The 72,089-nt window shown below is 42.9% G+C and overlaps 1 protein-coding gene across 3 annotated transcripts; it reads left to right on the top strand.

The window, feature by feature from the left end:
- Positions 1–33,301: 33,301 nt before the first annotated feature.
- Positions 33,302–71,456, top strand: OCIAD1 (OCIA domain containing 1). 3 transcript variants are annotated; one of them, XM_073608463.1, is made up of 8 exons: positions 33,302–33,451; positions 43,558–43,630; positions 46,900–46,953; positions 48,787–48,834; positions 53,826–53,952; positions 58,348–58,529; positions 66,410–66,553; positions 71,219–71,456. In XM_073608463.1, the coding sequence occupies exons 1-8, from the start codon at positions 33,410–33,412 to the stop codon at positions 71,254–71,256; spliced, it is 708 nt and encodes a 235-aa protein (XP_073464564.1). In that variant the 5' UTR covers positions 33,302–33,409; the 3' UTR covers positions 71,257–71,456. The 3 variants fall into 3 exon arrangements, with proteins under 3 accessions (XP_073464564.1, XP_073464565.1, XP_073464566.1); XM_073608464.1 differs by lacking the exon at positions 43,558–43,630 and having other exon boundaries at positions 33,321–33,451; positions 53,783–53,952; XM_073608465.1 differs by lacking the exon at positions 43,558–43,630 and having other exon boundaries at positions 33,351–33,451.
- Positions 71,457–72,089: the final 633 nt, after the last annotated feature.

Below are 72,089 nucleotides of genomic sequence, written 5' to 3'. Positions count from 1 at the left end.
GGTCATAAACTGGTAATCAAGCAGGAGCAAGGGTAATTAGGCAGAGGCAAAGTCCATATAGCAAGCCGGGGTCATGCAGGGATAATCAGCAGAAGGAAGGTCAAGGAGCAAGCCAGGGGATGAGGCAGGAGAGGAGGTCAACAGGTCTGGAATGAGCCCGGTCAAAAACAGGAGATCCAAGGAGTAACACAGAGGTACAGGAAGCTGACGACAATCCAGCAACTTGGGTCAGACAGAGGCAGTCTTTTATAGGCCAGCAGGGGGATCCATCTGTCACATGATGCACCTATGGCACCCATTTCTTCTTCTGGGAAGATTGTCAATACTTCCACGGCCATTTCCCTGACAACTCCATACATTTGCATATAAAAGCAAAGCACCTTGTGCTCGGTGTAAAAGAACCAATAAACTAATACAATAATATCGTACAAAATCAATGTAATAAACAGGTAAAATAAGGGACGCTGCACACTACAAAGTGTCAGGATAGCAAAACACCCCAAAAAAAAACAATAAAAATAGGTGTCCCTTTAAATCATGCCAAACAAACTATGACAAATACAGTGACACCATTCAGTGATAGAAGTGGTGAAACACAAAATGTGAACCAAATCAACTTATAAACACAAATTAATAACGTGAATAGTCCAGTATAACGTGAACCACAAGTGCCATCAGTCCAAGATACAGATCCAGTGCTCCACCATCGTAAATAAACTCCACCTGCTTACCAGGGAGATTGACCCCAGAATCAAGAGGTCACCGACACCTGGGTACAGGACACAGCCTGTCAACAGACGGATAACTTTCAGGTAGAAACCGTCAAATCCCCTGCCATGGAGTGGTAGGTCAAAATGTTAAATACCCCAACAGCAAATTCGCCCCAGTAATGGCTTCAATCAAAGTACCACTCATCATACAGAAGAAGAGAAGAACTATAGGGCATTAGCACTTAAAACATATGCTTTATTTTAAAAAATTGTACTCACAGGGGATTGTCAATGTACAGCATATAATACAAAGCACCCCACTCAATCAAGAGCATGTGAGGACGTCAGCACCAAAAGCTCCGCCCCCAGTACTCCAGTACATTTACCTGTTAATAATTTAAAAAAAAGGCTAAACTGCTTTAATAATTTGTGTCAAAAACACAGTCTAAACTATGTTAACAATTTTCATTGAAACAAGAGTTTTGTGTTGCATATACAATACTTGATTTTTTTTTTTTGGTTGATATTTTTATTTTGCTTGTATTTCTGCAGTTAGATGGCAGAAATCTTTAGCTACTATTTGTGCTGTGTTGGGCTGGTGTGTCCTTAAAGCTCCTTAAAGGAAGCATGGGCTACGACCAAGGTATGCCTGCTCTCAAATTACTCATTGATATACAGTACATGTCCCAAGAAGGGGACTTTTACAATGGAATTAGGGTTCACACTTTACACAGGTGCTTTGGCAGGGCAGCGTGGATTTCACATATATTTGCAGTTATATGAAACAAAAGCCTCTGTTTTTAAATGCAAATGGGTAAAGCATATCAGTGATTTTGGGATTTAAAGTGATTGTAACCCTAAAAAAAAAAAAAAATCCCCTGTCTGTGCTGACCCCGGTAATCATGGCTTCTGAGCCCCGATTATTGTGGTCAGTTTAGGTGCCCCTCTCCCCCTCTCTCCCTGCCACGTTCACTTGTGATCAATGGTGTAATCCCCTCTCTTACATTATTATCAAATGTGCAGCATGTGTGTTTTTTAAAAAGGATTCATCAAAATACGTTATTTACAGCGCAGTGGGGCGCTCACGTGACCTCCCGCTGCTCTCCTCCCGCCTGATGTCAGCGGGGGAAACATAACCCTTCCCACTGTAGTGCTCAGATAGAGGAGGGAGAGCGCTGACAGGTCACATGAACGCCCCGTAAATAAGATATTTCCGTTAATCATTTTTAAAAAAACACACATGCTGCACATTTGATCATAATGCAGGGGAGGGTATTACACAGTTTAATTTATATGCTTAACAACCCCTTTATTTGACAGACATTATCCTACCTACATGATCCACAAAAATATGTTACAAAACTAGACTATAGTGTAATTACATTTTTGGTTTATGACCATCGTGGCTTTAGCCAATTCACATATTGCCAAAATGCCAGACATCCAAAAACATCTATGGTTTTTGTGGAAATCTCTGCTTCCTCAGGACTTCTAAAGTCATCAAAAAGTCACTAACTTTGTTTCAGGTACCACGTCACACCCTGCATTATACCATCTGTAAAAATATAAATAAAAAATCTGACATTTTGACTTTCTAAGTCACATAATAACCACAAGTAAAATAAGGGGTACACACCTAAACTATAGTAAAACAACATGTCAATGCAGGGGGTACTACCACAGTAACTTGTCTTCTGTACCTCAGCTTAATTTAGAAAAATACAACCCTGCATATGCTCCAGATTTCCTGAGGAAAGGAGTGAAAGTACTAGGGATTATATTGTCCCAAGTCATAATTTCCCCAAATAGGGGTTTCAAAGCTGATATATATATTCCCAGCTATTAAATGAAATAATCTCTCATCCAATGGAGAATGTTGGAGCCGATATATCTAAATAGTGGGCATGTATTTCATGGAGATTTGCAGGGAACCTGAATTTCCCATAATCTTAGCCACCTATTTCAAGCCCCTGTTTCTGGTTCCTCCTGTTTCTGGTTCCTCCTGCTTCTCGACTGGCTAGCGCATGCTCCACAGTGCGGCTCACGTCATGACATCGGTACACTTAAAGTGCGTCATGATAAACCTGAAACAAAGTTATTGACTTTCTGATGACTACTGATGAAGCCAAGATTTCCACAAAATGCTCTACGTGTTTTATGGATGTCTGGCATTTCTGATAATATGTGAACTGCCGTAATCAATAATGGTCATGCAACAAATAACTTACTGACAAGCTATTCATTTGCTTTTACTATTTTTGACATGTGTTTGATTATTTTCACCTATGTCACCTATGTACAAAAAAAACATTTATCTATTTTTGTAAATATTTTAGTGGATTGTGTTGATGTGATAATGGCTGACAAATCCCAAAAACATTTTTGATATGTTTCTGAGCCATCAGAGGTAAGTGGGAGGTCAGCCTTATCACTATAATTTTATGGCTTCCACCATATCACTATTCTTAAAGAGGGAGTCCCGCGAAAAAAGAAAAATTAAAAGTCAGCAGCTACAAATACTGCAGCTGCTGACTTTTAAAATAAGGACACTCACCTGTCCCAGGGTCCAGCGATGTCGGCACCTGAGACCGAATCGTCCCTCGGTCCTCGGGTGCTGCCGCCGCCATTCTCTGTAAGGGAATCAGGAAGTGAAGCGCTGCAGCTTCACTCCCCGATTCCCTACTGCGCATGCGCGAGTCGCGCTGCGCTTCCTAACTGGTCCCCGCTGTCTCTGGGACCTGTGTGTGTCCTAGCAGACAGCGCAGTGGGGGTGAGAAGAGGCATAGACTCCCGTGGGAGTCTATGCCGGAAGTGGGTGCAAATACCTGTCTTAGACAGGTATCTGCACTCCCCTCCCCCTGAAAGGTGCCAAATGTGACACCGGAGGGGGGGGTTCCGAAAAGCAGAGGTTCAATTTTTGTGTGAACCTCTGCTTTAAATTGTTAAAGCAGATTAGACTTTGTTTTTTTGAAGGGTGTTTGGGTATTTTTGGTATTATACTGCCCCTACTTAAGCTTTGTACACACAATGAAAATGTTGGACACATGATTGTCTGTTTTTTTTGCATGCTAGTCTCATATCGAAACTTAAGAAGTTACTAAAGTTACGAAAATTCTTGTACGACAGAATACTGTCAGGGCTGTCTCAGCCCTTCCTTCTCTGAGCTGGCCGCTCAGCTGTCGGCTAATTGCCAGCTCTCTTCTCTCTCCACAGTTAACCAGCTGTTGTGGATCTGCTTGTCAGTCCCGCCTACTTAAAGACGTCCAGCTCACTTCTTTCCTGCTTTCGCCTTGGTCACATAACAAGAAACCATCTCCTGCGTTCCTGTTTAAAGACTGGCTTGCTGACATCCCTTCTGGCTCCTTATCCTGCTTGCTGTTCCTCCACTTGGATCCCTGACTTCTGGCCTGGCTGATTACCCGATCTGGTTACTGAACTCTGGCTTGGCTGACTACCCGATCTGGTTACTGAACTCTGGCTATGCTTTGACTACGCTTACTCTATTTAACTTTTTATTTTTATTAATAAACAAGTGTGATTTAACTGTACTTCTGTTTCGGTCTGGTTCATGGTTTCTGACAAATACAACTTCAAGTGATTGTAAAGGCTCGTTAAAAAAAATAAATAAATAACAAACATGTTATACTTACCTCCTCTGTGCAGTTGCTTTTGCACAGAGCAGTCCAGATCCTCTTTTTCTCGGGTCCCTCTTTGCTGCTCCTGGCCCCTCCCTCCTATCAAGTGCCCCCACAGTCAGCAGCTTCCTATGGGGGGCACTGGAGCCGAGTCACAGCTCCGTGTGTCCATTCAGACATGGAGCCCTGACCCAGCCCTGTCCCCTCTCTCCCCTGATTGGCTGACCAACTTTGATTGACAGCAGTGGGAGCCAATGGCGCCGCTGCTGTGTCTCAGCCAATCAGGAGTGTCCCAGATGGCTTAGACATTCATGGACATCGCTGGAGAGAAATGGGGCTCAGGTAAGTAATTAGGGTGGTGCTGGGGGGGCCGCTACACACAAAAGGTTTCTTATCTTAATGAATTAAAAAAAACTTCTGCCTTTACAACTCCTTTCAGAAGTGATGTAGTGTGTTGTATTGTATTGTAATGTATTATTTCACTTTCGAGCATGCGTGGTCTTGGTCTTCTGATTTATTTTGGCCAAATACTGTATTGATTAAATGAAAATCATACGTTCTGTTATCATACGAGAAGATTTTTTGTGTTCATCCCTTTTGCATGAACTGTTGTGATCGGCTTTCAAAAGCTGTGTACTAATGATCAGATTATCGTACGATCGTATCAAAAGCGATATTCTTCATCTGATTTTCTGATCCTGTATATTATGAAAGATCTAAATTGATCTGCGTGGTTGCCACTTTTATTTTACATGAGTAAATAAATCAGAGGAGTGACTCATCCAGCATCCCTCGCCTTCCTTTTTACCTTGCCTTGTACAAAGTTTCAATCAGAGAGAGGGAGGCTAAATTGAAAAACATTCTGCTGTCCTCTTTTATTAGAAAACCCATAATGCTCTGATGCAAATCATATACACCCTATATTACTTTTTATAGGTAGAAATTTTAAATTAAACAGAAATTATATATTTAAAAATGCCGTGTAAAACATTACATTAGCAAAAAAAAAATCTATAAAAATAAAACAAATATCATAGTTTCCCCATAAATAGCTTCAGTCCCCTATAACTAGCTCAATTAGCTACAGTTTTTCCAGGCAATTTAAGTGCATGTATTTACAGTAATTTACAGCGAATCAATGATGACACTCAAGCATTCTCAGTATTTGTGTGGTCTCCTAGGAGCTAAAACATTGACTAGAAGGAAGATCCTTGTTGAGCTATAAATTGACATTTTTGAATCAATATGACCTTCAGTTTATATATTCACAGCTTTTAAGAAGAGGTGTGTATATATATATATATATATATATATATATATATATATATATATAGTGATGTCATTATCCCTTGAATATTTAAAAAACAATATCATACTAATAGAAATCATACCAGAAAACATTATATATCACAAATTGATTTTAGCATAAAAGATCACCTAAGCCGTAAACTGAATGGATGCAATGGAATGAATCTGAAGACTGATAGTTTTCTGGCAGCTCACAAAGTATTTTTGTGTCATGCAATAAAACCAATTGTGGTTTTTGAGAAAGCAAAAGTGTTTTGTCAATAAAGGACCATTTATAGGGTTTGAAATGCCTGGTTTCTGAGGTTGAGAAAAGGATGAGAAGAGCACATTAGAACATGATGACTTTAAATAATAATAAAAATTTGGCAATTAAAAAAGCACTTTGAACATCATCTATTTTACTATCTTTTTCTCAGGTTGAAGATTATATGGGAAGACTGAAAGAAACCTTGATAAAAAGAAGAAAAACAAATATTGTGAACTGGAATCTGTTTATACCTTTATTTAATTGCACAATTAATAGAGGTCTAACATGTTTGAGCAGATATACATATAGCTCCTCCTAAAATAATACTTACTGAGGGAGATACAGATATAGAGTGCATCCAGGAAGTATTTACAGCTCTTCACTTTTTACAAATTTTGTTATGTTACAGCCTTTTTCCAAAATGAATTAAATTTATTATTTTCTTCAAAATTCTACAAACAATACCCCATGACAACATGAAAGAAGTTTGTTTGAAATCTTTGCAAATTTATTAAAAATAAAAAAACAAAAAAAATCACATGCACTGTACATAAGTATTCACAGCTTTTGCTTGATACTTTGTTGAAGCACCTTTGGCACCAATTACAGCCTCAAGTCTTTTTAAGTATGATGCTACAAGCTTGGCACATCTATTTTGGGGCAGTTTCTCCCATTCTTCTTTGCAGGACCTCTCAAGCTCTATCAGGTTGGATGGGGAGCGTCGGTGCACAGCATTTTCAGATCTCTCCAGAGATGTTCAATCGGGTTCAAGTCCGGGCTCTGGCTGGGATACGCAAGGACATTCACAGAGTTGTCCTGTAGCTACTCATTAGTTATCTTGGCTGTGTGCTTAGGGTCCTTGTCCTGTTGGAAGATGATCCTTCACTCTAGTCTGAGGTCCAGAGTGCTCTGGAGCAGGTTTTCCTCAAAGATATCTCTGTACATTCAAACAGAAAAATGGTAGTTGCGCTGTGATAGAAAGGGGAAGGGGAGTGGGATGTGGGAGGGGCTAAGTAAAAATGAATGTGATGGAGAGGTGAAAACAGCCCAAAAGGGGCCACAAATACACTGAAAAGGAGATAACGATGTCCAAAATGATAAAATCAAGTGTAGTGTCTATAGTGTATAATGAATGTGACAACTGTATAGCATATAGCAAATAGCTAAAAAAATAGGTATACAATGGATAGAGTTGAACAAACTTAGGTAAAACACTCAGCAAAACGTCCAAGTGGTCTAGTCTCAAAACTGACACAAATTGACTGACATAGATATGAAAGGTGAATACGGTAAGTCCATGTAGGTGAATGAATAGCAGTCCCACCACCAAACAGCATACAGCATACAAATCTTCAGTGTGAACACCTCCGTGTCTATAAGCAGCTCACCTTACTGCTGTATGGTATACAGCATGTGCTTAGTTACAGACCACGGGCAGACATGGATATCCCATCCGGTGTTGCAATTGGTTCCAATGATGGGTATATAGAATGAAAAAAAAAAAAAAGCATAAGCAATATATGCTATGTTATGTTATGTGCCGCAGTCTGCTTTTAAATGTGAGTCTACCTTACTGTTTTAAATAAAATTGGTCTACCATACGGGATTATGCTATGTATACCCTTTCTTTATACCCAATATACACCTATTATATCCGACGAGCATTGCGGAGCCGGGACCAACTGAGGACATCCACTGAGGCATACGAACTCTGTGTTCATGGATTGATGCCCACACTCACTTTATTAAAAGTTAGTGCACCCCTTCCTTTTGATCCACCCTCTCTATGGTCGTCACGGTGTTATATTTGATATATTGCTTATGCTTTTTTTTTCATTTTATATACCCATCATTGGACCAATTGCAACATCGGATGGGATATCCATGTCTGCCCGTGGTCTGTAACTAAGCACATGCTGTGTACCTTACAGCAGTAAGGTAAGCTGCTTATAGACACGGAGGTGTTCACACTGAAGATTTGTATGCTGTTTGGTGGTGGGACTGCTATTCATTCACCTACATGGACTTACCGTATTCAGCTTTCATATCTATGTCAGTCAATTTGTGTCAGTTTTGAGACTAAACCACTTGGACGTTTTGCTGAGTGTTTTACCTAAGTTTGTTCAACTCTATCCATTGTATAGCTATTTTTTGAGCTATTTGCTATATGCTATACAGTTGTCACATTCATTATACACTATAGACACTACACTTGATTTTATCATTTTGGACATCGTTATCTCCTTTTCAGTGTATTTGTGGCCCCTTTTGGGCTGTTTTCACCTCTCCATCACATTCATTTTTACTTAGCCCTACTTCAAACCGGACAACGGGCACATCACAGCAGACAGCGGGCACATCACAGCAGACAGCTTGCTCTGGGTCGTCGAGCTGGGCAGCAGGCTCCGGGTCGTTGAGCTGGGCAGCAGGCTCCGGGTCGTCGAGCTGGGCAGCAGGCTCTGGGTCGTCGAGCTGGGCAGCAGGCTCCGGGTCGTCGAGCTGGGCAGCAGGCTCCGGGTCATCGAGCTGGGCAGCAGGCTCTGGCACATTAGGCCAAATAGCGAGCACCGTAAAGGCAGGCCGGATCACAGGCACCGGTTCAGCAAGCTGGGTAACGGGCCCCGGCCCAGTGGGCTGGGTAACGGGCCCCGGCTCAGCGAGCTGAACACCGGCACTGGTTCGGCAAGCCGAATAATGGGTACTGGCTTAACAGGCCGAGTGATGGACTTCGGTTTGGCAGACTGAGTAATGGGCAGCGGTTCAACAGGCTGAGACATGGGCACCAAAACTTTAGGCAGAGACATGGACACCGAAACTTCAGGCAGAGACACCAATATCACAACATCAGGCTGGAAGGCAGGCAATGAGATACCAGGCTGGAAGACAGGTACCAGGATATCAGGTTGGAAGGCGGGCACATCAGACCGGAAAGCGGGCTCATCAGGCTGAAAAGCGGGCACATCAGGCTGGAAAGTGGGCACATCAGGCTGAAAAGCGGGCACATCAGGCTGGAAAGTGGGCACATCAGGCTGGAAAACGGCACATCAGCCTGGAAAGCGGGCACCGAGACATCAGACCGGGCAGCAGGTACTGGAACTTCAGGCTGGGCAGCAGACACAGGCGCTGGCACATCAGGCAGAACAGCAGGTACTGGCACAACAGGCCAAACAACAGGTACATCGGACTGGACAGTAGTCACTGGAGCGTCAGGCTGGAACATGGATATTGGGATTTCAGGCTGAGCAGCAGGCACTGGGACCTCAAACTGGGCAGCGGGAACAGGCATTGGCACAACAGGCTGAGTAGCAGACACTGGCACGTCAGGCTGGGCAGCAGACAGGAACACATCAGGCTGGGCAGCGGACAGTGGCACATCAGACCGGAAAGCGGACACATCAGGCTGGAAATCGGGCACATCGGACTGGAAAGCGGGCACCGAGACATAAGACCGGGCAGCAGGTACTGGAACTTCAGACTGGGCAGCAGACACAGGCGCTGGAACATCGGGCAGAACAGCAGGTGCTGGCATAACAGGCTGAACAACAGGTACATCTGACTGGACGGTAGTCACTGAAGCATCAGACTGAAACATGTGCACTGGGATGTCAGGCTGAGCAGCAGGCACTGGGACCTCAGACTGGGCAGCAGGCACAGGCATTGGCACAACAGGCTGAGTAGCAGACACTGGCACATCAGGCTGGGCAGCGGACAGGAACACATCAGGCTGGGCAGCGGACAGGAACACATCAGGCTGGGCAGCAGACAGAGGATCATCAGACTGGGAAGCGGGCATATCAAACTGAAACACTGGCAGCAAAACTTTAGGCTGGAACATGGACACAAGGTCATCAGACCGGTCAGCAGGCACTGGGACGTCAGACTGGGTAGCAGACACTGGGACGTCAGACTGGGTAGCAGGCACGGGGACGTCAGACTGGGTAGCAGGCACGTCAGACTGGGTAGCAGGCACGGGGACGTCAGACTGGGTAGCAGGCACGGGGACGTCAGACTGGGTAGCAAGCACAGGGACGTCAGACTTAGGTGGGTCATCAGGCTCAACTGGCGTGAAGGTAGACTGGGGCAGGTTGGTCAGTGTGGAGGTAGACTGGGTTACTGGCAGAATTGTGTGGGTTGGAAAGAACTTCCATTTCTTTTTTGGTTTAGCCACTGTAGCTTTGTAGGTATCTGCAGGGTTGTAAGAAAAAAATGTAAATGGGCAAAAGGAAGACCAGGGAATAGTGGCTGGAGGAGGGTTTTGTGGAATTGTTACAGGTGGAAGAGAAGAGGCAGGTGGATTGAAAGCAGGATAGGTACAGTGAGTAGAGACTGGGTAATAGTACTTGGTGGGAAGCTGTGTATACTGGGCTGTAGCTGAGGTTGCCATGGGTGACGGGGAGATAGATTTTTGGGAAGCCAGGTGACTAATGGCAGGGCTGGATTGTTCTGGCTTGGCTAAATACAAGAGATCTGACCATGCCTGTAGCACAGGTTGAACAAAAGTTGGTTCCCATACAGCCTGTTTAATCAGAGATTGTACTGAACAAATACAATCAGATAACACCTGCTGGGAACAAGAGGAATAATGTTCATAAAAAAAAAAAAACGGATCATCCTCTAACAGCCATACCAGGGATTCAACTTGGCCACAATTGAAGGGGGGAGAGAAGTCATCACTTCCTTCGGGCAAACATGACAGGCCTGGCTTTGCACATAACTGAATCAAAGGCTGCACATCCTCAAATAACATATGACCCTGATCTACTAGGAAATGAGCCGATCGGATCGTTTCCAGCAGCTGGTCACTGGACTAATCTTTTAAAGTCTGACGACAATATTCACTATTCTCTGCTGCTAGCAGAGAGTAATAGACAATTTCATTGAAATCCATCTTTAGCGAGCCCAGCAAACCAGGAGGATTCCTCAATACAGCCACGTCTGGTCAGGGATGGCCTTGGTATACTGTCAGGAGAATTAGTAGACCAAACTGTGTGGACTGCACAGAGATAACCCAAAACGCATATAAAGTGAATAATAATATTTATTAAGATAGATGAATATAAGAAAATACAAACAGTGCGCAACCAACTCAACAAACCCACCAACAACAATAATACATACAGCAAGGGGCAGTACCAGAATCACAGATGTCAGCCAGGCCAGGGTCATACACGGCAGCTCAGCAGGACAAGGGATATTCCAGAAGCGTAAACGTTAGCCAAGCCAAGGTCATACACAGGAAGATCAGTAAATGAGGGACTGGAAACCAACAGGACAGAGAGGGAATGGATCGGGCTGAAGGGTACAGGAACACAGAAGGGACCGGGTCAGGATAAGCTCGGGAACAAGGTCGGATGCAGGCTCAGGATCGGTAAACAGGCAAACAAGGTCAGGTCTCAAGGAGAGAGATACCAAGGCAAGCCTGTGAGGGCTTGCTGGGTATTTATAGGACTGACAATAATTGTCTTCATGTAACACCTGAGCCCAGGGTGAGCCCAAAATAGTTTAGTTGTGGGAGGTAGCTCTCACAAACTTCCTGAAGCTTGAACTTAACCACTTCACCCCCGGAAGATTTTACCCCCTTCCTGACCAGAGCACTTTTTACAATTTGGCACTGCGTCGTTTTTAACTGATAATTGCGTGAGTCCAGGATGGCTGAGGCAGTTGTGGACATCGCTGGATAAAGATGGAGCTCAGGTAAGCATTAGAGGGTGCTCAGGGGGGCTGCTGCACACAGAAGGCTTTTTATCTTAAAGCGGAGGTCCGCCCACCACTGCAAAAATTAAAACATACACATACTGCAGCTGCTGGCTTCTAACCCTTTCATGACTAAGCCTATTTTTGAAATTTGGTGTTTACAAGTTAAAATCCGTATTTTTTGCTAGAAAATTACTTAGAACCCCCAAACATTATATATATATATATATATATATATATATTTTTAGCAGAGAATCTCGAGAATAAAATGGCGATTGTTGCAATATTTTATGTCACACGGTATTTGTGCAGCGGTTTTTTTTAAACGCAAATTTTTGGGAAAAGGGACACTTTCATGAATTTTAAAAAACCAAACAATAAAGTTACCCCAATTTTTTTGTATAATATGAAAGATGATGTTACGCCAAGTAAATAGATATCAAACATGTCACGCTTTATAATTGCATGCACTCGTGGAATGGCGACAAACTACGGTACCTAAGAATTTCCATAGGCAACGCTTTAAATTTTTTTTACGGTTACCAGGTTAGAGTTACAGAAGAGGTCTGGTGCTAGAATTATTGCTCTCGCTCTGACGATCTCGGCGATACCTCACATGTGTGATTTGAACACCATTTACAAATGCGGGTGCGACTTCCGTATGCGTTTTCTTTGCTGCGCGAGCTCGCGGGGACGGGGGCGCTTTAAAAAAAAAAAAAATTTCTTATTTATTTTATTTCTTTTTATATTTATAAATTGTGTTTAAAAAAAAAAAAATTTTGATCACTTTTATCGCTGTCACAAGGGATGTAAACATCCCTTGTGACAGTAATAGGTGGTGACAGGTACTCTTTATGGAGGAAACCCCCGATCCCTCCTTTGCACTTCAAAGTATTCAGATCGCTAAAAACGGCGATTCTGAATACCGTGTATCTTTTTAAAACCGGCGCCATTGGCAGCTGAGTAAACGGGAAGTGACATCATGACGTCTGCTCCGTGTTTACGATTAGGAGGCTGGAACAAAGCCGCCCACAGCTTCGCTCCAGCCTGCACCCAGCCGTCAGAGGCAGCTGATTGGTCACCAGGCCTCCCGATGGAACGGGAGGCCCGGTAAGAGCGGCGGGAGGGGAGGACGTCCACTCCCACTGCTCCGGTATATAGCCAAGCGGCTTTTAGCCGCATCGGTTGTTATACCAGGAAAGCCGATCCTGGTATAGGACTGACAATAATTGTCTTCATGTAACACCTGAGCCCAGGGAGTGTTGTCTGCTCCATACTGCCAGGACGTGGACGTCAGTACTGCGGCCAAAAGATGAAATAACACCAGCAGGGAAAGATTCCCCTGACAGTTCCAAACTGCCAGGAGACACCTGCTGGTGGACCCCAGTACTGCACGCCAAATGATATATCTTACCAGCGGACGGACCCTTTCCTGCCAGACACGCTCGGGGCTCCCACTGATTCTGCATTATGGTCAGTTGAATGATTTTATTTTATATTACAATGTAATAATAGAAATAATGCGCTTCAATCATCCTGACACCATAACAACCATGGTGCCGGGATGACTGAAGTGCTAACACCAGGTGTTTGGAGTATCTTTATCTGCTGATTGTTAAACTTTCTAGAATACACATATTTCTATTGTTGTGTAGGATCTGGGACTGCTGTCCCTCCATCCCTCTCTCCCTCCATCCCTCTCTCCCTCTCCCTCCATCCCTCGTTCAACTCAGACACTAACCACACCACCTCAGAGCCACGCCCACTATTTAGCTGAAACCACGCCCATTTTCACCAAGTGGGAGGGGTGAAAAAGGAAGGGCGGGGCCTGGTGCCCCCCATCCTAAAACTTCACCAGCCGCCACTGACTTCAGCTTGTTGAATTAAACCTTGACAATAAAACCTGGAAGCTGATTGGTTACTATGCAGAGCTGCACCAGATTTTGCACACTCAAGTTTAAGTAAATGTCCCACTACGTCCTCAATTGTGCACCAACTTACAGGCCCCAACTAAGCCAGGAGAAGAATTCAATTTATATTTATAGTTTAGTTGTGGGAGGTAGCTCTCACAAACTTCCTGAAGCTTGAACTTAACCACTTCACCCCCGGAAGATTTTACCCCCTTCCTGACCAGAGCACTTTTTACAATTTGGCACTGCGTCGTTTTTAACTGATAATTGCGTGGTCATGCAATGCTGTACCCAAACGAAATTTGCGTCCTTTTTTTCCCACAAGTAGAGCTTTCTTTTGGTGGTATTTGATCACCTCTGCGTTTTTATTTTTTCGCGCATCGGATTCCCTGCCGTGCAGCAGGCGCGCGCCTCTGACGGCTCTTAAAGGAGACAACGTACCCATACGTTGTTTTGCGGACCCGTGCCATTTGCCAACGTATATCAGCGTGAGCTGGTCAGCAAGTGGTTAATCTCTCCTGACTGAGGGCCTACAAGTGAGGTAGCCTTGTGTTTTTGTTACCTTATTTTGCTCACTTGGGGAAAATCTTCCGGCCTGAGCTATCGTTTACATCTTTCAGTCCTGCAGGACAGGTGAGCATGTCTTAAAGGGGTACTGTGCTGTGTTGCCTCGCTTATCGATAGTTTCGGTTAACTGTATTCTTTGCCTGCCATACTATTCTTTGATCTTAGTACAACTTAAAGTGATTGTAAAGTCTCCTTTTTTTTCAATAAAAATAACAAACATGTTTTGCACAGAGCAGCCCCAATCCTCCCCTTCTTGGGTCCCTCTTCGGCTCTCCTGGCCCCTCCCTCTCTTTGAGTGCCCCCACAGCAAGCAGCTTGCTATGGCGGCAACCGAGTCAAGGCACAGCTCTGTGTATCCATTCAGACACGGAGCTTCGGTTCAACCCCGCCCCCATTCTCCTCCTCATTGGCTAACTGACTTTGACTGACAGCAGCGGGAGCCAATGGCGCCGCTACTGTGTCTCAGCCAATGAGAAGGGGAGTCCAGGATGGCTGAGGCAGTTGTGGACATCGCTGGATAAAGATGGAGCTCAGGTAAGCATTAGAGGGTGCTCAGGGGGGCTGCTGCACACAGAAGGCTTTTTATCTTAAAGCGGAGGTCCGCCCACCACTGCAAAAATTAAAACATACACATACTGCAGCTGCTGGCTTCTAACCCTTTCATGACTAAGCCTATTTTTGAAATTTGGTGTTTACAAGTTAAAATCCGTATTTTTTGCTAGAAAATTACTTAGAACCCCCAAACATTATATATATATATATATATATATATATATATATATATATATATATTTTTAGCAGAGAATCTCGAGAATAAAATGGCGATTGTTGCAATATTTTATGTCACACGGTATTTGTGCAGCGGTTTTTTTTAAACGCAAATTTTTGGGAAAAGGGACACTTTCATGAATTTTAAAAAACCAAACAATAAAGTTACCCCAATTTTTTTGTATAATATGAAAGATGATGTTACGCCAAGTAAATAGATATCAAACATGTCACGCTTTATAATTGCATGCACTCGTGGAATGGCGACAAACTACGGTACCTAAGAATTTCCATAGGCAACGCTTTAAATTTTTTTTACGGTTACCAGGTTAGAGTTACAGAAGAGGTCTGGTGCTAGAATTATTGCTCTCGCTCTGACGATCTCGGCGATACCTCACATGTGTGATTTGAACACCATTTACAAATGCGGGTGCGACTTCCGTATGCGTTTTCTTTGCTGCGCGAGCTCGCGGGGACGGGGGCGCTTTAAAAAAAAAAAAAATTTCTTATTTATTTTATTTCTTTTTATATTTATAAATTGTGTTTAAAAAAAAAAAAATTTTGATCACTTTTATCGCTGTCACAAGGGATGTAAACATCCCTTGTGACAGTAATAGGTGGTGACAGGTACTCTTTATGGAGGGATCGGGGGTCTAAAAGACCCCCGATCCCTCCTTTGCACTTCAAAGTATTCAGATCGCTAAAAACGGCGATTCTGAATACCGTGTATCTTTTTAAAACCGGCGCCATTGGCAGCTGAGTAAACGGGAAGTGACATCATGACGTCTGCTCCGTGTTTACGATTAGGAGGCTGGAACAAAGCCGCCCACAGCTTCGCTCCAGCCTGCACCCAGCCGTCAGAGGCAGCTGATTGGTCACCAGGCCTCCCGATGGAACGGGAGGCCCGGTAAGAGCGGCGGGAGGGGAGGACGTCCACTCCCACTGCTCCGGTATATAGCCAAGCGGCTTTTAGCCGCATCGGTTGTTATACCAGGAAAGCCGATCGCCCACTCAAAACAACGGTACCGGGATGATGCCTGCAGCTGCGGGCATCATCCCGGTATAACCCTGGAAAGCCGAGTACGCACATCTGCGTACGCTCGGCAGGAAGGGGTTACTAATCAGACACCTGTCCTGGAGTCCAGTGATGTCGGCACCTCCATTGGGAGTAAGGGAACCTGGCAGTGTAGCCTTGCGCCGCGCCAGGAGCCCTACTGCGCATGTGCGAGGCTCCGCTCCTCTCTCCTACTGGCCGGAGGCTGGGGAAGGAGGAGGGAGGAGGAGGGAGCCCGAGCAGTGACACAAATATCCGCGGCAGGTATCCTGCCCCCCCTCACCCCGAAAGGTACCAAATGTGGCACCGGAGGAGGGGGGGAGGAGTACAATGAGTGCAAGTTCCACTTTTGTGTGGAACTCCGCTTAAAAACCTTTTGACTTTACAACCCCTTTAATCACTTATTTTAGAAGTTTGTGCATATTTTTCTTTGTGTGACAGCCAGGAGACTACCTTTCAAGATACTTTGGTGGTATCAGTAGGGGTGGTGCTCTGCCCAGGGCTCAGTGATAAACAGAGAAACCTAATATTCTAGCGGCTCCTGTGGGGGTAGCACTACATGAAGGCAAAACTTTTTTTAGTTTTAGATAGAGTGGAGAGGGATTAGAAGAGCTGTCAGGCTTTTTTATTGTTGTCTGTGTCCCCATTAGATTCACCTTCTCTATTTGTAATTTTTACCATTATCACTGAAAGTGAAAGAAAATCCAAAATTCTGTTTGTCCCCAGAACAGTAATGGTGTGGATATCTTCCATTAGGGACACTAGTTTTGGTGACCCTGTTGACAACCAGGTCCCTCAAGTTAGAGGGATTATTTCTCCTCTTCCTGTTATGGCTATAGGGCAGGAAGTAAAGGGAAATCTCCCTAATGGAATGGCAAAAATATACCTTACAGATGTTATAACCCTTCCTAAATTATCCAAAATTAGAAAATAAAGTTTTGCCTATAGTTCCACTTTAAGCACTGTTTCTTTAGAAAAGTTTTAAGCCAAGACAGCTTCACTGTTTAAAAAAAAAAAAGGTGGGTTACTCCAGTCTCCTGGGAACATACTGGGACACTTTTGCCTGGTTATACTAATAGTGCATCATAAATCAGCATACTACTGCATGCTGATAAGTGGAATATGTGAAGAATCATTCAATTCATTAAAAGAGAAGTTAAAGAATAAAAAAAAAGAAAAACCGACACAAACACACATACTCACCTAGGTGGACATGGCATCGCTGCATCTGTCCCCTGCTGCCTCTAAGCCCGAGAAATTGAGCAGGAAGCTGGCAGAGCAAAGTGCACTCCTGCTATCTAGAAGCAGAGCCAAAAGAGCTTTGGTCCTACTTTTCCTTTAAAGCGGAAAAGTGGAACTTCCGCTTTAAGCACTCCTCGCCCCCTTACATGCCACATTTGGCATGTAATGTTTTTTTGGGGGGGGTGGGTACCTTCTTTTGAGAGGACTTCCTGTCCCACTTCCTGCTTTCGTTTCTTGGCTGCCTAGGGGACTCCTCCTCTCCCCCTAGGCGACCCCTCCTTCCCTGCAATCTTCTGGGACACGTCACAGGTCCCAGATGATTGATGTAGGTGCAAATAAATATTGCGCTACCCTGTGAAAGAAAAAATGAGCTGCTACATACGAATGTGACAAATATTCACAAATGGAAGTGGGTGAAAATGTAGCGCTAGTAAATAAACAGTGATAATAAACTGTGCAAATACATAAAAATGTACATAAGAATATGAATAAATAAGTCCACACTGTGTGAAAGTAAGGGGACAACCAATAAGTCCCAAGTGAGTCAGCCCCAAGGAATGGCGAATTCACCACGGACATATAGGGAAGGAGGAAACAGCTGAGTGGTGTAACATCCATAGAGTAATAACATCCATAATGAAATAAGAATGGGTACACTTACCAGAACCAATGGACCTGGATGTCAGCGACACCAGGTTAGACAAGCATGGATAACCAGAACCACGGTTCAGCGGGGACGGTCCGAGAAGTCCCCAGAGGTCCGCCACTCTCTCGGTGAGGTCTCAATGATGGAGGCAGCCACTAAGCCATGAATGACCAAATGGAGGGCTGAAACAAGCTTGCAATGTAGAAGATATGCAAAAAAGAAGAGGACTTCCAATGTTGCAGATCAAAAAGGTGGGTTGTTTTATTCTTCATAAAAAACCAGCATACAGATAAAATGTGATCACAGATAAAATGCAATACGGGGAGCGATGAAACAAAGCCCTATGCATTTCATCCTACTAGGACTTCTACTGGGGCATCTAACAGAAGATTGCCTGGCCAATAGCAGGAGCGGCAAGCTGTCACAGCTGGGTGCCCATAGTTGCTATGACGGTGCCACGGAGAGGAGGGGAGGAGAAGCAAGGCTTCGGGCGGGCAGCATCGCTGGACAGTGGGGACAGAAAGTATTCAGACCCCCTTAAATTTTTCATTCTTTGTTATATTGCAGCCATTTGCTAAAATCATTTAAGTTCATTTTTTTCCTCATTAATGTACACACAGCACCCCATATTGACAGAAAAACACAGAATTGTTGACATTTTTGCAGATTTATTAAAAAACAAAAACTGAAATATCACATGGTCCTAAGTATTCAGACCCTTTGCTGTGACACTCATATATTTAACTCAGGTGCTGTCCATTTCTTCTGATCATCCTTGAGATGGTTCTACACCTTCATTTGAGTCCAGCCGTGTTTGATTATACTGATTGGACTTGATTTGGAAAGCAACACACCTGTCTATATAAGACCTTACAGCTCACAGTGCATGTCAGAGCAAATGAGAATCATGAGGTCAAGGAACTGCCTGAAGAGCTCAGAGACAGAATTGTGGCAAGGCACAGATCGGGCCTAGGTTACAAAAACATTTCTGCTGCACTTAAGGTTCTTAAGAGCACAGTGGCCTTCATAATCCTTAAATGGAAGTCGTTTGGGACGACCAGAACCCTTCCTAGAGCTGGCCGTCCGGCCAAACTGAGCTATCTGGGGAGAAGAGCCTTGGTGAGACAGGTAAAGAAGAACCCAAAGATCACTGTGGCTGAGCTCCAGAGATGCAGTCGGGAGATGGGAGAAAGTTGTAGAAAGTCAACCATCACTGCAGCCCTCCACCAGTCGGGGCTTTATGGCAGAGTGGCCCGACGGAAGCCTCTCCTCAGTGCAAGACACATGAAAGCCCGCATGAGTTTGCTAAAAAAGGACTGAAGGACTCCAAGATGGTGAGAAATAAGATTCTTTGGTCTGATGAGACTTTTTGGCCTTAATTCTAAGCGGTATGTGTGGAGAAAAACAGGGCACTGCTCATCACCTGTCCAATACAGTCCCAGCAGTGAAGCATGGTGGTGGCAGCATCATGCTGTGGGGGTGTTTTTCAGCTGCAGGGACAGCACCACTGGTTGCAATCGAGGGAAAGATGAATGCGGCCAAGTACAGGGATATCCTGGACGAAAACCTTCTCCAGAGTGCTCAAGACCTCAGACTGGGCCGAAGGTTTACCTTCCAACAAGACAATGACCCTAAGCACACAGCTAAAATAATGAAGGAGTGGCTTCACAACAACTCCATGACTGTTCTTGAATGGCCCAGCCAGAGCCCTGACTTAAACCCAATTGAGCATCTCTGGAGAGACCTAAAAATGGCTGTCCACCAACATTTACCATCCAACCTGACAGAACTGGAGAGGATCTGCAAGGAGGAATGGCAGAGGATCCCCAAATCCAGGTGTGAAAAACTTGTTGCATCTTTCCCAAAAAGACTCACGGCTGTATTAGATCAAAAGGGTGCTTCTACTAAATGCTGAGCAAAGGGTCTGAATACTTAGTACCATGTGATATTTCAGTTTTTCTTTTTTAATAAATCTGCAAAAATGTCAACAATTCTGTGTTTTTCTGTTAATATGGGGTGCTGTGTGTACATTAATGAGGAAAAAAATAAACTTAAATGATTTTAGCAAATGGCTGCAATATAACAAAAAGTGAAAAATGTAAGGGGATCTAAATACTTTCAGTCCCCACTGTATATTTATATATATATAAATACTGTATATATACATATATATATACATATATATATATATATATATATATATATATATATATATATATATATATACAGTACGCTGGACGGAAAGCAGTTAAAAAAATCCTGTTTGATGCATTTTCATGATATTGCTTGCTATAAATGCGCATAAAACTCAATACATCTAATGAACCACACAGGTGTTACATCTACTTAAATTACGTTGTTCTATTTATTTTTTTTCAAATAATTTGTATAAAAACCAACATCTAGAAGCAGGTGAAGGCTGGGGTTCCACCAATCAGATGTAAGTGCACATGCCCCTTTCACATTCACTTTACAGATAAAACATTTGTAAGAGTTTTATTATCTGTATTGATATTTTATTATTTGTAATGCAGCAAAAGTATTCCCAAACGCATTCACTATAGGTTCATTGCTGTCTGCCACATACAGATAATCTCATGTATCAGAGTCATGGCCACTAATAACACTTAAACCTAACTTGGATTCAGGAAGCATACCCACTGTATATGTGAGGGAGCTCTCTGAAATCTGGTTGCAGTGGATTACAATAAGAAGGTTAAAGCTGAACTCCAGACAAATGTACTGGAGGAGCTAAAAATGTGTTGGTTTACCAACCCTCAACTTCTTCCCCTTAATCTGCAAGAGGGCTGTATATGCCATGGCAAAAAAATAATACCCCATGTGTTGTTCAGTGGGCAGTACTACCACCATCTGCAGCCCTTTAAATAAATGGGGCCATGCTGCAACCTCATGTAATGAACATGGATGCAGCATGGTGGGGCAGGCTTTTTTGTGTTAAAACAGGTGGTTAGGAGGCAACATATTCCCTTCCTGTCATCTTCCTGTCAACTGCCCTTTGAAAAGCAATCTACTGAATATTGATTTTCAGAGGGGTGGTAAGGGCTGCAGCTAGTGTAAGCAAGTCCTTACTAATGCATTTATGTAATCAATAATACATCATCAAGTTTATTTTACAAGCACTGTAAGTACCTGAATTTGACTCGCCATTAGCATCTTGCAGTCTATTTTACAGCAGGACTCAGAGAGGGGGAGGGAGAAGCAGCACAAGGAATTGAGAAGCGATTTTAAAGCTCCTTAGCTGCTTGTCAAAATTTGTTAATGGCTGCTAGATGGCCTCATCTACGTTGTCGAGACCATAAACAAAGCAGGGCATATCGTGTTTGGCAGGTTATCCTGCCTTTCAAAATACTCCAAAGAAGAGAATGGGGCCGTTCCTCAACTGCATTCAATGGACACAGTTGTGGTGCAGTAAAGAGGAATTTCAGCAGTGGCGGATCATCAGGAGCACCGGAGCACTTACCCCATGTATGGCGGCGACCGGAAGGGGCTTCCCCTGCTCTCCTCTGCGGGCATCACAGCCAGCTTCCCCTTGCCCCTGTTCCTCTCCTCCATAGACATCACGGGAGGCTTCCCCTTCTCCTGCTCTCCTCCGCAGGCATCACAGTGGCTTCTGTCTCCTCCCCCTTCCTCGGCAGCCATTTGGAAAGCTTCTCCTTTCAGCCAATCGGGAAATGGGTCTCAGAGCCGCTTCCTGATTGGCCAGGAGGAGAATCAGTGTGAAAATAGCGCATATTCAGCAGTCAGCAGCTATGCCCATGTGTCAGCAGATATGCCCATGTGAAAGGGGCCTTTCTTTTTCACTATTCAGCCAAAACTTGGGGTGGGAAGACCTGTAAGTGAAAGTGAAACTACAGCAGAGAAAGAGCTGTGTGGCATGGCTATATAAACCTTAGGACTGGGTTAGCAGAAATACAAATCCTTTGGCAGGCAAAACAGTTCTCAGATTTGTATTTCATCTGTGTATTCATCAATGTAAACTGGGTGGAATATATGACTTTAGCATAGGTACAATGTTGCTCACTGACTGTTTCAATCTGTTGCCCGTAACGTCTGTTTAATAAGGTGCTGCGGATGACTGAGTCTGGAAAGACCACAATGAAGAGAAACTTGAAGATCTTAAAAGTATGAAAGCAAAGTAGGTGTAATAAAGCCAGCTCTGCACCATCCTGTCATTGCTGCCACCAAGAATTAATCAGTTTCTTGGACTGCAGCATATGGCATCGCTGTAAGAGAAAACCAATGTCCTATGTAATAAAAGCATCAGTCCAGAAAGGAGATGTTTTTACTGAGATAAAGAAGATGAGGGAATCCTAAGAAGAAAAATCTGCTTTATAAACTCATCTAATGTTTAACCCCTTTGCAACTGGGGCTGCTATTCAGAGCAATTCCTTTTAATTCAAAATATTTCTAAATTCTTTCAGAAGAGTTTTTTTGTCTTTTTTTTTTACTTATTTAATAGTAATAATAATTTTTTAACAGTTTTCCCTCTTTTCTTTGGTAGAAATGTTTTAGGGCTCACTACTGTTGTATTACGTGTTTTATTGCACAAAATAATTGGCTATCAAGCCCCTTAAGGTGCCTAAAATGTAACCAAGGTGCATTGTCGTAGTGCAGGGATCTTCAAAATATTCCTTTCCAATAATTTTTTTGAAGAAGTTTACACAAGACAAGAATCTACAAATTTTTACAGGTGAATGTCAAGCGGTGTCACATTAGGAGATAACAAAATCACCTCATCCTATTCATACATCTAAGTGATATTAAAGTGGTAGTCCTCAACCAACTGCGCCCTGAGGGGTAGGATGATGATGTGCAGAAAGCACAACGATTGGTGGCTGGGGTCATCCATATATGGTAGGTAATTTAGGGGTCATAGTCTCACAAAGTATAATGCAGATCCACTATGCGCATACTGTTCTTAAAAGGCTATGAAAACATGTTCTATACAACTGAACAAAATTTCCGGTACCAAACAAAACACCATGCTATCATACTTAGACTAGGCTAGAACTAAAGTCTGCACCAAAGCATTCAGGGGAATTGGTATGAGAACTAGAAGGGGAAGAAAAAGAGTAGAGTAAAGGAAAAGAAGAAGGAAGAGAAGAGATATGCCGCCGATCACCACGTCACGAACTACCAGCCCCTGGGCCACCCCACCCACTAAGAAGATTGGAGGTATCTAATCAAGGGGGCCAGTTTACTGTCCTTCAGACTTTGGGGGGGGGGGGCAGATTGAGGCCAATGGGAGTAGGAAATGTATATATAGTGCCTAGGAGAAGACATAGTGCCCCATCATTGGTATTAGTGGGAGAAACAGTGTCCCATCATTGATATCAGTGGGAGGAATAGTGCCCCATTATTGGTGTCAGTGGCAAGAACTGTTCCCCATTATTGGTGGTAGCGGGTGGGATAGTGTCCCAAGGGGCCAGATAAAGGATAACAAAGGGCTGCATCTTGCCCATGGGCCTCAGTTTGGAGAGCTTCAGCTGTATATTTGCAGGTTCACCCAGAAGCAAAAAACATGTTTTCTGGGAAGAACAAATTTGGAGATACAATGCACAATAGGAACTGCTAAATATCACATTAATGGCGTACAGTATATCTAATACTGTATATTTGATTATTCATAGTAGGGAGATTTCTCAAACCAGTATGAACACTTCTTTTAGGAACAGAAACTTCATTAATTTTATTATATGGCCCTGATTGTTGTAGCAAATGTTTTTTAATAATATTTTTCTTAATATATCTGTAAACATCTAAAAGCACATTATCTTTATCTAAATGTTTAGTATATTCATTTCTCTTAATTTCTCCTTTATCTAATTCAACTGAACTAAGGTTAAAGATCTTTTTTTGACATCCCTTTTCTTCTTTTGCTTTTTTTTGTCACTGGTCTACTACCCTTTTGCGTCCTACTCTTTTTGTTTGATTTCTCAAATTTCTTGGGTGCCATCACCTTGCCATGGTCTGTTCTCTATTTTGATTCTCCATAAAAAAGTCCAATTGATGGTTGACTTTCATTCATTTCTATTGCACTCCCAAAGCTAGTTAAGTGAAATATACACTTCTAAAGCATATTACTGTGCTTTATAAACGTCCTGAGCCATACTGCTACTTTTTAAATTCCCCATAGTGTTTTTTTAAGCAAAATTTGTATATTCCAGCAAGGTTGACTAATGCCCCGTACACACGGTCGGATTTTCCGACGGAAAATGTGTGATAGGACCTTGTTGTCGGAAATTCCGACCGTGTGTAGGCTCCATCACAAAATCCATCGGATTTTCCGACACACAAAGTTTGAGAACAGGATATAAAATTTTCCGACAACAAAATCCGTTGTCGGAAATTCTGATCGTGTGTACACAAATCCGACGGACAAAGTGCAAGGACAAGCTATTGGCCACTGCCCCGTTTATAGTCCCAACGTATGTGTTTTACGTCACCACGTTCCGACAACTTTGTGTGACCGTGTGTATGCAAGACAAGTTTGAGCCAACATCCGTCAGAAAAAATCCTAGGATTTTGTTGTCGGAATGTCCGAACAAGGTCCGACCGTGTGTACGGGGCATAAGGCTTCATTCTCACGAGGTGGATCCGCTGCCTCAGAGTCTGCCTCTGTCCGCCAGCTCATCGGGAGATCTCTCCGTTGATCTCCGCTGAGCCGGCGGATGACAGGTCTCTCTCTGCTCACTGAGTGGGGAGGGGCTTGTCGAGCGCCGCTTTTTACTATGGAGAGATCGGACGAAAACGGACAGCATGTCTGTTTTCATCAGATCTCACCCAATCCGATCTGCCAGGGACAGATGCGAAAGTAGGGGCATCCGTCTGATTTTAGCGGCTCGGATGTCAGCGGACATGTCACCACTGACATCCGTCTCTCCATAGACTAGCATGGAGCGCCCGTTCAGGTCCGCCGACAAAACTGGCAGGCGGACCTGAACGGTCCGACAGTGTGAAGGGGGTGGGAGCAGAGGGTAAAAGCAATGCTGCAGCCTCTCAAAATATCAATTCCATGCTAAAGGGAAGGCTCCAGGCCCAGCTCCACTGATGCCCAACAACGTGTGTCCCCTTGGCAAGTTTCTACAAAGGTAGTGACGAGAGCCTTGTGGAAGAAGACAACTTGCCCACATCCCTGTAAAACTGTACAGTAAAAATGTTGTTTTCCTCTAATGGGACTTTAAAAGGCAAGAGTCTTCAAACAATATATCAAAAAGTATACATATAGTTTTATTATCGAAGATTAAAACATCACAAAAAATGTAATAGTTTGAATAAAAAAGAGGGATGCCAACAATTCAAAAAGTGATGACAACAACGATATACATAATAAGATACAGTGATAACACAAAACAACCACCACATTGACTGTTTCAGCTAAGGGCTGCACCAACAGAAGCCCAACGCGTTTCGAGGTTATAAAGGTTGGAACCTCTTCTTCAGGGGCTGATGATGAGGTGAGTGGTTATCATATTGCTCTTAAACCAGTATTTAATGGCATCCAACTTCAAGAGAAACTTGGTAGAATGACGTGCCGATAGTGACCGGACCCATGAGCCAATGCTGTCACCGAAGAATCCGCACTTGGCAAGTTTCTACACCTACCCAGTACAGTTAAATAAGGCAAACTGAGGTTTAAAAGTAGACTTTATCAAAAATAAAACATTTAAAGAATATCCCTGGGCATGTCAATTCCCTCTCCCGTCTTACCTTCTGTCCCCCTTATACCCATCTGGCAGGTTGTTTTTAAATATAATACCTTGAGTAGCTTTTTTAGGGGGTTGTAACTGGTGGTTTCAGCTTTGCAGAAGACTGGATGCCTCACTGCCATGTCATCTCTCTTCGAAGGACCTGCTACTGGACAGCCAATAGGAAGTGCCCGGTCAGTGAACACCAAAAGAAGGGCACTCCTCTCTGGGAAAGAATATTTGGAATCTGGAGCTGCACATTACTGCAGAGTATTAGAACTACATTTTTGTGTTTGTCAGCAGCAACTTACTGACAAACTAGTTGCTGTTTAGATCCCCCTTGTGGCCTTTTTGGTATTGTTTTATCGGGGTCTGTTAATTTACTTGGTATGCTTTTATTTTCTTGTATTTCCTGTTTATCCACTTTCTAAGTGTTTCAGGGCTTTTTGATTGGAGGCATATAGGATTTAATTTAATTTTGCTAGGGCATTTTTTTAAGGCACAACTCCCCATTGTCTTTGCTCTCAATTAATGTAGGCAATCCTACCCCTTTATTAAAAATGTCAAACAACCCTAAAGAGAGAGCCAGAGGTTGTGCATGTAAGGGTAGTAGAGGACGAGAAGGTTCTGCATGATAAAGTTGTGGTCTTGATCTGCTTTTTCTGTCTCAAAGTAGCCGTGCCTTTACAGCCACAGCACATGCAAGATGTAGTGGAGTGACCGACAAACATCCTGCTTCTTGCTTCTAAACACAGAGCAATCAGCTGTCTGCAAATACTGCTAATGCGCCATCTTTTTCCCTTTCCTCCTCACCTGCTAATCCTACAAACTTTCAATGAGGAGTTGGCGGAATGATTTCCTCACATGATCACTGACTTGCTGCATGAGGATGATCTTGGTCATGTTCAAGCATTCCTCGTTTCAGATATTAAGGATGAAGAACATAGCGCCAGGACCATAGAGGGAGGGGACATCAGGCAGGGAGCAGCAAGAGGTGCTGTTGCCTTATCACTTTATTAGTGTCAGTGGCAGTTAGTCAGTTTCACCCAGTGTCAGTTAGTGTCAGATTGCAGGCTGTACTATCACAGTCCCATTATAAGTCGCTGATCACCGCCATAACTAGTATAAAAAAATAAAAATTCGAATATATATACCATAGTTTGTAGACACTATAACTTTCACACAAGCCAATCAATATACACTTATTTGGATTTTCTTTTTTTACCAAAGGCATGTAGCAAGATGCATTTAGGCCAAAAGTTATAAATAAATTCTTTTTCAAAATGTTCTGTCTGTTTTCGTTTGTATCGCAAAAAATAAAAAACCCAGTTGTGATCAAATGCCACCAAAGGAGAGCTCTATTTGTGTGAAAAAAAATAGAAATTTTGTTTGGGTACAGTGTTGCATGACCACGCAATTACCAGGTAAAATAGCACAGTGCCGAATAGCAAAAAGTGGCCTGGTCATGAAGGGGGTAAAATCTTCCAGAGCTGAAGTGCTTAAGAGGAGCCCTAACAAGAACTGGCCCTTATATTACATACTGTACATATAGAGGAGCTCTAACAGGAACGGGCCCTTTTATAACATACTGTACATATAGAGGAGCCATAACAGGAAGAGGCCCATATATAAGGGCTCCTTCCTATATAACCCTGTACATATGGAGGAGCCATAACAGGAAGAGGCCCATATACAACATACTGTACATATGGAGGAGCCATAACAGGAAGGGGCCCTTATATAACATACTGTACATATGGAGAAGCCATAACAGGAAGGGGCCCCTATATTGCACACTGTACATATACAGCAGCCATAACAGGAAGGGGTACCTATATAACATACCCTACGTATAGAGGAGCCCTAACAGGAAGGAGCCTTATATAACGTACTGTACTTATAGAGAAGACCTAACAGTAAGTGGCCCTTATATAACATAATGTACATATAGAGGAGCCACAACATGAAGGGGCCCTTATATAACATACTGTACATATAAAAAAGCCCTAACCGGAAGGGGCCCTTATATAACATACTGTACATATAGAGGAGCCACAACAGGAAGGGGCCCTTATATAACATACTGTACATATAGAGGAGCCATGACAGGAAGGGACCCTTATATAACATACTGTACATATAGAGTAGCCACAACAGCAAGGGAGGCCCTTATATAACATACTGTACATATAGAGGAGCTCTAACAGGAAGGGGCCCTTATATAAGATACTGTACATATAGAGGAGCTCTAACAGGAAGGGGCCCTTATATAACATACTGTACATATAGAGGAGCTCTAACAGGAAGGGGCCTTTATATAACATACAGTACATATAGAGGAGCTCTAACAGGAAGGGGCCCTTTTATAACATACTGTACATATGGAGGAACCATAACGGGAAGGGGGCCTTATATAACATACTGTACATATAGAGGAGCCCTAACAGGATGGGACCCTTATATAACATACTGTACATATAGTGGAGCCCTAACAGGAAGGAGCCCTTATATAACATACTGTACATATAGAGGAGCCACAACAGTAAGAGGCCCTTATATACCATACTGTACATATAGAGGAGCCATAACAGCAAGGGGGCCCATATACAACACACTGCATATATGGAGGAGCCACACCAGGAAAACACTATATATCTCCAGGCATGTACTGGCCATTGGGACTACAGGGAGTTTCCCGGTGGGCCGATGGCTCAGTGGGCCGATTTCAGTGACAGTGGACCGCTGCCTCCCTCCAGTCCTCTGTCCCCCCCCCCCGCAGTGCTCACCTCCTCTCCCTGGCTAGTTATGCAGCGCGCCTGAATACAGACATGATGCTCAGGAGTCAACACTTAGAAGCTCATCATACGATCTGGAAGGAGGGCGGCCTCACTTTCCTGCCTAATCTTGTTCCATTGGGGGGGGGCGCCAAACTGATTCTTTGCCCCAGGTGAAATAATGTCTAGCTTCCCCACTGATACTGCCTATAAGAGAAATAATGTAAAACGGCTAATAGCTAGTGGGGGGGGGGGGGGCTTGGGTGGCAAGCCGGCATGGGAGAGACCTGTCAAAGTGGGCCAGTCTGGGTGAAGTCCAGGGCCAAATTTTTGTCCCAGTCCAGCCCTGTATATCTCTGTATATATGGAAGAGCCATAACAAGAAGGGGCCCCTATATAACATACTGTACATATAGAGAAGCCCTAACAGGAAGGGGCCCGTATATAACATACTGTATATATAGGGGAGCCACAACAGGAAGGGGCCCTTATATACCATACTGTACATATAGTGGAGCCATAACAGCAAGGGGGCCCATATACAACACACTGTATATATGGAGGAGCCACGCCAGGAAAACACTATATAACTCTGTACATATGGAGGAGCCATAACAAGAAGGGGCCCTTATATAACATACTGTACATATAGAGAAGCCCTAACAGGAAGGCACCCTTATATAACATACTGCACATATGGAGGAGCCATGACAGGAAGGGACCCTTATATAACATACTGTACATATAGAGTATGGTTGCCACATAATCCCTTTAATCTATGACACACATTAATTACACAGGTTCTGTGGCTGATTAAGGTGCTAATTAACCACTGGGCACTTAAACCCCCTTAGTAACCAGACCAATTTTCAGCTCTTGGTGCTCTCACATTTTGAATGACAATTACTCATGCAACACTGTATCTATATGAAATTTTTGTCCTTTTTTTCACACAAATAGAGCTTTCTTTTGGTGGTATTTAATCACCGCTGGGTTCTTTATTGTTTGCGCTATAAAAGAAAAAAGACCAAAAAATCTGTAAAAAAAATGCATTTTTCTTTGTTTCTGTTATAAAAATTTAGCAAATTAGTAATTTTTCTTCATATATTTTGGCCAAAATTTATACCGCTACATATCTTTGGTGAAAATAACCCAAATGGGTGGATATTATTTGGTCTTTGTGAAAGTTATAGAGTCCACAAGCTATGGTGCCAATATCTGAAAATTGGTCACACCTGAAGTACTGACGGCCTATCTAATTTCTTGAGACCCTAACATGCCAGAAAAGTGCAAATACCCGCCAAATGACCCCTTTTTGGAAAGAAGATATTCCAAGGTATTTAGAAAGATGCATGGTGAGTTTTTTGAAGTTGTCATTTTTTTCCCACAATTCTTTGCAAAATCAAGTTTTTTTTTTCTTTTTCGCAAAATTGTCATATTAGCAGGTTATTTCTCACACACAGCATATGCATACCACAAATTACACCCCAAAACACATTCTGCTATTACTCCTGAGTACGACGATACCACATGTGTGAGACTTTTACACAGCGTGGCCACATACAGAGACCCAACATGCAGGAAGCACCTTCAGGTGTTCTGGACTCTGGAGTGCCCAGGCCAATTCTGACATTTCTCTCCTCCATGTAAAAATCATCATTTATTTGCTAGAAAATTACATAGAACCCCAAAACATTATATATGTTTTTTTTAGCAAAGACCCTAGAGAATACAATGGCGGTCATTGCAACTTTTTATCTTGCACGGTATTTGCGCAGCAATTTTTCAAACGCGTTTTTTAAAAAGAAAAAACAGTTTTGTGCTTTAAAAAAAAAACAAAACAGTAAAGTTAGCCCAATGTTTTTGCATAATGTGAAAGATGAAGTTACGCCGAGTAAATAGATACCCAACATGTCACCTTTCAAAATTGCACATGCTTGTGGAATGGCGCCAAACTTCGCTACTTAAAAATCCCCATAGGCGATGCTTTAAAATGTTTTACTGGTTATATGTTTTGAGTTACAGAGGAGGTCTAGGGCCAAAATTATTGCTCTCGCTCTACCAATCGCAGCAATACCTCACATGTGTGGTCTGAACACCGTTTTCATATGTGGGCTGGACTTACGTATGCGTTCGCTTCTGCATGCGAGCACACGGGACAGGGGCTCTTTAAAATTTTTTTTTTTCATTGTTCATTTTACTTTATTTATTTTAGTTTGACACTTTTTTCCAAAAAAAAAATGTTATTGATCACTTTTATTCCTATTACAAGGAATGTAAACATCCCTTGTAATAGGAATATGGCATGACAGGTCCTCTTTACAGTGAGATATGGGGTCAATAAGACCCCACATCTCACCTCTAGGCTGGGAAGCCTGAAATAAAACAAAAAACAAAAAAAACGATCCTGGCTTCGATCGTAGCGGTGAGTTGCTAGAAGCACCGGAGGGTAGCGGGAGGGGGGGACGTCTCCTCTCGCCTCCCGTAAGAACGATCAAGCAGTGGAACAGCCGCTATAATCGTTCGTATGGTGTAGGGAATCGCCGGCTGAAAAAGCTGATATCTGAATGATGCCTGTAGCTGCAGGCATCATTCAGATATCCCCGCACAAAGTCAAGGACGTCGTATGACGGCGGGTGGGAAGTGGTTAAAATGCATTTTTTTTTTTAACACAAAGTTGTCCATTTATACAATATTTCTAACACATAGCATGTACATACAAAAAAATTACACCCCAAAATAGATTCTCCCACTCCTCCTGAGTATGGCGATACCACATGTGTGAGACTTCCACAGCCTGGCCACATACAGAAGCCGAGTACAGCCGAGTATGGCTGAGCATGGCAGAGTATGGCTGAGCATGGCCGGGTATGGCTGGGTATTGCAGGGTATCGCCGAGTATGACTGGGTATGGCAGAATATGGCTGGGTATGGCAGAGTATTGCGGGGTATGGCAGAGTATGACGGGGTATTGCAGAGTATGGCGGGGTATTGCAGGGTATCGCCGAGTATGACTGCGTATGGCTAGGTATGGCAGAGTATGACGGGGTATTGCAGAGTATGGCAGGGTATTGCAGGGTATCGCCGAGTATGACTGCGTATGGCTTGGTATGGCAGAGTATGGCTGGGTATCACCGAGTATTGCAGAGTATGGCTGGGTATGGCAGAGTATGGCAGAGTATTGCGGGGTATTGCAGAGTATTGTGGGGTATTGCGGGGTATTGCGGGATATTGAAGAGTATTGATGGGTATTGCAGAGTATTGCGGGGTATTGCAGAGTATTGCGGGGTATTGCAGGGTATTGCACAGTATTGTGGGGTATTGCAGATTATTGCACAATATTGTGGGGTATTGCAGAGTATTACGGTGTATTGCAGAGTATTGCAGGGTAATGCCGAGTATTTCGGGGTATTACGAGGTATTGCAGAGTATTGCGGGGTATTGCAGAGTATTGCGGGGTATTGCAGAGTATTGCACAGTATTGTGGGGTATTGCAGAGTATTTTGGGGTATTGCAGAGTATTTCAGGGTATTGCAGAGCATTGCACAGTATTGCGGTGTATTGCAGAGTATTTCGGGTATTGCAGAGTATTGCACAGTATTGTGGGGTATTGCAGAGTATTGTGGGGTATTGCAGAGTATTGACAGTATTGCAGAGCATTGAGGGATGGCTGAGCATGGATGGATGGATGGCAATTGTCACAGAGCAGCGCTGTGGGCACTACACATGCAGCCCACAGCGCTGCTGCCATCTGATCCCTCCCCCTCTCCGCTCACAGTGTACTGATCGGTACACAGAGGGGAGAGAGGAACTGGCGTCATGAGATGACGCCGGTTTGTTTACATGTGACCGCCGGGTCCACATCACGGATCCCGGTAAATGGACGCTGATCGCGGTCGTTTACCATGTGATCGCTCCGTCAAATGACAGAGCGATCACATGGTAAACGGCCGCGATCAGCGGCCATTTACCGGGATCCGTGATGTGGACCCGGCGGTCACGGATGTTCTCGGGTGCGTGCCCTAGGGGGCGTGCGAGAGCGGAATTCTGGGACGTCACTGTACGCCCTCCCAGAGTTAAAAAACTGCCCTGTAGCCGTCATTTGGCTATGGGCTGGTTATTAAGTGGTTAAACTCACTTGGTTCCTTATCGGCATTAAATCAGCCTCAGAACCTGTGTAATTAATATGTGTCCTGGATTAAAGGGATGATGTGGCAACCCTAATATAGAGGCGCCATGACAGGAAGGGGCCCTTATATAACATAAAATACATATAGAGGAACCATGACAGGAAGGAGCCCTTATATAACATACTGTACATATAGAGGAGCCCTAACAGGAAGGGCCCCTTATATAACATACTGTACATATAGAGGAGCCATGACAGGAAGGGGCCCTTATATAACATACTGTACATATAGAGGAGCCATAACAGGAAGGGACCCTTATATAACATACTGTACATATAGAGGAGCCATGACAGGAAGGAGCCCTTCTATAACATACTGTACATATAGAGGAGCCATAACAGGAAGGAGCCCTTATATAACATACTGTACATATAGGTACATATAGAGGAGCCCTAACAGGAAGGGGCCCTTATATAACATACTGTACATATAGAGGAACCATGACAGGAAGGGACCCTTATATAACATACTGTACATATAGAGGAACCATGACAGGAAGGGGCCCTTATAGAACATACTGTACATATAGAGGAACCATGACAGGAAGGGACCCTTATAGAACATACTGTACATATAGAGAAACCATGACAGGAAGGAGCCCTTATATAACATATTGTACATATAGAGGAGCCATAACAGCAAGGGGCCCCTTATACAACACACTGTATATATGGAAGAGCCACAAAAGGAAAGCACTATATAACTCTGTACATATGGAGGAGCCATAACAGGAAAGGCCATTATATTACACACTGTACATGTGGAGGAGCTGTATTAGGATTCAGTGACACACATATAGCACTAAACACACCAGTACAGCCTGCCCTACATTGATACAGGGGGTGGTTGTCCGGGGAACTCTTTCCGGGTGAACACCGGATTTCCGGTGCGCCGGGTGTACACATCCCTAGAAGAAGAGAGGTCATTGCTGTCAGATGGTTGTTGTGTCGGAAAGATGAGCGCCCCGCAGGAAGAATACAGCCAACCTGACGGGCAGGTAGATGGGGGAATGCAGACACAGGGAAGGGACACCTCCGGGCACAGTGCACCCACATGGTATACATCCACGCTGATCACTTCATTCCCCATCATCACTCCTCCACTCATATCATACACGCTGTGCTGCACACCTCCTCCCCTCACACACATTCCATGTACAGCACGGGAAGAGTATATGAGGAGTTGCAGCGATCAGGTAGAGGGGAGTGTGGTGCAGTGGGCAGATCCTTCCAATCTTGGCTCCCCAAATGATTGTCTGCAGTGGATCCAAGATGACCAAGTGTATCTGTATTGTATCTGTATTGGTCTGAGAGATTGCTTTTGGTTCCTCCATTTAGGACCCAGTGCCTCCATCCTGAAGGACAGTCTCCGGAAAGATGAAGTTTGATCTTTTAAAGAAGAAGTAATGGCAGAAATGTAGAAGTCTTGTTGAGTCCTCCAGGGATCCCAGTGCTCATGATCCCACTCTAAACATGAGCAGTGTAATTGGACAGCTTGTCCTACCTATCCAGCCAGGCAGGATGAAGGAGACCCTGCAGAGTGTAGGGGGCAGGGGGGCTCTGACTATTATGAAGCCCTGTCCTGTGCCTCCTCTGCTGCCTTTATTACACAGAACAGAAAAAACCTACTGGTCACACACCTGAGCCCCATCCCAGAGCCAAGCCGGTCCATCACCTGCTTTTCAGGGGAGAGTACACCTGTACCTGTCAGCTTGTGTTGCTGTGAATGACAGCACTGGAGGGCAGCCCTGATCATTCACAAAGACACAAGCCAACAACAACACACAGCCATCTACTACACTGGAGACTCCACTAAAGACTCTTGTAGTAGATGGCTGGTGTTCAGGACTGCTCTTCAGTGCTGTCTTTCACAGAAGCTGACAGTTACAAATGTATCCTTGTCTGAAAAGCGGACGGGTTTGGATCTGGGATTGGGGTCCAATATGGGATCAGTAGCTTTTTCTATTCAGTATTATACAGGCAGCAGACGAGGCACAGGGCTTTACAAGAGACCAAAGAGCTGCAGAAAGAATTGAGGGTGAGGTGTCATCAGTGCTGGCCATACTCCCCCCCCCCCCCCCCCCCCCATGGGAACACTCATAATTTGGGCTTCAGCATAAGTAAACATAACTTTATTTCAAAACCACTGGACAGATATGAGTGGCATGTGCACTGGGTCCTCTGGGAGATTCATTATTTAAACTACTGGAGATACTACTTCTTTGAGATAATGCAGTTAATTGTGGCCAAATTTCATATAACTTCATCTCACTACAAACATTTGAAGTAAACTTTAGTTTTGGACAGAGTGGAGATAGAGTAGAACACCTATTAGGTTTTTATTGCTGTCTGTGCCCCCATTAAAGCAATTGTAAAGAAGTTTTTTTTTTTTTTTTTAATTGCATTTTATGCATTAAGATAAAAAAGCCTTCTGTGTGCAGCAGCCCCCTTCAGTCCCCCTAATACTTGCCTGAGCCCATCTTTATCCAGCGATGTTGCAGGAGTGTCTAAGCTGCCCGGGACTCCCATCCTCACTGACTGCGACAGCAGTGTTGCGTGATTGGCTCCCGCTGCTGTCAATCAAAATCATTTAGCCAATCAGGACAGAGAGGGGACGGGGCCGGGTCGTTGCTCTATGTCTGAATGGACACAGGGAGCTGTGACTCGGGTGCCCCCATAGCAAGCTGCTTTCTGTGGGGGCACAGAAGAGGCACCAGAGAAGAGCAGGATAGGGGGTGCTCTGTGTAAATCCACTGCATAGAGCAGGAAAGTATAACATGTTTGTTATTTAACAAAATAAATAAAAAAATAGACTTTGCAATCATTTAAGGAGATTCACCCTCTCTATTTGCCCTGTTCACCATTATCATTGAAAGTAAAAGAAAATCCCAAATTTTGGGTTGTCCCCGGAGAAGTAATAGAGGGAAAATCTTCCAATAAGGACACTAGTTCTGGTGACCTGAGGTCCCCAAGGAATTCCCTTAATTTACAGAGATTTCCCCTCACTTCCTGTTTGGCTATTGGACAAGAAGTGAAGGGGAATTTCTGCAATGGGACGGCGGTGGCGGAAAAAAAATCCTTCAGGGGTTATAACCCTCCCTTCCTCTATCCAAAATGAGAAAAGATACTTGCCTATAGTTCTACTTTAAGATCTCATTGGTTGCTATATGTTTCTTAATTTTGCACGCTTATCTGAGTACATGTTTACTTATCAAGGCTTTACACTTCCCCCTTACTTGGCTTTACTTGCAAATCTTTTTCTGTCATCCTTGGCTCTCCTAGACATATAAAAGGTTTTTCTTGTACTACCAGCCCTGGCACAGGTGCAGGCACAGCTCTGTAGATTTAAAGGGTTTGTTCACCTTTTCAGAAAAAAAAATAAAGGGGTAAACCATCACCATACACCTTCACCACCCCCTGATCCCCACTGTACTTGCCTCCATGGGTGATGAGCTGTCAGTGCCAACGCAGCTGGTGCAGTGGTTCAGGATTTGAAATCCCTACTCTTCTCTCTCCTCTGTGCAACACTTCCAGGACAGATCAGAGAAATTCTAATTGGTCAGCACTGACAGAGAGCATCATTCTGACCCATCCTGGAAGCACTGCACAGAGAAGTGGGAGAATTTAAAATACCCAACCTGCTGCACCAGCTGTGTGTGCACTGACATCTCTGCACCCATACAGGTAAGTCCAGCACCTGAAAATGTGAACTCTTTAAATCTACAGTGCTTGATCTGCACCTGTGTGCTGTAACTGCCATTCACTTCAAAGGAAAGTCTCCAGCTTGATAAGACCATGTTTCCATTACAGGGAATGGAGGGGACAGTGGATAACATGCACAGTTATCCCCCTTTTTTAGATTTTAGAGAAGTACAGCCCAATTTCAAAAAAGTTGGGACTTTGTGTAAAATCTAAAAACAGAATGCAATGATTTGCAAATCTCATAAACCCATATTTTATTTACAGTAGGAAATAGAAAACATAAATGTTTAAACTGGGAAAATGTACCATTTTAAGAAAAAAATAAGGCAATCTTGAAATGATGGCAGCTACACGTCTCAAAAAAGTTGGGACAGGGCAACAAAAAGCTGGCAAAGTACAACCCCAATTCCAAAAGATTTGGGAGAGGGCCATGTTTACTGCGGTGTAGCAACCCCTCTTTTAACAATACCCTGCAAATGTCTGAGAACTGAGACCAGTTGCTGGAGTTTTGGCAAAGGAATGTTGTCCTATTCTTGCCTAATATAGGATTCTAACTGCTCAACACTCCTGGATCTTCTTTATCATATTTTACGTTTCAGGATGCACCAAATAATTTCAATTGGTGAAAGGTTTAGACTGCAGGAAGGCCAGATAAGCACCCAGACTCCTCTACCACAAAGCCATGCTGTTGTCATAGATGCAGGACTGTATGTGGTTTAGCATTGTCCTGCTGAAATATGCAAAGCGTTCCCTGAAAAGACATTGTCTGGATGGGAGCATATGCTGCTCTAAATTATTGATATATCTTTCAGCATTAATGGTGCCTCTCCAGAGGTGCATGCTGCCCATTCCATATATACTAATGCACCCCCCATACCATCAGAGATGCAGGCTTTTGAACTGAGAGCTGATAAAAAGTCAGAAGATCCCTCTCCTCTTTAGTCCGGAGGATGCGGTGCCCATGATTGCCAAAAAGAATGTCAAATTTTCTTTCGTCTGACAGAACAGTTTTCTACTTTGCAACAGATCAATTTAAATGAGATTTGGTTCAGAGAAGATGGCGGTGTTTCTGGATCATGTTCAGATATGGCTTCTTTGCATGATGGAGCTTTAACTTGCATTTTTGGATGGTAGGGAACTGTGTTTACAGTGATTTTTGGAAGTATTCCTGAGCTCAGACATTGATCCATCACAGAATCATGCCTGTTTTCAATAGGGTTGCACCGATGCTAGTATCGGTATCAATACAGAGTATTTGCACAAATATCGGTACTCGTGCAAATGCACCGATGCCTGAAACCAATACTTTCAGGCTCGGTTCTTTGAGCTGTCAGTGGGTCTCCCCTGTTGACAGCTGAAGTGTAAAAGAAGTCATTGCTCAGCCACTGAAACACTAAAATAAAAAGAAACATTGTTTGTTTTTGTATATTTCTGTTTCTTCATCTGCAGATCAAAGGGATGAACAAATGTTCCTCTGTTTAACCCCTTATTAACCCTTAATTAACTCTCTACTCTCCTCCATTTAATTATTATTTTCCTGCTTTTTTTTCCTTTTTTTGTTCACGTCTATTTTATAAACGATAAACAATTAAAACTTTTTTTTTTTGTTTGCTTTGTTAGGGAATATTTTTGCACATATATATTAACATATATCTACACATTTCATATTGAAAAAGCACAAAATTAAAAACAAAAATCTATTTTTATTTAATTTGTAAATTACTTTTCAATGCTTTGTACCATTGCTGACAGCTGAAGTGAAAACAAAACAGTTGCGATAGGCATTGGTAATTGGTATCAGCGAGTACTAAAACAAAAAAGTATTGGTACTCGTTAAAAAAAAAAAAAAAAAAAAATGGTATCGGTGCATCCCTAGTTTTCAGTGCACTGCCGTCTGTGGGCCGGAAATTCATGGACATCCAATATTGCGTTTCGGCCTTGTCCCTTGCACACAGAGATTTCGCCAAATTCTCTGAATCTTTTGATGATAATATGTACTATAGATGATGATACAGTGGATATAAAAAGTCCACACACACCTGGTAAAATGTCAGGTTTTTGTGATGTAAAAACATGAGACAAAGATAAATCATTTCAGAACGTTTTCCACCTTTAATGTACAATTCAGTTGAACAACAAGCTGAAATCTTTTAGGTGGAGGGAAGTAAAAATTAAAAACCTAAAATAATATGGTTTCATAAGTGTGCACACCCTTAAACTAATACTTTGTTGAAGCACCTTTTGATTTTATTACAACAGTCTTTTTGGGTAGGATTCTATCAGCATGGCACATCTTGACTTGGCAATATTTGCCCACTCTTTTTTGCAAAAAACATACCAAATCTGTCAATTACGAGGGCATCTCCTGTGCACAACCCTCCTCAGATCACCCCACAGATTTTCCATTGGATTCAGGTCTGGGCTCTGGCTGGGCCATTCCAAAACTTTAATCTTCTTCAGGTAAAGCCATTCCTTTGTTGATTTGGATGTATGCTTTGGGTCATTATTGTCATGCTAAAAGATGAAGTTCCTCTTCATGTTCAACTTTCTAGCAGAAGCCTGAAGGTTTTGTGCCAATATTGGCTGGTATTTGGAACTGTCCATAATTCCCTCTACCTGGACTAAGGCCCTTGTTTCAGCTGAAGAAAAATAGTCCCAAAGCATGATGCTGCCACCACCATGCTTCACTGTGGGTATGGTGTTCTTTTGGTGATGTGCAGTGTTGTTTTTGCACCAAACCTATCTTTTGGAATGATGGCCAAAAAGTTCAACCTTGGTTTCATCGGACTGTAACACATTTTCCCCACATGCTTTTGGGAGACTTTATATGTGTTTTTGCTAAATTTAGCCAGGCTTGGATGTTTTTCTTCGCAAGAAAAGGCTTCTGTCTTGCCACTTTACCCCATAGCCCAGACATATGAGGAATGTGGGAGATTGTTGTCACATGTACCACACAGCCAGTACTTGCCAGATATTCCTGCAGATTTAATGTTGCTGTAGGCCTCTTGGCAGCCTCCCTGACCAGTTTTCTTCTTGTCTTTTTCATCAATTTTGGTGGGATGTCCACTTCTTGGTAACGTCACTGTTGTGTCATATTTTCTCTACTTGATGATGACATGATGACTGTCTTCACTATGTTCCATGGTATATATAATGCCTTGGAAGTTCTTTTGTACCCTTCTCCTGACTGATCCCTTTTTAACAATGAGATCCCTCTGATGCTCTTTGCAGACCATGGCTTTTGCTGTAGGAAGCGACTAGGGCTGGGAAAAAAATCGATTTAAATCTTGAATCGAGTTAAGAGGTCAAATCGATTCAAAATTTAAGCAAATCGATTTCTTTAGATTTTTTTTTTCACCGCGGCTACGGCCGGACGCGGCGGACTAGGCCGAAGCCGCGGCCTCGCCTAAAAGCTCATGCCCGCAGCGCCTCGGGACCGGCGCGGTTTCCAAAAAAAAAAAAAAAAACTCGATTCGAATCGTGAATCGAGTTTTTTTTTAAGAGAATCGAAGATTTTTTTTTTTTTTTTAAGAAAATCTCCCAGCCCTAGATGCGACTAAGAAAATGTCAAGAAAGACCTACTAGAACAGCTGAACTTTATTTGGGGTTAATCAGAAGCACTTTAAATTGCAGGTGTGTACGGACTCCTATTTAACATGAGTTTGAATGTGATTGCTTAATTCTGAACACAGCTACAGCCCCAGTTATAAGAGGGTGTGCACACTTATGCAACCACATTTTATTTTTTATTTTACTTCCTCCCCCTGAAAGATTTCAGTTTGTTTTTCAATTGAGTTGTACAGTTTATAGGTCACATTAAGCTCTGGTTCATACTGACAGTGGGTATGAAATTGTGCGAGTTCATCTGTGAAGAGGGCTGTGTACAGGAGAAGCCTTCGCAATCTGACAGATTTGGAGTGTTTTTTGCAAAGAAGAGTGGGCAAATACTGCCAAGTCAAGATGTGCCATGCTGATAGACTAAATACCCCAAAAGACTGAGTGCTGTAATCAAAAGGTGCTTCAACAAAGTATTGGTTTAAGGGTTTGCACACTTATGCAACCATATTATTATTTTTACTTCCACCTAAAAGTTTTCAGTTTGTTGCTCAACTGAGTTGTACAGTTTATAGGTCACATTAAAAGTGGAAAAAATTCTGAAATGATTTATCTTTGTCTCATATTTTTACATCACAGAAACCTGACATTTTAACAGGGGTATGCAGACTTTTTATATCCACTGTATATTTAACGTCTCTGCAATTTTACATTTAAGTAAATGTAAACTCTTTTTTTTTTTTTTTTTTTTTTTTTTTACTTGTACCTACAGGTAAGCCTATAATAAGGCTTACCTGTAGGTACAGTAAATATCTCCTAAACCTGTAGGATTTAGGAGATATTCACACTGCATATAGCCGGTGACGTGACTGGCGCATGCGCTCTAAAGGAACGGTATACCCGTGCCATCCGTTCATAGCTCTGCGCCGCGGTCCATGACTCCCACATGGCCAATCAGACGGCCGGAGGATGCAACCCCGGAAGGAGGACTGGGTATAGATGGCAGCGCCTGTCAGCGGTGCCAGTGACAGTGCACTGCTGGAAGGCTTCGTTCTATGGTAAATTATTTCATTATGTGCTAGTATACGATGCATACTAGCACATTATGTATGCCTTTACCTTGCAGGGTTTAAAAGAGAAAAAAGAAAAAATAGGTGCGGTTTACTACTGCTTTAAGGAACATTATTCTGAAACTGTTTCACAATTTTTAGATGCAGCTTTTCACTGATTAATGAAGCTCTGCCCATCTTTACTTCTGAGAGATTCTGACTCTCTAAGATGCCCTTTTTATACCAATTAGTTGCAAAATGTTTTTCCAGCTCTTTCTTGTTATTACCACTTACTTTGCCTGCTTTTTCTTGCCCTGTCCCAACTTTTTTGAGACATGTTGCTGCCATCAATTTCAAAATTGCCTTATTATTTTTTTCTTAAAATGGTACATTTTTCTCAGTTTAAACATTTGATATGTTTTCCACTTTCTATTGTGAATAAAATATGGGTTTTAGATTTGCACATCATTGCATTCTATTTGTATGTAGTTTTTACACCACGTCCCAACGTTTGTGGAATTGAGTTTGTAGAGTAGTGAGGTAATATATAAGTAGACGTGCACTGCCGAAATATTTGTCAATTTTTCGGGTCATTCGTTATGATCGCAGTTCGTAAATTTGAAAATCCAAAAATAACAAAAAAATTCTAAAGAATAACTAACTATATTAAATTATAGGTATTGGAATTACCTTTCAAATTTGGCTGTTAGTGAACGTAACGAATACAAATTTATCTGAAATTACTATCCGAAATAACGAATGGCGCATCTAAACAAATGAAACGGAACAAATTAATAATAAATAATAAAATGTTTTTATTATTGTTATTAATTTGTTATGTTCTGTTTGTTTAGATATGGCGTTATTTCGGATAATTCGCAACTTCGGATAAGTTCATATTCGTTACGTTCAGTAACAGCCAAACTTGAAAGTAAATTCAAATACCTATAATTTATTAGTTAAAGAGGAACTGCAGTCTGCTCATATAATTTATAATAAAAACATCTTTGCCATTCTGAAGCTTCCCTCCAATCACTTTGCATATTATTTTATATATACTGTGATTCTCTACTTGCCAAATATGCTGCAGAAATCTCCCTTTACTGAGTCTGGCTGCAGCATTTTAACTGTGGGCAGCTGAAGCTGCTGCCTGTTCACTTCCTGGACTTACACAGACACACCTCCCAGCTCTGTAGCCTTGCAGCTCTCATTGGCCCTTTGACTCGTCACCCCCCCTCCATTCCTGGCAAACTCTCAGGAGAGTGAGAGAGAGAGCTGTGCATGAGGTCAAAATCCTAGGCTTTTTACCAGACAAGAAACAGGAAGTGGGCTGTATAAGGTATTTACTGGCAGAAAAAAAATGTTTTACTATCCAAAGTTAACCACTTGCCGACCAGCCGCCGCAGTTGTATTGTGGCAGAATGGCACAGCTGGGCGAAACGACGTTATGTAATGTCGCTTCGCCCTGTGGCCACTAGGGGCGCGAGTGCCCGGCGGTTACGATCACCGTCGGGCTCCCGCGATTGCTCAGGGCACACGGAGAACCGGGATCTGTGTGTGTAAACACACAGTTTCCGGTTCTCTGAGGGGAGAAGTGACAGATCGTCTGTTCATACAGAGTATGAACAGCGATCTATCTCTTCCTCCTACACGGTTCCCTCCCCCCTTCAGTTAGAACACACACTAGGGAACACATTAACCCCTTGATCGCCCCCTAGTGGTTAACCCATTCACTGCCAGTGACATTTTTACAGTAATTAATGCATTTTTATAGCACTGATCGCTGTAAAAAATGCCAATGGTCCCAAAAATGTGTCAAAATTGTCCGACGCATCCGCCATAATGTCGCAGTCCCGATAAAAGTCGCAGATCGCCGCCATTACTAGTAAAAAAAATAAAATAATAATAATAAAAATGCCATAAAACTATCCCCTATTTTGTAGACGCTATAACTTTTGCGCAAAACAATCAATATACGCTTATTGCAATTTTGTTTTGTTTTTCTTAAAATATGTATATATATACATATACATATCGGCCTAAACTGAGGAAAAAATAGTTTTTTTTTATATATTTTTGGGGGATATTTATTATAGCAAAAAGTAAAAAATATTGTTTTTTTTTTTTTTTTTTTTTCAAAATTGTTGCTCTCTCTCTTTTTTTTTTTTTTTTTTTTTTTTTTTACCAAAAAAATACCACCAAAAGAAAGCTCTATTTGTGGGAAGAAAGGACGTAACTTTTGTTTGGGTGTAACGTCACACGACCGTGCAATTGTCAGTTAAAGCGACGCGGTGCCGAATCGCAAAAAGTGCTCTGGTCAGGAAGGGGGTAAAATCTTCTGGCGCTGAAGCGGTTAAACAACAAGGGCAGAAGATTTAATAGATGGAAAGTTGAAAAAAAATGTCTGGAGTTCCGCTTTGAGTTATTATTAGTTGGTTATTATTTCAGATTTTTGAAATTTGGGATTTTCAAATTTACGAATATTCTGAAAAATTTGTTTAAACTGGGTTTTGTTCATTTCAGATATTTCCAAATTAACAAATTTGTCGAAATTAGTCAAACAAATTTGTTTGCCACAAGTGAACAAGTGAAGAGCTTGGTCATAGCAGGTTAACAGATTTCCTGATTTACTTATTTTTCACTTCAGAGAATGTTTGTTTGTTTTTTCCTGAATGAATTTGGCATATCTGTGAGTGTGACTTAATGCTTACATTCTTTGCATGTTACCCCCAAAGTTTAGTGAAGAGATAACTGTATGTTTAACAGATATGTTAGTGACAAGAAAGTTTGTTTCCCAGAATCCCTATGTCCTCAATGAACAAGAGATCCAAGCCATAAAGCAGTGTCGTTCTGAGAGCTTTTGGTACAGATGTAAGTACTACATTTAACACGGCTAATCTTTTATCACAAATTTCCTGTATTGTATAGAAGCGTATACAAGTACTGTATTATCTATAAATTTACATCTTGGACTATCACTATAAATGGGCTTCTTTTTTTTTTTTTTTTTTTTTTTTTTTTTTTTTCCAATTCCTAGTAGGTGGAGGTAAAGCAAATGTGAAAAGGAGTATAGAGCCACCTGCTGACTGCATAAAAGACTACATACCATTCATAGGAAATAATCCATATTTTATATTTCTAACAAAAAAAAGTTTTTCATATTTTAGTCCAGTCCTCTGCAGCAATCCCCCTATTTATAGTCATCCCTCCTCCCAGGTTGCATCTGCTGAAATAGAAAGCAGAGTAGCAGGATCATATAACCTGATTTTAAAAGACAATTTTTTGTACACTACAATTTTATTTTTGTAAGTGTAGGTATTTAATTCATGGGGTTCTTTCTTTTCCTTTCCCTTTCCCTTTTTCCTTTTTCCTTTTTCCTTTTTTTCCTTTTTCCTTTTTTTCCTTTTTCCTTTTTTTCCTTTTTCCTTTTTTTCCTTTTTCCTTTTTTTCCTTTTTCCTTTTTCCTTTTTCCTTTTTCCTTTTTCCTTTTTCCTTTTTCTTTTTCTTTCCTTTTTTTCTCTAAAAAAAAGGACAGAACCCGGATGATACAGGAATAACATACAATCAATTGAACTTATAATCACATATCATAATAAATCGGGATGTACAATAAATGATTACAATGTAAATTGAGAAACATCATGGAAGATTTGTCCATTAGGGTCTCTCACAATAACAGTGACTAGTATATGGTACTAAATAGGGAGACAGGGTTGCCCAATCTTCGTTTCCACTTTTCCTTAAATACAAAGAACAACAATGAAGAAAAAGTAGAGTAAGGTAAAAATTTGCCAGAGAAGGGGGGTGAAAGGGAAGTAGGGGACAGGATGAGACGACGATGGCTCAGGTCTATCTGAGAGTGTGAACATGTTCCAGAGAATCCAGGTCTTTGTATATGTCTCGTGTTTATTTTGCACTGTAAGAATCAGATCTTCCATCCTATTGATATCCTCCACCTTCCCCAGCCAAGTCGCTGTGGTCGGTGGACATTGTTTCCAGAGAAGAGGGATGCAGGATTTAGCAGCGTTTAGTAAATGTTGTATAATGGACTTTTTATAGGCTTTAGCAGGGATAATTGATGCATGTAGCAGAAAGAATGCTGGGTCGGTAGGTATCTTGCGTTCTGTGAATTTCTGAGTAACGGTGTGGACAGCTGTCCAGAAATCTGTCAGTTTAGGACAGGACCAAAAGATGTGTAAGATTGTCCCTTTTTCCCCTCAGCATCGCTAACAATGGTCTGATGTGTCAGGGAAGATTGTATGAAGTCTACTGGGCGTGAGGTACCACCTAGTTAGTATTTTGAAATTAGTCTCTTGTATTTTGGTGCATACCGATGATTTGAGGGAAAATCTGATACTATTTTGTTTTTATGATGACGTGAAAGTGCGGTGTAGATCTGTCTCCCATCTTACTAGACAGGGTAAATATGGTTGTTCTGAGGGTGTGTTTAGAAGTGGATATGTTTTGGAGAGGACCAGGGGTAGAGGATCGGTACCAGAGCAATATTCCTCAAAGGTAGTTGAAATAGTAGTTGAAATGGGCCTGAAGTATTCATTAACTCCAGCATGGAGGGCCATCGCCCAGCAACCACGAATTTAGAGGCGTTTTCAGAGTTCGAGTTCTGCAGAGTTTTGAATTCCGTAGGCGGGAGTCCTGGTGGGAATTGGGGGTGTCCCAGGATCGGGGATAACGGTGAATCTTGTAAGGGAAGCCAACGGAGTGGCTTGGGAGCTCTACAATAATGTGGTTCCTATAAGTAGGTGAGACTTTAGCTTCTGAGGAAGGGAATCCTAGCACCATAGTGCACTCTTCAGGGGGATGTTAGTTCATGCTTATCTTGAATTGCCCATGTTTATGTCAGGTTATATTTTAGGATTTTAAAGTGACACACTAGTAATGCTTATCAACTGATTGGACTACTATTACCTAGCCCTTAATTGAAGCAAAAGCATTAAAAACACACCTGACACCATCACTAAGGATTTTGCCTCATTTTCATTGTTTTAATCCTCTGCTATTACCTTTTTAATTAGGACTTTTATGTACGGTCACATGATCACTTGATCACCTCTTCTCTCTGCTGTTTGATGTTTAGGGCTGGGCCATGGAAGGGGGGGCCTCTGTCATTCAGACACACTTACCAGGCCTGTTAGACTTCCAGCTGCCTGTGTCACCAGCAGCACTGCCTGATGGGGGTGTATTGGACAGGTTCTCCTCCTGACACTATAATTCACAGCAAAGGTCCTGACCACCACCCCAGGCTGTTTGGATCAGAGAGCACAGTAAGCTGTAGACACCCAGAGCGTCCGCACAAGTGGTGGAAACGCTACAGATAGGAGCTGAGCACATAGATTGTTGTCACTGCTAACAAGCAAGAAGCAGTCACTGGTGGGGTCAACAGCCATTTTCTTATATATGTATTTAAAAAAAGAAAAGGCACAGATGTTATGCATGCTTAGAGCTTATTCTAAAAAGTGATCCACTGCGGATTGCTTTTCAAAGGGGCAGCAAGGCACATGCATAAACAAGCCCTTATTGAGGAGATATTGTTTTTTGTGGGGTTTACTGACACTTTTTAAGGAGACTTTTGGGATTTATAAAAAGATAAACCTTAGTACTATGCTGCAACATTGCTATGATGTTGCAGTTTTCCCCTTCCAGCTCTAAGACCAAGAATTGAGAAATCACATGACTGTGGATCACTCAGTTCTCAGTCTGTTCGGAACAGAAAAGAAGTGACTTTCAGTCTCGGCTCTGCCCCACCAGCGCTTACTGGAGCGCCAGGCTGGAGAGGGGGAGGGTTCAGCTCGCTAAGGTTTTCAGCAGTGCGCTGAAAGCCAGAGCCAGCTGTCATTTAGGCAGCTGGGTGGATCCTGACAATATTGTTGGGATCCTCCCGGAGCCTGGAGTGGCTTTACCACGTCAGCTGACAGCAAGCAAAAGCTTGCTATATGCTAACTTTGGGTCACAGGAGAGCAAAAGTAAGTGCACTTCTGTGACCTACAAAAGAAGTATGGCCAGAAAAGCTTTGACCATACTTCTCTTCATGGATATTGATATTTGTTACAGGAAAGGAAGTCATCTTTTGCATTGGCTTTGACATCCCAATTTATTTTATTTTTTTCTCTTTTTTTTTTTAGCTGTTCCCTTCTCAACACTTGGCATGGTTACCACACAAGTCCTCCTTTCCAAAGGTACTGACTTTTTTTTTTTTTTTTTCTCAATTTGTTATTTTGGTTCTAGGATAACGTGCTGGATGCATAATGTGGCACAAAAGTATTTCACAACCAGAAAACAAACATTTTATTTATTGCATTCTATCACTCCTTAGCTGTGGTGGCTACATTAGTTTTCTGTTTTTTAGTTGTTTTTTTTCCCCTCTAGTTATCTGGGCAGTAACACATTTCCTATGCTAGGGGGGCTCCTCTATCTATGGTGGAGTAATGAAAAGACCCTTTGACAGCAGCACTGTCTGGGTAGGGTTGTGTTGGACTGAATCTTTTAGACCATTACATGAACAGTTGTGTTTTTTCTTTTTTTTTTATCCCTTTTGGGATCAAGCATTTAAAGTGATATTAAAGCAGAGTTCCGCTGGAAAAAAAAAAAAAAATTAAAAGTCAGCAGCTACAAATACTGCAGCTGCTGACTTTTAAAATAAGGACACTTACCTGTCCAGGGCACCCGCTATGTCCTCACCCGAAACCGACCTGTCCCGGGTGCAGGTGTCGGCATCTTCAGTAAGGAAATCAGGAAGTGAAGCCTTGCGGCTTCACAGCCTGGTTCCCTACTGTGCATGTGCGAGTCGCGCTGCTCGTTCTGAGTGGTCCCTGCTGTCTTCTGGAACCTGTGTGTCTCCCAGAAGACAGCGGGGAGGAGGGGCCGGACATGACGTAGATCGCTGCGGATACTGCGGCGATCTTTCGCTGGAAGTGGGAGCAAATACCTGTATTAGACAGCTACACCCAAACCCCCCCCGAAAGGTGCCAAATGTGACACTCGAGGGGGGGGGGGATCCGAAAAGCGCACGTTCCATTTTTGGGTGCAACTCTGCTTTTAAAGGCAAGTTTAAAAAAATAAATAAAATAACAAACATATCATACTTGCTCTGTACAATGGTTTTGTACCGAGCAGCCCCGATCCTCCTCTTCTTGGATCCTGTGTTTATCTCCACCTCCCAAGCCATGCCCCCCCCCCCCCCCCAATCCCCAATACTTACCTGAGCCCGATCGTGATCCAGCGCTGAGCCTGAGCCCAAGAGCTCTCGATCTCGATCTCTCTCGACACACAGAGCCCAGCTGGGGATCATGCCCACCTGATTGCCTCCATAGCAAGTGGCTTGCTATGAGGGAGGAGCCAAGAGCGCAGGCAGGGGATCCCAAAAGAAGAAGTTTGGGGCAGCTCTATGCAAAACCATTGCACAGAGCAGGTAAACATGACATGTTTATTAAAAAGAAAAAAAAAAAGTCCTGTGCAATCATGTTAAACCTTCCAAAGTGCATTAAAGCTTACTCGACCAGGGGTTTGGCCTTCTCATGGGCTGAAGAAGCAGATTCTTTTCCAGAACAGATTTGTAAAGCAGGCACCTGGATGAGCTTCCAGACCTTCTTTTAGCATTACTGGATCAACCTTCTATCCATCGAGGACCAAGCCTTTAGCAGGAAGGTTCTGCACGCTGCCATCAACTTCCCCCCAGGTATTTTTGTTTGTCCTCTTATAATGCTGTCCCGGAATATGATTGGGGAAACCGAAGTCGGTTGGTTACCCGGTAACTCCAGGAATCTTTCAGGACAGCAACATTCTTACTTTCTTGGTAGTTAGTTGGTTTGCTTTTGCATTGTGGTTTGTTACCCTTTGGTTCTTGCCTTTTAATGAGGTTATTAGTTGGTGCTGGTCTTTTATAGTTATGAATATCATGTTTCCTGTTTTAGGTGGGCCAAGTCTCTATCTCATATACTGTCCTGGAACCTTCCGGTGAATTGAGTTACCAGGTACCTAACTCTATTTTTCTCTAAATTTTTCTTTTTTAGGAATCCTTACAACATCTGCAAGATTTGGTGCATTTCCTAAAATTGCATGTAAGTCATTCTTAAAGCTCTGTGCATCTGTTTTACAGTGATATCTGTTGCCTTTATTTCTTCATGAATTCCCTTTATCGATTTGGGTTGGCCTTTAGTAAGTAAAAGTGCTCCACATACTTTTGATATGACCTAATTTCTGTTTGGCTGTAATGGGTTGCGATATTTGCAGTACTTTCATATCCATTTGTATATTTATTTAAAGTGGAATTGTATTTTTAAAAAATGTGAAATTGCAGGATTTTTAGTGCAGAAGATGCATGCTATGTCTCCTGCATTAAAGCTTTTTACCTGCCTGACTGCTCTGTATACTAAACTACACCTGTGCAGCTCAGTGTGCAAATTCGACATCTGCCCGGCCAATTAAAACAGCCAAAAATCGTTACCCGGAACAAGACTGTCTGAATGTCAGCGGGCCAGTAAGGGAGCCGCAGAAAAGCACAGAACTGGAGTGGAGGTGAATATATATTCACTTTAAACCAGTAGTAAAATCCCTTCTCTTCACTTGTACCTCCAGGTAAGTTTACAATCAGGCACTGTGACAATCTCATAAATGTGCACTGTTTAGGAGGTTTTTCACATCGGCACTAGCAAGTGACATCACCCATGCATCCGCAGTGACGCACTGCATTTAGAGCACACAGTATGCCGTTGAATGCAGAGCGATGTGCTGCGGCCGGGTCTCCTGTGCGCATGTTCGGGAGTGACGATGGCCGATCAAACAGCTGCAGCCAGCGAACCCGGAAAGAGGACGGAAGCACCAGGGGATTTGTGACAGCACTGGGCTGGAGGGCTCTGTGTGCAGATAAGTGTGTCATAATGTGCTAGCATGTGGTGCATTTTTTTTTTAATTTTTTTTTTTTTTTGCGGTTTACTACCGCTTTAAGGCTGCAGTAAGAAATTAAAGGGGAGACACTATTGTCCATAATCATACAGCCATTATGGGGTGTAAATTTCCTTAGAGGAATAGATTTATTTTATTGTGCGATTTGTTGCTTCTTTAGGGAAAGAAAACCAGGGGATAGTCAGTAGCTCACTGGGGTGTATGGGCTGGGAAGGCTCTGTATGAGAGAAAACACAGCGTCCCTCAAATAGCTGTTTCACCTCAATAAGGTGTGATCCTAGTAATCAGCCAGGCATACCAAAGGAAAAGGTGAAAAGAGAGCCTTACCTGCAGTAATTACTAGGGACCATGCAGTTTATAGATAAGGGAACTTTATTACACAAAAATATCAAATGGTAATACAAAAACACTGGATAAAAATTCCATCACCAACACCTCAGTAAAATATTAATTAAAATAGGCAGCTTTGTCTGATCAAGATGCAGCTGCGTCATAAAAATCCACACACACATATGTCAACATAAAATCCATGGGGTAATAAAGCACCTGACACTATGGTGAAGTGAAATCACTGTTAAAACACCATAGATAAAGAATATTCCCACAGTGTACGGGATGGTTGAGCAAAAATCGGGGCTCTGCAGATGCAGCAGGAGAGGTGGGGGAAGCATGTTTTATATATAACCACCGTGGATAGCAACTCCAGGCACTAACGCGCTGTATGTAGTGCGAGTATGTATCCCAAGTCCAAAGTTTTTCCACAGGAGGGTGAAGCTGGGAAGTAGTGATGCAGTAAGGTCATATATAATTAACACTATAACCGTGATTAGGATATCAGTACAGCGTATAGCATGGGATGTTGTTCTCAATGTGACCAGTGTTCGCTGCAGTACAAAAAGGCACAGCATAGGAGTATAGTGCATGGACCAACAGGTCTGCTCACCCAGCCTGGAAGCAGTGTGGACTTGCGTGGATACTGGCTGTAGCTTTCTGGCCTGCACAGCCGTTGGATTTGGATCAGGGATGTGGCCATGTTGCCGGCCAGGCACTAGGTCAGCGGCAGGTGCAGTTTGATGTGGTCCGGTCCCGTAGCAGTTTCAGCGTCCCTTAGTTAATATGAATGCCGTGGTACTCGCAGATTCCCCTGAGCATGTGCGGGCAGTGGCCACAGGCATACATTCCCTTAAGGGAAGTAAATCTGTTAGCCAGTTACTGGTTGTTTCTCGCTTGTACTCAGAGTGAACGAAGACATCCTGGAGATTGCAAGCTCTACGTGCCACCAGTTGTGGGCGTGGGCCAACAATCCCTGCCAGCATTGGGGATTTAGTCAGAATGTTCCAATGTTTGCTGAGAACATTACTGACCTGTTTCCATTGCGCCCCATAGGCCGTGATTATCCTTAGGGGTACGGCACTGCCTACTTGCTTTCTTGAGGGCTCGATGGGGGTAACTCTGGTCGTTGAATCTCAGAAACATATCGGTCATCTCCACCTTGAAGTCCTGATCCCGTGAGTAGTTCCTGCGAATTTGCAGGAACTGACCCACTGGGATCCCCTTGAATAAGGGTGCTGGATGGTGGCTTGAAGCCTGCAGCAAAGTATTTGCTGCAGTAGGTTTCCTGTATGTACAGGTATTTGATTTTTCCCCCTGTTATGTATATTTGTAGATCCAAGAAAGGGATAGTGTCCGGATCCGCTGTGTACGTTAGTTTTATATTCCTATCATTTCTGTTCAGGGTATGGATTTAATTCATCAAGCTGCTCCTCATCCCCTTTCCAGAGCATCAGGACATCGTCAACTACCTCAGCCAGGCGGACGCATGGCCGAGGTACATCGGCGAGTCATACACCATTCTCAGTCTCCCATAGGCCCAGGTGTAGGCATGCGTACGCCGGGGCTCAGCGGGCCCCCATAGCTGTGCCCCTGGTCTGCTGGTAGTAGCCACTGAGAAATTGAAAATTCTTATCCAAAGCAAACTCCAGGAGCTCAATGATTAACTCATTTTGAGCTCCGAATTCAGGATATTTAAATTCTAGGAAGTGAGAGACTGCCTGTGGGGTCCAGTAAAAAGGATTCCGCGTCGATCCCCACCAGGAGGGCCCCAGGGGGAACCTCAAGGCTCTGTAGTCTCATAAGCACATCACAGGTGTCTTGGACGTATGATGGAAGTGTGACAACCAGTGTTTTAATAAACTCATCCACATATTTGCCTACCCTTTTCTACAGGGCCCTTGATGGCTGACACAATTGGTCTCCTTGGTGGATCAATAAGAGATTTATGGAACTTTGGGATAGTATAAAATATTTTTATCCGGTGTTTTTTTGTATTACCATTTTTATATTTTTGTGTAATAAAGTTCCCTTCTCTATAAGCTGCACTGTCCCTAGTAATTACTGCAGGTGAGGCTCTCTTTTCACCTTTTCCTTTTGTGTTGCTCCTTTACACTAGGTTCACACCTATGCGTTTTTGCGGGCCGCGTTTGCGTGAGCACGGCAGCATTTCCACAAAAACGTGGCCTCAGGCGATTTCCCTGTGGTTCCTGTACATGCACTGTGATTTTCATGCGAAGGGGGTGCCGTTCAGAATGAATGGCAGCCCTGCGGATTTCCACAGAGCAGTGCGTTTTCATTGCGGGTGTGGGAATCGCTGCAACACACAGAAGTGTGAACCAAGCCTTAGGTTTTCCAAGGTGTATTAAAGTCCACTTTTTGCAAAAAAAAAATGCACTCACATTTTCAGAAAATGAAATGTGCATTTATTTTTTCTTTTGAGTATTTGAGCCGGAAAAGCATTGCAACCACAATCAGTAGTTGCAGATGCAATGTACAGGCTCCCGCTGACTCTTCCAGTTCCATGTCTTTACTGAGGTATTGTCATTGGACTACAAGTGCAGTAATTACTGCACTTGTGTTCAATTGATAACTACAAGTCCCTCTGAAGCAGTGATTTATTCATTAGCAGATCTTTTGCTCCTACAATTTCTCGTTCTACAAGAGCTTCATTAGATTTTACTTGCAGTGCAATCTTTTTGCAATCACAATTAGATCTATAAAAACTGTGTGTTTGATATGAGGATCTACTATATTTTCTCTCTCTCTTATTTATATATATATATATATATATATATATATATATATATATATATATATATATATATATATATATATATAATGAGAGGGAGCGAAAATATATCATCTCCACCATTTTATTCTCCAGGATCTGATATACTTAGGACCATGTGATATTTCAGTTTTTCTTTTTTAATAAATCTGCAAAAACGTCAACAATTCTGTGTTTTCTGTCAATATGGGGTGCTGTGTGTACATTAATGAGGAAAAAAAATGAACTTAAATGATTTTAGCAAATGGCTGCAATATAACAAAGAGTGAAAAATTTAAGGGGGTCTGAATACTTTTTGTCCACACTGTATATAATCACAGATCCTGGAGAATAACATGCCGGTTGTCGCAATATTTTATGTCACACTGTATTTGCGCAGTGGTCTTTTAAACGCAATTTGTTTTGGGGAAAAAACGTACTTTAATGAATTAATTAAAAAACTAAACCGTAAAGTTAGCCCAATTTTTTTGTATGATGTGAAAGATGATGTTGCACCACGAGAATCATGATCTTTATGCTAAGCAAAAAAATGAATTCTCATTTTGCCCAGAATCGTGCAGCTCTAAAGGACACGTTCATTTATTTAAATGCCTAACCCCCTGAACACCGCCTGCCATGTTGAATTAAATGCCTTCCTTTCCTGATCAGGTCCGCCTGTTTTTCTGATTGGAAAGTCCATTCATCCCTATGGACAGAAGGCTTTAAATGGACCTGTTGGGTGTTTGGAAATTCATACTTGTATTTTACCTCTACAAATGAATTTGCATCCGATCAGATAAGCACTTTTATTACATAGTTCTTAGTTAATTTATAGGATATTATACAGTCAGATTGCAGAATGTGTGGTTCACTTGCAGGGAGACTCTTATGGTTGCTTTACACTTTAAGTCATCCCTACAAATGAGAGAAATACAGCACAGCCAGTTTCACAGGAGGGCCAAGTTTAACCCTTTACTTGGATTTTTTTTTTTTTTTGTATACAGGTGTTTGCACTTTCTTTATGGCTATTTTTTGTTTGCTTTAAAGTTGCCGGATTTATGGGGTACATGGCAGGAAAAGTATCATACATTAATGTCTGTAAAGAAAAATTAATGAAACTGCAGAATTCCCCCCTGGGTGAAAAGCTTCGTCAAGAAAAGAACGCTAAAGCAAGGTAAGATCATCTGTACACTGCGTGAGTTTATAGCTCACATCATGGGAGAAAGGAAATGTTGGTTTGTACATACTGTAAAAAAAAAAAAACCTTGGTTATTGCATGTCATTATTAGTATGTGCCACTTCACCAAAATGAAAGCTGGCGCAGCAAGAGTTCGGTCAGTTTTGGGCTAATTCTGAGCTTTCAAAGCCTCTTATCAGGTCTCCCAAACTGGGCCTGCCTTGTAACCTCACATACCCCTACACACGAAGGAACTGGTTTCTCAGCATCCTGTGTGGATATGTGCACAACAAGAACTGCTGGTGGGACACCCGGAGAGTCTCGGGAAATACTTTGCTATGCAGTTACTAGACCAGCACAGAATAACTCGGCAAGGGCTTGTTTACACTTGTTTTAACACCTGAAAAGCAGAGGATGTTTGACAGGCGACTGGTAGATAAGTCACCTCTTCACAGCCTGTTTTAACATTGTAAAGTCCACACCACTGTGCTGCAGTAGTTGCAGGCAATTGCAGCAGCGGGGCCCTATTCACTTGATGCAGGACCATCGGTCAGTACCACCGCTGATAACTTCTGCTACAACGTCATCCCTGTCCAATTGCCTTTTGTAGCTTAAAGCAGAATTCCGGGATTTCAAAAAATCCCCCATTAGTACACACACACACTAAACAGTTATTACATTTGTGAAATATCCCCTCTATCATCTCTATCTCTATGATCTGTATCATCTCTATCATCTCTATCTCTATCCTTGGAGTGAATATGGGAGGTACACTAGGATTGTACATGTAAATGTGAACTCACCCACTTCAACATAAACCACACCCCTCATTCTGCAGCAAGCCATACATAACACACAGTATGATAGGTTACAGCCTTATATATGCAAACCAGTGCCGCTTGTCGGGGACCACCAGTGCCGCTTGTCGGGGACCACCAGTGCCGCTTGTCGGGGACCACCAGTGCCGCTTGTCGGGGACCACCAGTGCCGCTTGTCAGGGACCACCAGTGCCGCTTGTCGGGGACCACCAGTGCCGCTTGTCGGGGACCAGCATGGGACCACCAGTGCCGCTTGACTGGGAGACCCCATCCGCCCACAACATGTCTGCTTCCTTCCTGCTCGGCTTTACAGAGGACTACAAGGGGGCGTGTCAGACTGCTGGCTGAGCTTAGGAGAGGGATAGCAGCCAGCGGTCTTACAAACAGGAAGTCAGCTGGCAATAGCGGTTTTTCAGCAAGTTCAGCAGCAAATTACAGAGGAACTACAGAGCTCAGAGGAACATGGATGGCAAAGTTGGTGAAAGTAGGAGATCAGCAACAAGGACATGGGGGGGGGGGGGAGATTTTGGTTGAAGTTCGGCTTTAAAGCCGAACTTCAGTAATTCTTTTCAACTTTCCATCTATTAAATCTTCTGCCCTTGTTGTTTCAACTTTTGATAGTAAAACTTTTTTTTTCTGACAGTAAATACCTTATACAGCCCACTTCCTGTTTCTTGTCTGGTCCTTAGCCTAGGCTTATGACATCATGCACAGCTCTCTCTCTCTCACTCTTATGAGAGTTTGCCAGGAAGGGAGGGGGGATGAGTTATAAGAGGGCCAATGAGAGCTGGAGGTGTGCCTCTGTGTGTTTGTATAAATCCAGGAACTGGAACAGGCAGCAGCTTCAGCTGCCCACAGTTAAAATGGCTGCAGCCGGACTTGGTGGAGGGGAGATTTCTGCAGCATGTTTGGCAAGTAGAAAATCCCAGTATATATAAAATAATATGCAAAGTGGTTGGAGGGAAGCTGCAAAAACGCAAAGATGTTTTTATTAAATTATATGAGCAGACTGCAGTTCCAAACACAGCTTAACCTTCTATTTTTAATTCCACCTGTCTACCCCACTGTAAATTAGATCTTAGGCCAATAAAATTCTTTGTGAACGTTGTGTGCAATTGACTGATTACATAATGTAATCAGTCACATATTGAATGGCTGGTTTCTGTCAGACCAGCTGTCATACAGACGGGCTGATAGTCAGCCGGTTTTTATTGATCCGACCTATGTTGCCCGACATTAGGACGGTGTGTACTAGGGTTTATTTAGGATGTGTCCAGGACCAGATCCAAGAGAATGTTGGAGGGCGGATTTTTGAAAACTCATCATCCAAATGAGAGCTTGGAGTGGCTGAATTGTCCTGTGGAAATTTGCAGACAGCTGAAAGGAAGATGAGTTTAGGAGATGATTGTTTAGATAACTGACCTGGATGACCTGAATTCTTAGAAGGGCAAGAAGAGGTAATGGGACCTTTGGAAATACTCTGGGAGCAGAGGATAGGCCAAAAGGCAGTGCCACAAACTGGAAGTGATCTGCCTCCTACTGCAAAGTGTAATGAACGCTGATGAGGTGGTTAAATAGGCATTTGGATGTCTACAGATGCCCGGTATTCCTCTTGTCCTAGAGAGGCAATAACCAGTCTTGCAGATTCCATGCAAAATTTTGTAATTTGAAAGTATTGAGGATTTTAAATTCAGAATAGAAATGCCCCAATTGGGCTGTGGTACCGTCAACAGAAACCTTTGAACCTGTCTTGAGGGATTTCTGGCACAACTACTACTGGGGCAAGAGATAATTCAGGGCATTCTACAAATGTGACTGTCCTTAGGCAGGTTTTGGTTGATTTGATAGAAGAAAGTGGTGTGGGAGTAGAGTTTTGAACTCTATTTTGAACCCCTTTGAAACCCACGGATTGAACCCCACAGGTCTGGAGCATCTGACCCAAGAGGGGCTAACTGTAATGGATCTCCCACCCACTCTTAGGAGTGAGGGCACCCCTTCATAAGGAATAGGGCTTTGGGGAAGACTTGGTGGACTTTGTGGCCCAAGTTTTGCACTGAATGGAAGGGCTGAACGTGGGCTTTAAAGTTGAGGCCTGAGTAGCGCAATTACACTTCTGAGGAGTGGGTTTTTGGAATCTTCTGCTATGGAAGTAAAATTTCTCCTCATGTGACTAGTCAAGTACTTCCCCAAAAAGATATCTGCTTTGAAGGGACGTGTGTGAGGTGCTTTTTACAGGCAGCTTCAACTGTCCAGGCTTTGAGCCGCAAAGTCCATAAAGACATGGATGAGCGAGTTTGGTGTGGAGGAACTCGACTGGCCTGCACAGAGTCCTGACCTCAACATGTTAGAACACCTTTGGGATGAATTGGAGCGGAGACTGCGAACCAGGCTGTCTTGTCCTCTGCGGTGCCTGACCTCACAAATGCGCTTCTGGAAGAATGGTCAAACCTTCCCATAGACACGCGCCTAAACCTTGTGGACATCCTTTTCAGAAGAGTTAAAGCTGTTATAGCAGCACAGGGTGGGAAAACTCAATTTTGAACCCTATGGACTAAGACGCCATTAAAGTTCATGTGCGTGTAAAGGCAGGTGCCCCAATACTTTTGACAATATAGTGTATGTCTGGAAGGATTACGCAGCAACGCAGGTGTAGAGTGTCTTTTAGCGAAGTCCTTGTGGTTATGGGGCTGGAGGAAGCACTAGAGTGCGTTCTAAACGTTCTAGGCTGAAGTAGTGCTAAAGTATGCAACCTGTGGTGTGTCACTCTTGCTCATCCACCTGAGACTAAGACTTACACTTACACAAGAAAAGTTTACACTGTAAAGTGAGTACACTCCAAACATAGCCCCAGTTTTTACAGTTACAGTCAGAGATGCAGGTTGACCCTGTCTTGCTTTTCCATGATACTGGACTGTATAAAGAGTCCAGGCTTTACCTGTCATGATGGGCACACCCCCAAAGGGACATTCAGGGTCTGGGTTCCATAGAGAAGGACCACGACCCTGGACCTGTATAGCAGCCCGTGGCTGACTACACGCATTGCAGTAAGCGCCAAGGTATGCATCCATGCAGAATCCAGTGCCCAAAGCAACATTACAGGCCTTGCCCACAGCATGGGTTCCAGGTGTTTTCTCCCGCACTGATTTTTTGTAATAAGAAGACCATGATGGAGATGGTTGAAGACTTAATTAAAGAATAAAAAATAAACATCTCTGTTTAAATAAAATAACTTCCTAGTTAGGGCTAGGGATGACAACAAACTGAGGACTCATGAAGTGGGGTAGGGTTATGGAAGGTTGTGTCCTCAAACGCTTTGCCAGTGTCCAGTCACCTGAAGGTACGAGCCTATAATCCAGGGTCTATGAAAATCTTTCCTGTACTGTACGATTATGCTATCCTTTTTTCTAATCTTATGTTTACAATGGGTTTCCCGGGTATGTGACAGGTTTACTTTATTATAACATGTAGGAGGTCTAATCTGTATAGTAAAATGTTTGGTGCCCAAAATAGCAGCCTAGTCTTTATAGTGTTTTACATTTTGATCTTATGTTTTGTGTCATTTTAATGCTTTCAGAAATATGCCCAGCCCAGAACGGAATGCTGGTTATTCCTATGATAATATTGCAACCTCACCATCCTCACCCCCTGTACCTGAGCCTCCTTCCAGTAAGCTTAACCCCAGTGCTGCAGATGTTCCATTTAGTGCTTCCATGAGTGAATCCTCCACGACAGGAATCACCGATCACCTTGCACAAGGTAATTGTTATCTTTTTATTAAAGTATAACTCCAAAGTTTTATAATCTATTTTTTTTTTTTTTTCACATCCCCTGTATTAAATAATACATAACAGGTGTTTAACGTACCTAACGTAAAACTGTAGGGTGTTGTCCCTTCCCCTCTTCCCTTCTCCCCTCCCCCTCCATCTGCTGCACATTCTTCATACTAAATTCTTAACAGTCTATCCATCACAAGCTGTGGGGGGGCAAGAGCTGGGTCAGACAACCAGGGCTCCCATACCTTTTCAAATTTATTGCCAGCATTTCTATGACGGTATGCTAAATGTTCCCTGATCAGGAGTGAGTTTACATATGCAATCCATTGCTTCCCCGTTGGTACAGTGTGCGCCATCCAGTGTCGAGCAATATGTTTTCTAGCCAGATACAATAGCCTGGTAAGCATAATGTACATTCCCCTCTGGTACATCTCCTCATCAATCGCGCCTAGTAAGCACACCAGAGGAGTGGAGGGCACTGACACCTGCGCCAACCGGGATACAATCTGTGTGACCTCATTCCAGTATCTATTAAGCTTTGGGCACCGCCAGAGCATATGTATGAGGTCACCCTGATGTATTTTACATTTTGGGCACAGGGGTGAATCTCTCAGGCCCCAAGCAAACAGTTTAGTTGGCGTCCAATAGGTTCTATGCAGAATAAACAGCTGCGACAACCTATTAAAAGCTGAAATGGACATATTAGGGATTGATTCCAGTGCCATATCCCATTGATCATCATCGATATCTCCAATATCTATGACCCATTTAGCTCTGCATTTTAAGGAGGTATGGTCCTGATTGGAGGAAAGCAACACTGAGTATATTGTAGATATCAGTCCTTTTCTAACATTCGCATGCAACAGTTCCCTCAGAAGTGGGGATGACGTTACTGACATGTGGGGGTTACCTGACCCTGGGCCTGTAGGGCATGTCGGAGTTGTAGATATTGAAAAAAGCATCTATTGGGGATTGCAAATTCCGAACATAATCACGCAAAAGATTTTAATACATTTCCCACATATAGCTGTGAGAAAAACCAAATTCCCTTATGCTTCCACAGGGTAAATCCCTCTAATTTATTAAGATCTGGGTATGTTGGGTTATCCCATAAGGGGGTGCATTCCAATGGGCCCACAACCTTCAGTGCCTCTCGAACTGCGCCCCTCACTTTTTTAAGAAGACCCGCCGTAGGTGAATTCGGGGGTAAGCCGGGGAGGTCCATTTCAAAATGGGAACTGGCCCTCAAGTCCGGGTTTGTACGGACCACTAAACGTACTATGGGATCCTCTGAGATATCATCATCCCCCCACCCCATTAGCTGCTGCATTTGAGAGGCCAAATAATATAGTTTGGGGTGTGGTACCGCTATACCTCCTGTCTTTACAATATTGTAGGGTATTTAAACTGATTCTAGCACCCTTCCTTTTCCAAATGAGATCCCGCATCTGTGTATCTATTTTCCTGAACCACTTGTTAGAAATCCACACAGGGGAGTTTTGAGTGACATACAATAATTGCGGGGCCCAGATAATTTTTATCAGATTTATCCTCCCCACGACCGAGGGAAGTTTACACCAGCTAAGGGATTTCTCTTTTTTGTTTCTCCAACAGGGGTTCCAAATTTAATTTAAGGTACTTAGAGGTGTCCGGAGTCACCACCACTCTTAAATATCGAAATGATTCGGCGATGGTGATTTGTCTTGCCTCCTGGGGCACGGGTTTAGTTATGTTTAGTTATGGGGTCTAGAGGCATCATAATAGATTTGGACCAGTTTATTGAAAAACCTGAGAATCCTCCAAATTTAATTATAAGTGACATTAGTAACCTCAAAGAATTATCCGTATCTCCCAGGTACAGCAGTGCGCCGTCAGCGTACAGTGAGATCTTTTCCTCGGAGGCCTCTACGGAATCCCACTATCTCAGAGGAACTACGGATCATGATAGCCAACGGTTCAACTGCCAAAGCAAACAGCAGGGGTGACAATGGGCACCCCTGTCGATTGCCTCTGTGTAATGCAAAGGACTGGGAAAGGGAGTTATGAATGCGAAGCCTCGCCCTAGGGGCTGAGTATAGAATCTTCACCCAGTTAACAAACCTATCACCTAGGCCAAAACGAGCTAGGATCTCCCAGAGGTAGGGCCACTCCACACTATCAAAAGCCTTAGCGGCATCCAAGGATAATATGGCCCTACCTCCAGGATTATCCACTGGGGTTTGCAGGTTCATAAAGAGGCGTCTAATATTATTAGTTGTAGATCTAGTAGATATAAACCCAGACTGGTCTCTATGCACCAACCCCCCGATCACCTTGGACAATCTATTCGCCAGTACTCGTGCTAGAAGTTTGACGTCTAGGTTCAAGAGGGATATGGGCCTGTATGAATCTGGTAGGAGTTTGTCCTTACCCGGTTTAGGGATTACAACTATGAGGGCTTCTTGCATACTATCCGGCAGGGATCCTTCCTCCTCCGCCGCAGAGAAAGCTTGTACACGAACTAATGCGCAAAAAAACACAATCTCATATGTAAAATAACCAACCTGAATACTAAAATACGGTACCAGATAGAAAAGCTGCCAACCTAAATAGGTGCACTCAACACCCCAGTGCGTAAATAACAAAATAGAATAATATGTGGCGCTAATCTACCCTCCTGTACCACACTGGAGAGAGCAAATTCACTACTGATGTATCAATCAGTGTGTCTGTAGTCCTTCTACTACAGATACCAAATGTATGGCAATACACCTTCCAACCATTCAAAAAAGGGGATCTGGGAAAACTCACATATCTATCTGAATGAAGGTGACAAAAAACTTCCCTAATAATGAATATACTGTGTAATAATCTTAAATACGTCTTACGTAACATATATATATGACTGTGTGCACAATGTAATCTCTGATGCAATACACCAAATCAAATGAATGACATATGTACCAAATTATTGAAATATAAAGTGACATCAATACGTGGCTGTATGTACAGCCCAAAATAATTACTAAAGTGCAAGATTGCTAAATATGTGTACAGAATATTCAGATACTTCAGTGTAATATCATACAAAAAATAAACTCATCTCCTCAAAGTATAGCAATACAAAATACCCAAATGTGCAAAAAATTAGCATAAGTAATAAAAATTTAACTAAAGATGAAGAAATAATTCCCCACAGCAACACATAAATGATATTAAGCAAAAAGTGACATAAGTGCAACAATGCAGTAATGATTAGAGTAATGTAGTCCAAAAAGTGACAATAGTGCAAAATAGTCCACACTGATACTATTGTCATGCAAAATGTGACTTCTGGTGTTCACACAAAAAAGTCTATTTAAGAAGTGAAAAATAGCAGTGACTTGTGCTGTTCTTCTAATTTACTTCTGGTGCACACACCAATTGTTCCCCCCAGCCTCTCACCTCCAGTAGCGGCCCCCAAATGGGCCGAGTAAGGCAGATGGATAATGCTACGGTAGAGGGGTTTCATGCAGCAATACACCTTTCCTGAGGGGTGTCCGTGGATCTGGCTCTCCGTCTCTCCACTCTCCTCTCACAGCAGTCCCACAGCAGTAATTAAAAAGAAAGGAAAAGCTCCCATAGTGAAGTAGTTAAAATTCCAATTTATTGAAACAAACGTAGTAACTTACAATGAAGTAAAAAACGAGCAGTAAAAACAGTGTTGCGGCTTCCGGATTCGGCCGTCCCCGGGAAGCGTCGGCACCTGGCTCCTCCTACTCTGACGCGTTGCGTCACACCACCCTTTGAGAAAGTCACATGGTGTGACGCAACGGGAGAGTGATCAGAGAGTAATCTAGGTTCATATGCTGAATCCAATACCCTCTGCAAAAGGGAAGTGCTGCCCAGGCCCAGATCTATACGTGAAAGACCAACATGTGTGCTCGATCTACATGAATAACATTTATCCATTGGATGCTTCTCCCTCCATACGTCTCTCAGACCCAATTCAGTAAGCATAAGTAATGAGGTACTACCAATTTGTCTGGGGTTTAAGGATATTCTATCTAAGTGTGTATCTAACACATTATTGAAGTCTCCCAACGCTAGAACAGGAGTATTAGGGTATAAGGCCATGAACTGGGCAAATTTCTTTAGAGGGTCCGAGGTGTATGGGGGAGGAACATACATGGCCGCAACAATACACACAGATCCATTGAGCTTACACAGTAGAAACACAAATCTGCCGTCCCCATTAATCCTCTGCTGCAGGCATTCAAAAGATATCCTCCCAGAGATCAGTACACTCACCCCCCTGGAGTAGGAGGAGTGCACCGAGTGAAACTGAGTAGGATACCTACGTGATTTCAACAGGTGGATCGAATTGAGCTGCAGGTGAGTCTCCTGAAGACAGACCAAGTGCGGCTGCATCCTAGATAAATATTTGAACATTGCACTCCATTTTGTTTAGTCCCCCAGTCCCCTAATATTCCAAGAAAGGAGCATTAACCCCCCAGTACCTTGATTCGCCATTTCCAATCTGTTTTAGAAGCAAAATTGAGGGCTGAGGAGCTACATTTTGTGTCGCATTACCATTTTCAGACAGTAAAACATCCCAGCCTGCCCTAATTACCACAATATTCCTACACAGCAATTCCCACCACTGCTTGGAGGGTATAAGTAGGAATGGAGTTAAACAGTCATATAAACGTCCAACCTGTAGGGGGAAAAGGAAAAGTACATCCTTAAAGTAAACAAAGTGTCTGACCAAAATGGCCGCACATAACCATAGTAAACCCCAACGTGGGGAATTCAGTCCTCTCAGGACTCTGTAGAGGGGGCTTTTGCGTATCCCAAGGGGCATGAATTATTATCAAACCTTGCACCAGCAAAATTAGAACAATATGTTACTAATGCCAAAATATCAGCATACAAAAGTGACGTGCAAAAAGGAAAAACTCAAAAGTAGAAAAAATATTCTGCAAAAATAAAAGGGGGGTCAGAACCAACTCCGCCATAAAAGAAAAAGGAAGGATCAAATTTCAACAGAGCACCGCTTGAACAAGGTGCAGTAAAGAAGAGAGAAACCGCACTTATGCAGGACGTTGTGCTAAAGCACGCTCTTCTCTATCCAACCAGTGCATAGCAGCAGTGGGGTTTTCAAAGAAATGGGACGTGCCATTAGCAATCACTTTCAACTTTGCCGGATACAACCTAAAGTATTGGAGATTCAGGATCCTTAGCCTCTTCTTGATATCGATGAATTTGGATCTTTGCCGCTGCACCTCCGCTGAGAAATCCGGAAATAATGAGACCGTGGCATTGTCCACTTTCAGGACCCCAGCTGTTCTAGCATTACTCAGGATGGCATCCCGATCCTTGTAGGTAAGCAGCCGAAAAAGGAAGGGACGCGGTGGAGCTCCCTGTGGTGGTGGCCTCGAGGGGACTTGGTGGGCCCTCTCAACCGCAAACATAGGAGAAAACACGGTGCTGCCAAATGTGTCCTTCAGCCAAGATTCAATAAAAGCTACTGGGTTTTTGCCCTAAGTTCTTTCTGGAATACCTACCGCCCGCACGTTATTTCTGAGCAGGCGGTTTTCCATATCCTCCAATCGGGCCGCATTCACAGACGCCACTGATGTCACATGTCGCACATCCCTCTGCAATGGCTGCCACTCATCCGCCAGTGTACTAAGTCTGCCCTCCAGAGCGGATGTGCGTTCGCGCAGCTTCTGCATATCATGTCTTATTAAGGAAATCTCCCCCTTCATACCTTTCACTTCCCCAGTTAGTGCAGTTATAGATGAGCTGCAAGATGTAACTGCAGCAAAGATATCACGCAGTGTGGGCTCAGGGTCAGTGTCCTGCTGCAGAGATGCGGGCGCCATGTTGGAAGAATGTGGGAGAGTACTCACAGTTGTAGAGGCTGTGGCATCTGCAAGATGAGGAGGGATCCCATCCAGGGAGCCCATAACAGCTGTTGAGGGGTCCTTCTGGGCAGAATTAATGCAGAATAGGCGCTGGGCAGCTTCCTTCGCCGTGCGGGGCGGGAGGCCGCCATCATGGCCAGGGGTGTCCGGTACCGTTCGTGCCGTCGGTCCGCGTCTGGCCATTGTGATTTCGCTGATTTACCCCTCCGTGGATAGCGGGCAGTCAGAGGATTACAGTGCACCAAGAGCCGAATCTCTATGAAGCAGGATAGCGGTGATATTGATAGGATTCGTCAGGATTCCTGGCGGAGCTGTGCAGTGTGCGTCTTACTCCATTACCCGCTCGGCCACGCCCCCACTCAAGTCATTCTTAACCGTTTCCTATCATTCACACCAACCTTTGGGGTGCTTCATACCTCTGGCTTGGCTGACAGTACTCAGGACTAAGCGATGCTCACGCACCATTACTTGAGCACTGCTCAGTCTACAAGGAATGTCTGCTGTGTGCCACTGTTGAGAAAAAAGCCTCTGTGACATCACTGGATTGACTAAAAAAAAAACAAAAAAACCCCCAGTATTCTAAAGACTTTGGGGATGGGTACATGGCAGAGTGTTCTTTTTTTTTTTTACCCTACCTATGGAAGCAAATGTATAAAAACTTGCATATTCAGCATACATATACACAACTGTAACTAAGGTGAAACAATACAATTAATGCATATCAGCACCTCTTAATAAATGGAGCATTTCAAATGAACCATTTGCATAAGTTACAGTATGGTGTCAAGAGCAAGCAAAAGTTTCTGTTAAGCATGTTCATTAACATTGCATTTAATGAGAGGGAAGAAAATGTACTAAACAATTGTAGTACTCACTCTGACTCCAGTTAGTTAGCACTACCAGGTTGGGGTGTTGCAGGTATGGTGGTGGTAGTCTGCCCCTTCCCCCAACAATATTTGAAATGGGGGGGGAAAAGATCCTCTTATGGGATTTTGAAGGCAATCAAAAAAGAAAAATGCATAACCATTTTATATAGAAAACTCTAAAAAAGACATAGCCTTGTTAAAAACACACATGACCATGTTTAGGCCAAGAGCCATTGTACACATCAATATGCAGTTGATACTTTGCAATGTTACATATCTCTGGAGGGTTAGATATTCAGCAGATAGTTTGCTTGAGCATCATGCATCCAACACGTTTCTAGACTTATTTATTTATCTCTTCCTCAGGGATGATTAGATGCCTTTCTGAAATATCAAAAAAAAAAAAGAAGACTTGCAATAGCATTTATACAATGGTGTAAAAAAAAATCCATAAATTCAAAATATTCATCACATTATAAATACCATTTTATTAAAAACAAAACCCCCCCCCACACTATTTTCTCCTAAATGATGAAGAAACGCCTGTTATCAAATTTGGTAGATACTTTCTGCATCTTTCAAGGCATATATGGTTATTTAAAGCAGTAGTGCAATTGTTCTAGTGGGTCAATTTATAACATTAACAAAGCTTTCCAAGGTGGTGGAGGATCACCTACCATTTTATTTAATCCTATATACACCACATGTCTTGGTATACCAGCCATTCAAGATAAAAAAGCAGATCCTAAATATCTTCCTTATATTCCTTCCTGGAGCAGCAAACAGATTTTCCTTGGTAAACAATTGCTTTATTAATAAGTTTTATTTTCAATCCTAAAATCATTGGCAGGCGTCTTCCACTGAAAGGTTCTTGTATTTGAAGATGAGGGTAATGAGACTTCTTGTACCAAAAATGTCCGTACACCTCTGATGATCCCCCGTTGGTAACAATGTGCTATGTGATCTAATCATGCTGTAGAACTTAAAACATATAAGCCTTTGGAATATTTAACATCCTTTAAAACTACAGAAAACCGTATATAACTGCAAACCTCATGCTATGAGTATCCTTTCTAATGAAAGTTCTGTGTTTTTAATATTTTGTGCAGAGCCTGAGTATTATGATGAGAAACAAGCTAAAGCAGCCCCTGTGACTTATGAAGAGCTGAGGAACAGAAACAGGGGTGCCTATGATGTACTAAAACCACAGACTCCAGAGAGGCCCATACAGAGCAGAGCACCAAAGATTGACGGTATTCAATTTATTATTTGTTTCATCCCATCAAAATAATTTTCAGAACTCATTATGGCTTGTGTTAGCACTGTGTACAAAACATGCTTTTCTCTTTCCCAACCAGTTATTGTTAGGCATTTAATTCAGATCGGTGAAAGCAGATTTATTTATGTTTGCCCCTTGTGCTGTGAAAAATGCCTGAGACCCTATTTATCAATGTGTTACTACGACTATCTATAGTTAAAGGGATTGTAAAGGCAGAAGGTTTTTTATCTTAATGCATTAAGATAAAAAGCCTTCTGTGTGTAGCAGCCCCCCTAATACCTACCTGAGCCCCATCTCTATCCACGAGTCCCTTGGCCGTCTCTCCCTCCTGATTGGCTGAGACACAGCAGTGGTGTCATTGGCTCCCATGGCTGTCAATCAAAGTCAGTTAGCCAATCAGGAGAGAGAGGGGCAGGGCTGTGTCTGAATGGACACACGAAGCTGCAGCTCGGGTGCCCCCATAGCAAGCTGCTTTCTGTGGGGGCACTGGACAGGAGGGAGGGGCCAGGAGCAGCGAAGAGGCACTCAAGAAGAGGAGGATCCAGGCTGCTCTGTGCAAATCCACTGCACAGGGCAGGTAAGTATAACATGTATTTATTTAAAAAACAAAAAAGAAAACGACTTTACAATCGCTTTAAAGCGGAAATCTCAGGCAGATGCACAAGACGCAAATGAATGCAGCTAGATGTTCATTAAACAAATCATTAAGAGCCCATTGCCACTTGTATGTTGTGAAAGACAAATACAGAACATTCCATAGCTCAACTCACCAACCAGTCTGCCAACCGACCAAATTAACCTGTTCAACAGGCTGCGTTTAAAAACAGGGGTTTAGTTAGCACCCATTTGCAAACATGCGTAGGCTGCAAGGCCTCTTCACGGCACCCTGTGTATTGCTTGCAGTCCTAAAGCTACTGAATTTATAAGCGTCTCCACAATAGAAGTACATGCATTAAATGGATAGATGAGGGGCAGGTGGGCCTGGAGGCAGCCCAATCCCCCTTAAAGGAACAGGAGCATACTGGACACCCAGCAATTGCACAGTGGCAGCGAAGGTGCTTAAAGTGTCGCCGGACCATATTTACACCAGTAACAAACAAATGGCCACTGCCCCCACCTATAACTGGCCTTCACAGCAAGGAGCACATGGAAGGAGAAACGCATAAAAGACAAAAACAGAAAATTCCATAGCTCAACTCACCAACCAGTCAGCCAATCGACCAAATTATTATGTTGTGGCAGGTGGTAAAATGTCCAAAAATGTATGTGGTAATTCATTATTTGCCATGTATTGCAGAGTGATTCGTTGTGAAGAAGCACCCCAACACATCGTACAGTAGAGCATAATGCACATAAAGTGCATGGGGAGCATTAGGTTTTGAAAAAATGGGTACTGCGTGTGTTTTTTTTTTTTCATCCAAGATTTTTTTTTTTGCAACAAGTTTACGTACCTGAATTTGACTTGATATCTGCTTCTTGAAATCCCCTATGCAGTGGACTGGGAGAAGGAGAGGGCAGGGGTGGGAGCCAATCTGGTGTTACCCTGTATCCCCTCTATGGCCTGTAATTGTAACAGTAATTAATGTCATCCACCTGGCTGTGCTTTTATAAAGCCAGCTAATCTTACAGGATGTCTTTAGAGGGTGTCAGGAAACCCACCCAAGAACATACTGATTCCATGCAGATGGTGTCCTGGCCAGAATTTGAACCACTATTCTACTGTGCTGCCCATTAAAACCAAAATGCACCAGAGATGTGTTGTGAGTCTTTGTCCTTGGAATAAGGTATGGATAGTGCCCTTCACTGCAGGGAAAGGCCAAGGGTGATCATTTTGTCCACAGGCATTTCAATGGTTGTCATTTTGAATGGGCCTGAAAGGTTGTGATCAGCTAAGGTGTATCATTTATACAGTATCTCACAAAAGTGAGTAAGCCCCTCACATTTTTGTAAATATTTTATTATATCTTTTCATGTGACAATACTGAAGAAATGACACTTTGATACAATGTAAAGTAATGAGTGTACAGCTTGTATAACAGTGTAAATTTGCTGTCCCCTCAAAATAACTCAACACTCAGCCATTAATGTCTAAACCGCTGGCAAGAAAAGTGAGTACACCCCTAAGTTAAAATGTCCAAATTGGGCCCAATTAGCCATTTTCCCTCCCTGGTGTCATGTGACTCATTAGTATTACAAGGTCTCAGGTGTGAATGGGGAGCAAGAGTATTAAATTTGGTGTTTTCGCTCTCACTCTCTCATACTGGTCACTGGAAGTTCAACATGCACCTCATGCCAAAGAACTCTCTGAGGATCTGAAAAAAAAAATTGTTGCTCTATATAAAGATGACCTAGGCCAGTGAAGGTGAAACTTGGCACCCCATATGTTTTGGAACTACATTTCCCATGATGCTCATGCACTCTGCAGTGTAGTTGAGCATCATGGCAAATGTAGTTCCAAAACATCTGGGGTGCCAAGGTTTGCCATCACTGGCCTAGGCTATAAGAATGCCAAGACCCAGAAACTAAGCTGCAGCACGGTGGCCAAGACTATACAGCGGTTTAACAGGACAGGTTCCACTCAGAACAGGCCTCGCCATGGTCGAGCAAAGAAGTTGAGTGCACGTGCTCAGCGTGATATCCAGAGGTTGTCTTTGGGAAATAGACATATGAGTGCTGCTAGCATTGCTGCAGAGGTTGAAGGGGTGGGGGGGGGTCAGCTTGTCAGTGCTTCTACCATACGCCGCACACTGTATCAAATTGGTCTGCATGGCTGTCGTCCCAGAAGGAAGCCTTTTCTAAAGATAATACACAAGAAAGCCTGCAAATAGTTTGCTGAAGACAGGCAGACTAAGGACATGGATTACTGGAACCATGTCCTGTGGTCTGATGAGACTAAGATACTTATTTGATTCAGATGGTGTCAAGCGTGTGTGGCGGCAACCAGCTGAGGAGTACAAAGACAAGTGTGTCTTGCCTACAGTCAAGCATGGTGGTGGTAGTGTCATGGTCTGGGGCTGCATGAGTGCTGTCGGCACTGGGGAGCTACAGTTCATTAAGGGAACCATGAATGCCAACATGTACTGTGGCATACTGAAGCAGTGCATGATCCCCCTCCCTTCAGAGACTGGGCCGCAGGGCAGTATTCCAATAAAACGACCCCAAACACACCTCCAAGATGACCACTGCCTTGCTAAAGAAGCTGAGGGTAAAGGTGATGGACTGACCAAGCATGTCTCCAGACCTAAACCCTGTTGAGCATCTGTGGGGCATCCTCAAATGGAAGGTGGTGGAGCGCAAGGTCTCTAACATCCACCAGCTCTGTGATGTCGTCATGGAGGAGTGGAAGAGGACTTCATTGGCAACCTGTGAAGCTCTGGTGAACACCATGCTCAAGAGGGTTAAGGCAGTGCTGGAAAATAATGGTGGCCACATAAAATATTGACACTTTGGGCCCAATTTGGACATTTTCACTTAGGGGTGTACTCACTTTTGTTGCCAGCTGTACACTCACTACTTTACATTGTAGCAAAGTGTCATATCTTCAGTGTTGTCACATGAAAAGATAGAATAAAATATTTACAAAAATGTGAGGGGTGTAATCTTGTGAGATACTGTACATACATTAATAGGAGTGGCCAACAAATACCAGGAACATTTAATGCTTGGCAGTGGTTCATATAGGTTGTACATTACTTTGCCTCTCAATGTTGGTCAAGCAAACTTCCTTTTGGGGCTTATTTTATATTTCAAAAGCGATTTTGTCACAGATCTGTGTAAGAAAAGTCATGTGGAATTGGGAAGCTATATAAAAAGGTTAATGTCGCAACAATGCTGTTAAATGTTACATGGTGGAATATAGCTACTTAACCGTACACTGTAGCTTCCCCCAAAAATGACAATTACAATGCCACTTTTTGTGTTGCTCTATCACATAAAATACATTTACGTTTTTGTTTGTAACATGACAAAATGTGGAAAAAAGGGGTATGAATACTTTTTCAAGGCACTGTAAAAAGAATATGCAAGTTCACCATGTGAATATATTCATTACAAAATATTAAGAAGACTGAAGCAGTAGGGTAACCACATTGTCATTTTGTATGATCATTGGACAGAAAAACTCACCTGTGCCTGGCAAAAGATCTTTGTTCAGATGTCTGTGATTGTAGATGTTCAATTATACCTGTAAAGCCCCATTCACACGGGCATACCATTTATTTGTACCCCCATGCTAAAGGCATCTTCCTCTACGTGGGGTATATAGGTGTTCCGTGCAGACCTGTTCAAATCAATAACAGACAGCCGAATACATGGATCTCCAAACATATCCCAGCGTGTACATCCATTTGTGTCCAATGCATGGATCAAGATGCAGACAGACTGAGTCCTGATCTGTGGCTGAGCTTGGAGATCTGTGCAGCTGGCCGTCTGTCTGTAACTGATTTGAACAAGCTGTCTGCGTGGAACACCTGTGCATCCCACATGGGTGTATGGATTAGTATGCCCGTGTGAATGAAGCATGTTATTTTTAGCACTTCCGTGAACCAGGCGGGGTTTTGTGATTAGGGTTTGATTAAATGATGGGATAGGAGCATGCCTAGATAATGTTCCTCATCAACGTTGATATTTTCTGTTTCAGTAAAAAAGAACCAATATGGAGATGTGTGGGAAGAATGAAAAGCTGCCTTTTACTGCCGAGGGAATTTCATCATCTGCAGAAAGTCTGTAACTAATTTGTTTTCTGCTAATAAATGCAAGAAGTGCGATTTAATTGCATTTAAGGAAGTGCATACTTTAACTTTTCTTTCAGTAAAAAAAAATTAGACTTGTGTTCTATTTTAGGAAATTAAATTAAAATGTACATTTTCTAAAAGTTTTACTGTTCTTTTTTTTTTTTTTCAGTTTTTTTTTTTTTTTTCTTGAGTTGCAAAAAAAAAAAGTGAAAATGTGTTGGGATGTTTTAAATCTATGTACAGTATAGTTAAAAACTTAAAGCATATCTAGATTCAAAACCATAAATGTTATATATTGCAGCTTAGAAGTCCGTAGATGTGATGCTGTATTGGTTTTGTTCTGGGCCTTTTTTCCCCCCCATGCTGGTAATCCTGCAAATCACACTTTATGTTCCAGAGTGGCTACACTCACTTCACTGCTTCTATGGCAAGAGCCATGGTTGTCCTACTAGGATTTTCTGTTGATTTGGACTATAAACACTTCTACCTCTTTCCATCTCAATCAGGCCCGGTTAACACTGATGCGACAATCGCTCCGACTTTGGAGCACTTGTCCCATCAGAAGTCGGACCTCATTCTATGCAATGGAACCATTCTAATGGGTGTGACTTGAGCCGCTCAGACTTAGGAAAAGGTTCCTGCAATACCTTTGGTATGACTTGCATTGACTTTGGTTAAAGAAGTCGCATGCAAGTCGTGCCAAAGTCACGCTGGGGTCTGACTTCATGGGCAGTGTGAACCCGGGCTTACATGGGAGTGTGGGAATTTGTAGTTAAA

This window comes from Aquarana catesbeiana, linkage group LG01 (genome assembly GCF_042186555.1).
Source record: "Aquarana catesbeiana isolate 2022-GZ linkage group LG01, ASM4218655v1, whole genome shotgun sequence".
NCBI classification, from domain to species: domain Eukaryota; kingdom Metazoa; phylum Chordata; class Amphibia; order Anura; family Ranidae; genus Aquarana; species Aquarana catesbeiana.
This window is presented reverse-complemented; position numbering and strand designations above follow the sequence as displayed.

Coding starts and splice junctions, on each gene's coding strand:
- OCIAD1 (XM_073608463.1), top strand. CDS start 33,410: ATGAGCGCCCCGCAGGAAGAATACAGCCAACCTGACGGGCAG. Junction 48,835..53,825: donor TGCATTTCCTAAAATTGCAT/GTAAGTCATTCT, acceptor TTTGCTTTAAAG/TTGCCGGATTTATGGGGTAC. Junction 66,554..71,218: donor CAGAGCACCAAAGATTGACG/GTATTCAATTTA, acceptor TTTCTGTTTCAG/TAAAAAAGAACCAATATGGA.